General features: G+C 43.8%; 3 protein-coding genes, 1 long non-coding RNA gene and 1 other non-coding gene across 5 annotated transcripts; 3 read left to right on the top strand and 2 right to left on the bottom strand.

The window, feature by feature from the left end:
- Positions 1-18,097: 18,097 nt before the first annotated feature.
- On the bottom strand, positions 18,098-19,056 carry LOC147985703 (uncharacterized). Its single transcript, XM_087541710.1, has 3 exons — positions 18,955-19,056; positions 18,808-18,904; positions 18,098-18,648 (listed from the first exon to the last, which is right to left on the bottom strand). Exons 1-3 carry the CDS (start codon positions 19,054-19,056, stop codon positions 18,098-18,100), a joined length of 750 nt encoding a protein of 249 aa, XP_087397836.1.
- Positions 19,057-20,005: 949 nt separating this feature from the next.
- Positions 20,006-22,692, top strand: FRS11 (FAR1-related sequence 11). Its single transcript, XM_048701639.2, has 3 exons — positions 20,006-21,220; positions 21,297-21,740; positions 21,918-22,692. Exons 1-3 carry the CDS (start codon positions 20,282-20,284, stop codon positions 22,536-22,538), a joined length of 2,004 nt encoding a protein of 667 aa, XP_048557596.1. The 5' UTR covers positions 20,006-20,281; the 3' UTR covers positions 22,539-22,692.
- Positions 22,693-22,784: 92 nt separating this feature from the next.
- LOC147985704 (uncharacterized) lies at positions 22,785-26,210 on the top strand. The gene is made up of 2 exons (XR_015616836.1): positions 22,785-25,602; positions 25,724-26,210. It is a non-coding gene; the product is annotated as an uncharacterized LOC147985704 (long non-coding RNA).
- A 638-nt stretch (positions 26,211-26,848) lies between these two features.
- Positions 26,849-26,921, top strand: TRNAK-UUU (transfer RNA lysine (anticodon UUU)). The gene has a single exon. It is a non-coding gene; the product is annotated as a tRNA-Lys (tRNA).
- A 2,532-nt stretch (positions 26,922-29,453) lies between these two features.
- On the bottom strand, positions 29,454-30,200 carry LOC125541741 (uncharacterized). Its single transcript, XM_048705083.2, has one exon. The coding sequence runs from the start codon at positions 30,071-30,073 to the stop codon at positions 29,600-29,602; it is 474 nt and encodes a 157-aa protein (XP_048561040.1). The 5' UTR covers positions 30,074-30,200; the 3' UTR covers positions 29,454-29,599.
- Positions 30,201-72,089: the final 41,889 nt, after the last annotated feature.

Consider the following 72,089-nt stretch of genomic DNA (forward strand, 5'->3'; position numbering starts at 1 on the left):
TCAATTCTCTGTACTTAACGCCTTCTTTAAAGGCACAAACTGCTTGATGATCTGGTACATTTTCAACTGTGTGATGCAATGTGATCCACCTCTGGATGTAATCCCTCAGAGTTTCATTCGGTTTCTGCACGCAAGACCGCAATTCCGTAAGGCCTGCAGGTCGCTTGCATGTTCCTTCAAATGTGGTGACAAACACTCGGGAGAGATTCTCCCAAGTGTAAATGCTGCTGGGTGCTAACTGATTTAGCCACGCTCTGGCCGAGCCTTCTAACATGAGAGGCAGGTGCTTCATGGCTACCTCATCGTTCCCACCGTCAATCTGGACAGCCACTCGGTAATCTTCGAGCCAAGTATCGGGCTTGGACTCACCGGTGAACTTACTAACTCCAGTCGCCAACCTGAAATTGGGAGGAATTACAGCTGCTCTGATGGCTCGACTGAAACACTCCGGCCCTGAAACATGTACTTTGCTACTGGTAGGCGCATCTCTGTCGTGGCCTTCTCGGTGAGCTCTATTCCTGTCGACCAAACCTTGAACGAGAATGGATCTCGCATGAAAGCCTGGTTCCCTGGGGTCGACTGGAATTCTCCGCCCAACACTATGAGGGCGTCTGTCAACCTCTTGTCGAGGCACATATGATCCACTCCTCGGGGGAGGGGTTGGCACTCGACGTCGATCATCGCGATCGAATCGGTGATCATACTGCTCATTCCTTCTATACTGATCACGCCGGTCTCCACGTCCCTCACGCCTCGAAGGCGATCTTGGGCTGTGAGCCGACTGGACTGTATCCGCTGCAACGAATCGACTGTGGATCCTGTTCCGCGACTGAGAAACAGCGGAATTCTGGTCTCCCGCTGCCCAGACTCTTCTATACGGGCCGCAGCCGCCAAATTCTGAATCGGAGTACGATATACCTGCGGGGGCGGAAAGAGTTGACGTCGACTGGATTCTGGAGCCCGTTGACGCGCTCGCTCATCGAGTATTCGCTGGAGATTCTCCAGTCGAGTGCGCTCGGCCAAGTTAGCCAAGCGCGCGTCCTCCAAGGCTCGGGCCTCGGGGGTTTCTCCAACGATAGGAGTGTGGAGTGCATCCATGTTCCGGCGGCGAAGCTCCTCCCGCTGCAACGATGTGAGAGGCTCGGGGAGATACTCCTCGTGAGGACGCGACGGGTCGCCCCCATCCGCGCCTCCGTCAGCGCGGGGGAAACCGGGAGGACTGTGTGGCCCATCGATCACCAGAACCTCTGCAGCTGGGTCACTGCTGTCGCATTCGGATGCGGTCTCTGCGGAGCCAGTCGAACAGGCCGAAGAGGGATTCGTCGGGCTCGATTGCCGCGACTTGTGGGGTGGCCGACTGGCGGGCCAACGCATGCCTCACCCACCTCTGAAGCCTCAACCGACCGGAGCGCTTGCGCCGGTGAGAAACAGGGCGGGGAGATGCCACGGGAGCCGACCGATACTGGGTCGACGGCTGCCGCAGGAGGACACCACGGACGCATGCGCGAAAGTGCATCGCCCCGCGGACGTGGAGCGCGTCGACGTCGAGTGGAGCCTCCTGAAGCCAAGCGGAGTCGTCGGCGATGAACGTGAGCGCGCCGAGACGGATCTCGCGGCCCTCCACCAAAGCTCCGCCCGAAACCATGATCAAGGAGATCGGAAAAAATCGCAACTTCTCAAACTAGGCGCTAAGACTCCTAGCCCCACGGTGGGCGCCAACTGTCGTGGTTCTAACTCTGACAGTGATGTAGGGGGGTATGTATGGAGAGGCTAGATCTTAGCTATGGAGGAGTTGTAAGCACACGAGGATTACGAGTTCAGGCCCTTCTCGAAGGAAGTAACAGCCCTACGTCTCGGTGCCCGGAGGCGGTCGACTAAATTATGTGTGTATGAATAACAGGGGTGCCAACCCTTGATACTGAGGAGGGGGTGGCTTATATAGAGTTCGCCAGGCCCCTCCAGCCCTCAGTAATGCAAGGTTTAAAGTACATTAAGATTGGGGGTTACTGGTAACGCCCCTAATAAAGTGCTATGATGACCATAAAAGCTACTTAATGACCGACCGTTTGCGTGCAGGGTGACTTTAGATCCCCTGGCAGTCGAGTGGTTGGAATTTGGTCGAGTGATTGCTTCATGGTCGAGTGTCTTGAATCTGTCGAGTGGGATACCTCCAAGTCGATTGAAAGGTGACTTCTTCTAGGGATGTCCTTGGGTAGGGTACTTAGGACAGGTCCATGCCCCTATCCTAGGTACATAGCTTCATCAGGTGTCGCCCTGCCGTACGGTTGCGTCACATCAGATGGCTCGCAAGGCGGCGGATCTTTTTAAAAGATCCGCCGGCCGACGCGTAGCACTGTCCGAGGAACTTGCATGTACTTTTAGGTTAATTCTAACAGGGTCACTATATTTTTTGAACACTCATACATATGTAAATACTCTCATCTCCATGAATGGACACACGCACACTCTACTTCTATGAGCATTCCTTGGAGACTCAGCCGTCACATCATCTTGAGATTGACGAGGTCATCACGGACATCATATTAACAGCCTCCATTACACATCCACAAAAAAAACCTCCATTACACACCCGAAAAAAAGAAACAACCTCCATAACGCGTATGAAACATGCTTCAATCAAAATATTATTAAAGTTACCGAGGCAATGCATAAATATAGAATCGTAATAAACGTAGCTTTTTCCCCCACTGGGAATCTGCTTTGTCGTTGACTACAAGACCACTTTCTTCTCCATCTCGGGAATAAAAAAACTTACTAGATTTCAAGATGAATTACAATTAGGATTTAAACAAATATTTAAACTGAATTCTCCGCTAGAATTTAACCTGCGGGCTCTTCCTCCATTGGGTAGTGACCTGACACGCGAGGAGGCTTCAACTGTCAGGAGTACTGCGACCGTGCGGTCGATGAACGCGTCTGCGTCCTTGATGCAGAAGAAGCCACATTTTCCGAGGTCGGCGTAAGTGTTGCATCTATTTCTACCAAGGCGGCCACCGACATCCGGTCAAAGTAGAGGAGTGCGGCGGGGAGGTGCTCCGAACCGACAGTTGGTTAAGCCTTAGAGAGTGTGTCCTCCTCCACCCACTAGGAGTAGTCTCACACTCTATCCCCATAAATACAATTGATCATCCCTTCAATTCTTCCTTGTCTATAGTCACCGACCTATCCTCTCTGGTCGGCATAGCGATCTTATGTTTCTTCTTGTGCATGGTAGTTTTCTGTTGGAAAAAACGTGTAATTTTACCGCCTTCTTTTAGCCATTGCACTCTAGATCGTTGCTGCCACATGATCTTCTCTTTATGGAACAATTCTGCAAGCCGATCCTACACCTTGATTTCCTCCCTAGTCACCCCCCCTACATCCAGTTTCTTCCTTCAACCGAGCCAGCAGCTCCCTTAGACTCTCGAATTCTTCCATGCTCCACCTTTTAAGGTCACCCCCAAACGATGGATTTTAGCATGTATGTTCCTCCCGGTGAGAGCTTTATCACTTCCTCAAGTCGCTTCCATCATGTGTCTCTCACATTTTTTCATACCGAAACAACTATGGTAGCCAGTCTATCCTCCCTTCCCGATCCTTGACTTCCTGTTGTAGCCATATCACACAATGGTACTGAACAGGTTGCATGAACGTGCCAAACGTTGGCCATTGGATAAATTGTTGTCCACTCAGGTGTAAGAAGAGCCTGATCTAGCCATACTTGAGTATAGCTTCCTCCTTGCACCCTTTTATCATAAGTCTAATCTATGTCGGTATATCCCACAAGCATCGACCGCGCCTCTAATCTATATATTTCTTCTCGCCGTAATCCAACACCCTTGACTTCCTCCTATGGCAATTACATTAAAATCACCTAGTGAAACCCATGGCATGTCAGATTTAGCTTTTATACTCCTCATCAGATTCAATTTTTTATACCCCCACTCCCATTCTAATATGCTATGTCACCCCCATTCTAATATGTTATGTCATATATACAAGTAAGCCTCCATGGTGCCTTCTCGTTCATCCTTATTTCTCCATCTATATGCTTTTGAGAAAATCTCAGCAAATTGAACCTTACTAATTCCTTCCAAAATATTCCTAGTCCACCACTTCTCCCATTACCCAACCGCTTGACAACCATGAAAACCCAACGGCCTTGTTAAATCTTCAACCCGCCGTTTGGGAATTTGAGTCTCCGCCACACCCAACAATGGGGCCAAAATCGATCCTAATATTTGTGAAGCTCTTGAATTTTTGCGGCATTGTCATGTCCGCGTCAAATCCAACATATAGTACTCATTGGTCCTGGCGGTCTCCCTTGAAGGAGGTCGCTGATGATGACATAGTATTGTTCAATTCATGTTGAGTTCTCGAGCTCTTTGGTTTACTTTTTTCCTCAGTGACACATATGCCGGTGGAAGGGGCATGATGTTCGTCGGTGTCGGCCCATACACAACAAGTTCAGTACCAACTTTAGCCCCCAATGCACGAGACAATTCAAGGTTTTTCCTTACTAAACGCATTGTGGTCCCTCCTCCATCCGCACATTCCTCCTCATGCACATGATTCAGCGGACTAGTGGTTGAGTCATGTGTGTCTTTGTCATCTAGGTCTACATCCTCAAAAGATCTTTTTGACGAGGTGTTAACACCCCTTCTACCTAGTTGTCCTCTACCTCTACCTTCCCATGCACGCCCTATAGCTCCCTAGGCGCCCTCGATTGATATTGTGGGTACGTGATACGTCTCCGTCGTATCTACATTTCCAAACACTTTTTCCCTTATTTTGGACTCTAACTTGCATGATTTGAATGGAACTAACCCGGACTGACGCTGTTTTCAGCAGAATTGCCATGGTGTTATTTTTGTGCAGAAATAAAAGTTCTCGGAATGACCTGAAAATCAACGGATATTATTTTTGGAATATATAAAAAATATTGGAAGAAGAATCGACGTCAGGGGGCCCACACCCTGTCCACGAGGGTGGGGCGCGCCTACCCCCGGGCGCGCCCCCTGCCTCGTGGGCCCCCTGACGCTCCACCGACCTCAACTCCAACTCCATATATTCGTGTTCGGGGAGAAAAATCAGAGAGAAGGATTCATCGCGTTTTACAATACGGAACCGCCGCCAAGCCCTAAACTCTCTCGGGAGGGCTGATTTGGAGTCTGTTCGGGGCTCTGGAGAGGGGAATCCGTCGCCGTCGTCATCATCAACCTTCCTCCATCACCAATTTCATGATGCTCACTGCCGTGCTTGAGTAATTCCATCGTAGGCTTGCTGGACGGTGATGGATTGGATGAGATTTATCATGTAATCGCGTTAGTTTTGTTAGGGTTTGATCCCTAGTATCCACTATGTTCTGAGATTGATGTTGCTATGACTTTGCTATGCTTAATGCTTGTCACTAGGGCCCGAGTGCCATGAGTTCAGATCTGAACCTATTATGTTTTCATGAATATATGTGAGTTCTTGATCCTATCTTGCAAGTCTATAGTCACCTATTATGTGTTATGATCCGTTAACCCCGAAGTGACAATAATCGGGATCATTACCGGTGATTACCGTAGTATGAGGAGTTCATGTATTTACTATGTGTTAATGCTTTGGTCTGGTACTCTATTAAAAGGAGGCCTTAATATTCCTTAGTTTCCAATAGGACTCCACTGCCACGGGAGGATAGGACAAAAGATGTCATGCAAGTTCTTTTCCATAAGCACGTATGACTATATTCGGAATACATGCCTACATTACATTGATGAATTGGAGCTAGTTCTGTGTCACCCTATGTTATAACTGTTGCATGATCGATTGCATCCGACATAATTCTCCATCACCGATCCAATGCCTATGAGCTTTTCATATATTGTTCTTCGCTTATTTACTTTTCCGTTGCTACTGTTACAATCACTATAAAACCCAAAAATATTAATTTTGCTACCATTACCATTATTATCATATTACTTTGCTACTAAATACCTTACTGCAGATATTAAGTTTCCAGGTGTGGTTGAATTGACAACTCAGCTGCTAATACTTGATAATATTCTTTGGCTCCCCTTGTGTCGAATCAATAAATTTGGGTTGAATACTCTACCCTCGAAAACTATTGCGATCCCATATACTTGTGGGTTATCAGTACGAAACCACCTTCTTCTGGGCAATCATCCATGACTCAAACTTCTTATCTTTTTCTTCCTATATACCATCACTACATTCTTCATGAGAATGTCTCATCAAACCACACACCTAACAGAAAAACAACACTTTCTCATACTTAACTGACAGCCATTTCCTTCCTTCAACCTTTAATGTTAAGCATGTTAACCCCTTAGCCACCTTCATTCTTACCCTGACACGATATAGTCCCCTTCATACAACAAATTTTGTGTCATCTGGACCTCTAACCCTTCCAATTCTCGTGGTTAGTTCATCTATGAGTGATTCCTGCCTGTAATACTTCGGGTACATTGTGGTTTGAGCGCATAGGTATAACCACCCAAGCACCACTTTGGATGGATCTGTCACCTCGCCATAATCCCCGATCATCACCTCTAGGCCCCCAAAGAGCCAAGGAACCCCCTCCCTCGTACCACCTTCTTCCAGTCTTCCAGACAAAGCATCTGAAAGATGAACACATTATTCACCACTTCTTTGCAGTTCAGCACATGCTCCAGCCCCCATACAAATTTAAGCATCTCAACAACATCGATGAATTGAAGAGTTTGTTAGTTATATCACCTTCCCGATTGCAACCCATCACGTTGCCTGTGCAAAACCCTTCACTTGTTCCTCTCCTACTACAACAATATCACGCTACTCGTCCTTGAGATTAAAGGTGTCACAACATATCCTACAAATTCACCTCTCCTCGCGTGGCCCTAGAGAAGGAGCCCTCCAACGCCATCTTGTCAATGACCCCGACAAAAGGTGGAGACAAGACCATCCTATTGGGAAACATAGCATGAAATTTCAGAAAAAAAAACTACGCTCACGCAAGATCTATCTAGAAAATTCATAGCAACGAGAGGGGAAGAGCGTGTCCACGTACCCTCGTAGACCGAAAGCGGAAGCGTTTGATAACGCGGTTGATGTAGTCGAACTTCTTCTCGTTCCGACCGATCAAGCACCGAACGTACGACACCGCCGAGTTCTGCACATGTTCAGCTTGATGACGTCCCTCGAACTCTTGATCCAGCAAAGTGTTGAGGGAGATTTCCGTCAGCACGATGGCGTGGTGGCGGTGATGGTGAAGTGATCCGCGCAGGGCTTCTCCTAAGCACTACGAAGATATGACCGGAGGCGTAAACTATGGAGGGGACGCCACACATGGCAAACAATTGTTGGTGTGTGTTCTAGGCGCCCCCTCCCCACATATATATAGGTGGGAGGGGGAGGGGAGCTGCCATGGGGCGCCCAAAGTAGGAGGAATCCCACTTGGACCCCTAGTCCAATTCGGCCCCCTTTCCTTATTACCAGAAGGGCGAAAAGGGAAGAGAGGAGGAGGAAGGAAAGGGGGGCCGAACCCCCTCCCCCTTCTCCTATTCGGCCTCCTTCCTTGGGGGCGCACCAACACTTGTGGGCTGGTGTACTCCCCTCCTATGGCCCATAAGGCCCATTAATCCCCCGGGGGGTTCTGGTAACCCCCCCGGTACTCCGATATGTACCCGATACACCCCGAAACACTTCCTGTGTCCGAATATCATCGTCCTATATATGAATCATTACCTCTTGACCATTTCCAGACTCCTCATCATGTCCGTGATCTCATCCGGAACTCCGAACAACATTCGGTCACCAAATCACATAACTCATATAATACAAAATCATCATCGAACGTTAAGCGTGCGGACCCTACGGGTTCGAGAATTATGTAGACATGAGTCCGGTCAATAACCAATAGCGGAACCTGGATGCTCATATTGGTTCCCACATATTCTACGAAGATATTTATCGATTGTACCGTAATGACAACATACGTTATTCCCTTTGTCATCGGTAAGTTACTTGCCCGAGATTCGATCATGGATATCTTCATACCTAGTTCAATCTCGTTACCGGCAAGTCTCTTTACTCGTTCCGTAATACATCATCCAACAACTAACTCATTAGTCACATTGGTTGCAAGGCTTCTTATGATGTGTATTACTATACTTGGCCAAACCTCGGGCCGGGCCTAGCCAAGCCCGAGATAAAAAACCTGGGCCCGAGCCTGGCCCGGCCCAGCCATCGGGCCTAGTTTTTGGGCCCAAGCCCGACCCAAACACGCAAAAGCCCACCGGGCCTCGGGCCGGGCCCCTTCAAAAAACTGCAAAAGTGAAGGGCCCGGGTCCGACCAGGCCATCGGGCTCAAAATCTAGGCCCGAGCCCGGCCCGGGAGCAACGTCGGGCCAGGCCGGGTCGGGCTTTTTGAAGGAAATATGCCCTAGAGGCAATAATAAAGTTATTATTTATTTCCTTATTTCATGATAAATGTTTATTATTCATGCTAGAATTGTATTAACCGGAAACATAATACATGTGTGAATACATAGACAAACAAAGTGTCACTAGTATGCCTCTACTTGACTAGCTCGTTAATCAAAGATGGTTATGTTTCCTAACCATAGACATGAGTTATCATTTGATTAACGGGATCACATCACTAGGAGAATGATGTGATTGACTTGACCCATTCCATTAGCATAGCACTTGATCGTTTAGTTTGTTGCTATTGCTTTCTTCATGACTTATACATGTTCTTATGACTATGAGATTATGCAACTCCCGTTTGCCGGAGGAACACTTTGTGTGCTACCAAACGTCACAACATAACTGGGTGATTATAAAGGAGATCTACAGGTGTCTCCAAAGGTACATATTGGGTTGGCGTATTCGAGATTAGGATTTGTCATTCCGATTGTCGGAGAGGTATCTCTGGGCCCTCTCGGTAATGCACATCACATAAGCCTTGCAAGCATTGCAACTAATGAGTTAGTTGCGAGATGATGTATTACGAAACAAGTAAAGAGACTTGCCGGTAACGAGATTGAACTAGGTATTGAGATACCGACGATCGAATCTCGGGCAAGTAACATACCGATGACAAAGGGAACAACGTATGTTGTTATGCGGTCTGACAGATAAAGATCTTCGTAGAATATGTGGGAGCCAATATGAGCATCCAGGTTCCGCTATTGGTTATTGACCGGAGACGTGTCTCGGTCATGTCTACATTGTTCTCGAACCCGTAGGGTCCGCACGCTTAAGGTTTCGATGATAGTTATATTATGAGTTTATGAGTTTTGATGTACCAAAGGAGTTCGGAGTCCCGGATGAGATCGGGGACATGACGAGGAGTCTCGAAATGGTCGAGACGTAAAGATCGATATATTGGACGACTATATTCGGATATCGGAAAGGTTCCGAGTGATTCGGATATTTTCGGAGGTACCGGGGAGTTACGGGAATACGAGGAAGAAGCAATGGGCCTTAATGGGCCTTAGTGGGAAGGACCGGGAGGTGGCGCGCGCCCCTCCCAAGCCCAGTCCGAATTGGACAAGGGGTTTGGGGCGCGGCCCCTCTCTCCCTTCCTTCCCCTCTTCCCCCCTTTCCCCCCTTCTCCTACTTGGACTAGGAAAGGAGGAAACCTACTTCAACTAGGAGTAGGAATCCTACTCCCTGGCGCGCCCCTCCTAGGGCCGGCCTCCTCCCCCTTGCTCCTTTATATACGGGGGCAGGGAGCACCCCAAAGACACACAAGTTGATCTTCAAGATCGTTCTTTTAGCCGTGTGCGGTGCCCCCCTCCACCATAGTCCTCGATAATATTGTAGCGGTGCTTAGGCGAAGCCCTGCGACGGTAGAACATCAAGATTGTCACCACGCCGTCGTGTTGACGGAACTCTTTTCCGACACTTTGCTGGATCGGAGTCCGGGGATCGTCATCGAGCTGAACGTGTGCTAGAACTCAGAGGTGCCGTAGTTTCGGTGCTTGATCGGTCGGGCCGTGAAGACGTACGACTATATCAACCGCGTTGTGCTACGCTTCCGCTTTCGGTCTACGAGGGTACGTGGACAACACTCTCCCCTCTCGTTGCTATGCATCACCATGATCTTGCGTGTGCATAGGATTTTTTTTTTGAAATTACTATGTTCCCCAACACTTTTTCGGGACGGGCCGGCCGAGCTAGGCTGCCCATGGCCAAGACTATGTATTACCGAGAGGGCCCAGAGATACCTCTCCGATACTCCGAGTGACAAATCCTAATCTCGATCTATGTCAACCCAACAAACACCTTCGGAGGTACCTATAGAGCATATTTATAATCACCCAGTTACGTTGTGATGTTTGATACCACACAAGACATTCCTCCGGTGTCCGGGAGTTGCATAATCTCATAGTCAAAGGAATATGTATATGACATGAACAAAGCAATAGCAATAAAACTAAACGATCAATATGCTAAGATAACAGATGGGTCTTGTCCATCACATCATTCTCCTAATGATGTGATCCAGTTCATCAAATGACAACACATGTCCATGGTTAGGAAACTTAACCATCTATGATTAACGAGCTAGTCTAGTAGAGGCTTATCAGGGACACGGTGTTTTGTCTATGTATCCACACATGTATCAAGTTTCCGATTAATACAATTCTAGCATGAATAATAAACATTTACTTGGGCCCCTAGTCCAATTCGCCCCCCTTTCCTTATTACTAGAAGGGCGAAAAGGGAAGAGAGGGGGGAGGAAGGAAAGGGGGGTTGAACCCCCTCCCCCTTCTCCTATTCGGCCTCCTTCCTTAGGGGGGGCGGGGGGGGCGCACCAACACTTGTGGGCTGGTGTGCTCCCCTCCTATGGCCCATAAGGCCCATTAATCCCCCGGGGGGGTTCCGGTAACCCCCCGGTACTCCGATATGTACCCGGTACACCCCGAAACACTTCCTTTGTCCGAATATCATCGTCCTATATATGAATCTTTACCTCTCGACCATTTCGAGACTCCTCATCATGTATGTGATCTCATCCGGAACTCCAAACAACATTCGGTCACAAAATCACATAACTCATATAATACAAAATCGTCATCGAACGTTAAGCGTGCGAACCCTACGAGTTCGAGAATTATGTAGACATGAGTCCGGTCAATAGCCAATAGCGGAACCTGGATGCTCATATTAGTTCTCACATATTCTACGAAGATCTTTATCGATCGTACTGTAATGACAACATACGTTATTTCCTTTGTCATCGGTAAGTTACTTGCCCGAGATTCGATCGTGGATATCTTCATACCTAGTTCAATCTCGTTACTCGCAAGTCTCTTTACTTGTTCCGTAATACATCATCCGACAACTAACTCATTAGTCACATTGATTGCAAGGCTTCTTATGATGCGTATTACTATACTTGGCCAAACCTCAGGTCGGGCCTAGCCAAGCCCGAGCCAAAAAACCTGGGCCCGAGCAGCGTCGGGCCGGGCCGGGTCGGGCTTTTTCGGGCCGGGCTGCCCATGGCCAGGACTATGTATTACCGAGAGGGCCCAGAGATACCTCTCCGATACTCCGAGTGACAAATCTTAATCTCGATCTATGTCAACCCTACAAACACCTTCGGAGATAACTATAGAGCATATTTATAATCACCCAATTACGTTGTGACATTTGATACCACACAAGACATTCCTCCGGTGTCCGGGAGTTGCATAATCTCATAGTCAAAGAAATATGTATATGACATGAAGAAAGCAATAGCAATAAAACTGAACGATCAATATGCTAAGATAACGGATGGGTCCTGTCCATCACGTCATTCTCCTCATGATGTGATACAATTCATCAAATGACAATACATGTCCATGGTTAGGAAACTTAACCATCTTTGATTAACGAGCTAGTCTAGTAGAGGCTTATCAGGGACACGGTGTTTTGTCTATGTATCCACACATGTATCAAGTTTATGGTTAATACAATTCTAGCATGAATAATAAACATTCATCATGATATAAGGAAATATAAATTAACAACTTTATTATTGCCTCTAGGGCATATTTCGTTCACATCCGAGCATCGAAAAACCCTGAGTGCGTGCAATCGCCACCGGGGTACAAAAACCTAGGTAATCTCTCTCGGTGTGTGTGCATGCGCAATCTCTGTTTTGTAGGCCCATCTGGCCATGCTGTATCCTAACATGACGGGCCGGGTCTGGGCTTGCCATATTTGTATTTTAGGGAAGAGGCCCAGCCCAAGACCCGGTGGGCTTTTTCACTGACGGGCTGAGCATGGGCCTAAAATCTAGGCCTGATGGCCAAGACGGCCTGGGCCCGGGCCTAAGTTTTCTGCTTCGGGCTTTGTTAGGCCCGGCCCGACGGATGGCTGTATCCTAACACGGGTGTATGGCCTAGACAATTCACGTGGTACTGAATGAAGGGAACAAAATTTAACGTTGTTCAGTCCCATGTAGCTCAAGAGGTTCGGCCGGCCGGGTCCTCTCGAGCTCAATTTTGAGTAGTCATATTTCTCAATTAATTGACAACTAAGCAAGTGGGTCAAGTGCCTGTTTAACTGGACCCGTCAGCCCTGGTACGAGGTGCTGGCCTGCCGCGCGTTGCCATGTGCCCCTCCGAGGACGCTAGACTGGCTACAATGCATCGGTTTGCACTCGCACACCCTGGCTATCCAATATCCATGCACATGGAGCCATGGTCTCGTGGAGATAGACTATAGCTGTGATCTCATCGGCGTTGGCGATCCCCAGCACATGCCACACGGAGATCCGGTAGCTGTGACCCCGTGCAACAACTTGGCCATTTCGCACCCGTCAAAAAATAATAATAGTAATAACTTGCCATTTCGCAAACAAAGGTTTTCCGGAGGACCTGTTATTGTTTACCGCTGTGTGAACCTTTATCATGGATCTGGCCGGCCGGCCGGCCTCGCAAGTCGCAACTAGAAAGATCGTGTACTGATCGCCTATTCTTTTTCTTTATTTTTGAAAGAAATATTGTTTGGCTATTGGATGCACCGAAGTGCAAGTGTCGTGCAAATGCGTATCTCGAGCACAAGATTTCACATGGTTTCACCCCTCGTACGTCCTCCTTGACTACGCGTGCGTATAACACGCTTTATTATTGATTGATGACCAGATAAGCTAAATTGCTAACCGGATAAGCTTCATATTTACAAGAACGGAAAATCAACCTATATTCCTATCATTAGATCTGGACTTTTATTTTTTTTCCCGCAAAAAAATAAATTATAATCCGGATATCAGATCACGTTGTTTAGGTGTTATATCCTGAGACTTTGATATGATAATCTAAATATTAGTCCTGATAAGCTAATATTTTTCTTACCCGCAAAATAAAATAAAGGGATAAGCTAAAATTTTAGTGTTTCCCATGCTAAGCACGTCACACGGGCCCTTCAAGCACCAACACATAAAATTATGAGCCTGGAGGTACATGACCAGTACTCCCTTCATTCCACAATGTAGTGCGCCCATGGTTCTTGAGATTCAACTTTGATCGTAAATTTAAGCATTCAAGAGAAGATGGAGAAGGCAGAGGAGCACGTGCTCAACTTCAAGGGTTCTATAAAGGGCCAGAGAGTTATTCCCTAGGATGATTGCCGGTGCACGACTTCTGTACATAGACTACTTTACAATGGAGCCAACATACCATGAAGGTTTATTTCACGCCGCTTTCGGATGAGCAGGAATTTGTTCCTGCGCGTAGTGACTGTCTTGGGGAAGGTTGGTGATAATTTCAAGCCAATGAAGGATTGTTGCAACAATTTTCTTTCTCTCCTTTACAGAAATGCATGGCTGCTCTCAAGATGCTTGGTTATGGTAAGGCCGCACATGCAATTGATAATAAAATCCGGATGGACCAGACCATGGTCATGAACACTATGGTGGAATTTGCATGCACTGTGGCGAAGGTGTTTGGACTAGAGTACCCGAGAGTGCCAACTATGGAGGATACAGAAAAATTGTTGGCAATTGGAGAAGCAAGAGGATTCCCAAGTATATTGGGTTTAGTTGATTGCATGCATTGACAATGAAAGAAATGCCTAAAAGGTTTGTGGGTAATACCAAGGTCGCGTCAAAGAAGCAACCATCATACTTGAAAAAGTGGCATCGAAGGACTTGTGGATATGGCATGCTTTTTTTGGCAAGCCTGGTTCATGCAATGACATCAATGTGCTCCAACGATCTCCTTTGTTCAAGAGACTTTGTGATGGGGAAGCTCCACCATACAACTACACCGTCAACATGCTCAACTACAATATGGGATATCCTTGTCGATGGTATTTATCCTCAATGGGTGGTGTTTGTGAACACCATATCTAATGCCCATGAAAACAAACAAAGTCACTTTGCAACAATGAAAGAGGCAGCTAGGAAGGATGTGGAGAGGACATTCATAGTGCTGCAAGCTCGTTGGGGTATTGTTCGTGGAGCTGCAATGACGTGGAAAGTGAAGATACTTTGGCAGCTAATGACAATGTTCTGAATTGTATACAACAATGATTGTAGCGGACGTGGGTGAAGGGGCAACCTGCAAGCATGATTTTGAGAAGCCCGATGTTCAGGTCCGCCTCCCCGAACAAGAGGCAGAGCATATTGCCAACTTTTTAGAGATGCATTGACAACTGCAAGATCAACAGGTGCATGTGCAACTTCTCAATGATCTTGTGGAGCATATGCAGATCCATGAAATTGAGTAAAATTTGCTTTTATTTTTATAACTATGCACTATGAACAATCTTTATGTTTGGACTATGGTTCGATTATGTATTCTTTAGTACATATAATTCTGTATTTGCGTGCACTACACATGTTTGGTCGCGATGATCGACGTGCATGTGTTTTGCATGTATTTGATGTTCAAAAAGTAGGTATTGTGGTTGCAAATGGGATCATTCGAGGTCCGTCCGGTCACCATCCGCGGGTGCCTCCAGGCATGTCCGCAGACGTGTAGGGGCCCAGATTAGGTAACTTCGGCTGTAGATGCTCTAACCACTCCAATAGCTCGCATATTGTTAGTAAATTTGTCCATGTCATCAATCAACAATCTTCGAAATGAATATGATCATGGTGTAGCTAGTAATTCTTGTCTGCTGACTAACCTCTTGAGTGCATTGGTTGCGGAAGCAATCACTGTGCATAGAGGCTTGGAACTTTTTGATGGCCTAGGCTGCATCAATGTTATTGTTGAATCGAATCCATTGGAAGTTATTCAAGCATCATCAGAAGGGTGTAGATCTAGAATCCATACACTGCCATCCTGCTGGATAAGTTCCATAGTGGTTTTAGAATTGGTCTCGTATCCATCGTGCATTGTCCTCAGAATGCAAATAGAGTGACACACAATATAGCTAAGTATACATTTGAGTCTAAGATAGCTTTTTTTGGGACGATGACCCCCTTCTTTTATTGTTTCAGACATTATAAACAATGCAACCTTTTTTTGATGCAATAAAGTGTGCCATGATAGCATTACCTAATAAAAAACAATTTCTCATACATCCATTCCAATATAGTGTATTTGAGTTATTCATAGAAAATGACAACTCCCCTCGTTTCATAATAGTTTTTTCAAGACAAACCTTATAAAAAATATGATCAAGTTTATTCAGAAAAAATCAACAATAATTTCAAACAAATACAATGTCAAATATGTCTCATGATATTATTATAGATGTTAATATTTTTTCTATAAATTTGATAAAATGTTATGAAGTTTGACTTTTCAAAAGAACTATGCAGAATATGTTGTGGAACTAAGGAAGTAATGTAAATTTGCTCTCTTTCTTTACACCTTGCAGGTTGTGCGAGAATGTTAGTTTGAGTTCATACTGCTTTCCTCCCCCCTCTCCCTCTCTCCATGTTTGTCTGGTGTATCATTCCGAAAATTTATCTAGGCCCCCATAATGGGTTATCCCTAATTAATGACAACAATATTAAAAAGCCTAACATTCTCTTTTAAGTGTTGATCAGTTTTGGTCCAAGAGAGACTATGTTGGAAGATGGTTTTCAACCCTTGGAAAATAAAAAGAATGGACCAACGACATTAAGGATAAATTCCTATGGTTTTGTGATAAAAAATCACATTGAGATATATTTCACAAAAAAGGATATCCAGTATAGTTAGGATCTTATGAATGGTGCGTGATTGGAGCTTCTAAGATGGGGTCAGTGAAGGGCTTCATATTTAATTGGTTGGAATACCAATTCAGTAAGGAATCTGAAACAAGAATGAATATGAATGTGTTTGTTTGGTTGTTCACTGAATTGACCCATGGATAGAGTTTCAATACCAAGACTTGTTTGGATGAAAAACTCTCAAATTGCATAGTTACATGAGTATGAAGATTATGATTTGTTCTATATGGCCCAAAACAAAAATAACCTTCATAGCACGCGTTGGCCCTATTCCCCACCACCTGTCGCTCGGCGACTCCGTGGTCACCACCACCGATGGGAGGAACAATTGAGAAGCCCGGGAATGTCTTGATGGCATGGATCCAGACGCCAGCTATGAGGAGCATCTCCTCCCGTGCACTGGCCCAGGTCGCTACCACCGCTGCAAAGAACGACCGAGAAGGTTATGCATGACTCGATGGCGTGGATCCAGACGTCGGCCATGTGGAGCATCTCCACCAGCACGCTGGCCTTGAGGATAGATTAACTTAAATTTGTTCAGATCTACCAAGCATATCTCATCTGGACCCTCTAACATGTTTTCCTTTCGTTTAGAACCTCTGAACGACACAAAGTTCCTCGATATGAAAAATGACAACTCTCATTCTCGCTTAAAAAAACATGTACAAGCTCCCAAAAAATGTTCGACGTCTAGAGAAGAACACACGTAGTTTTTGAAAAATGTTAATGTATTTTAAAATATTATTCATGGATTTTAAAAATGGTTAAGATTGTAAAAATATCCTATAAATATTTATTTATTAAAAATAGAGAAGATGAAGAACCATAAAAGAATAACAGAAAAGACAGAGAAAATTCTCACATATAAAATGATGAAGAACCTATATAAATTAAGGAAAAACGAAACAAAAACTAACTGAAAATCTTGGAGAAAATTTGTCAAAAAACTATTCGAAGGCGCATAGTCAGAAGAAATGAGTCATACCATTATTTCTTTTGGTGCGTGTTACAACGATAATATGTCACTATAAGCTAAGAATGTGAATTAAGGCAAATAAGATCACGACTCCCGTGAACCACCTCCTGGGTAGGCTGGGCACCTGTGCTCAACTAGATCAGATTATTTTGCCTTTTGTTTTACCTTTTTGTTTTTGTTTTATTATCCATTTTCTATTTATTGTATTTATTTTATCTTTTTGTGTTTGCTGTTTCATATTTTTCCACTTTTTTCAATTCTTTGTGTAGGAAATATGTAAACACTTTTGAAAACTTCATGAACATATATTCTAACACACGTGAACAAATAATTCAAATACATGGACTTTAAAAAAAATATGAAAGCATATTCTAACTCAGTGAACATTAGAATAATATGAGATGAGCATTGTTCCAAATGCATGAACAATAAGAGATGAGCATTATTCCAAATGCATGAACATTTTTTGTGGGACATGAGTATTTGCTTTCATGTACAACTTTACTTTATTATTAAACTTATTTTTAAATTTTATAAAATATAAATACATTTTAGATTATTTTTATGAAATGATAAAAATAATGTATTAATGGGCCGCATTGTGACCGGCCCAATACTACTCTCGTTCAGGCCGGGATGCATCAAGACATTAGGCCAACTCTACCGTGCGACCCTAAACGGACGCCCGTTTTGTCTGGTTTTTGTCCCTTTAGATAGGGATTTGGGGTCGTGTTCGGGCCTGTCCTGGGATGCGGTGGCCGCGTGCCCAGCGCGCGGCCGCATCCTTTTGCCCCATCCTGTCCGTCAGGGCCAAAAAATGCCCAAATTTGCATCAAAACTAGTTTCGAACCCAAATTTTTGTCTGAAAATTAAAAATGTTTTACAACCCAATTAAAATTGTCTTTAATAAAATAGTTTTACAACCAAATCGAAATTGTCTTGACTGAACATAAAATGGACAAATACATCTATTGGTTGCCAATGTGATCCCACACGTGCTCAACCAAGTCATTTTGAAGATTCACATGAGTGTGCCAATCACGCATCTCATGGTGGAATTGGGCAAACTGTTCGAATGTGGCCGGGTCTTGATGCAGGGGCTCAATATTTTCACCTTGATAATCAAATCCTTGGTCAAAGATACTCTCATCACGCTCGTCCTCGACGATCATGTTGTGCTTGATCACACAAGCAGTCATCACCTCCCAAAGCTTCCTTTCATCCCATGACAGTGCATGGTTTCGAACGATACCCCACCGGGATTGAAGCACACCAAAAGCACGTTCCACATCCTTTCTAACACTCTCTTGCATTTGGGCAAATCTCTTTCTCTTCTCACCTTGGGGTTTCGAGATTGTCTTCACAAAAGTTGACCACTGAGGATATATATCATCTGCTAGAAAGTATCCCTTGTTGTAATGGTGGCCGTTGATCTCAAAGTTGACAAGTGGGGAGTGACCTTCTGCAAGCCTCGCGAAGATTGAAGAACGCTGCAACACGTTGATATTATTGTGAGAACCTGCCATGGCGAAGAAAGAATGCCATATCCAAAGATCTTGTGATGCCACCGCTTCTAATATGACAATGCACCTGTTAACATGCCCCTTGTACTGGCCCTACCAAGCAAATGGACAGTTCTTCCACTCCCAGTGCATACAATCTATGTTGCCAAGCATACCTGGAAAGCCTCTAGCTGCGTTGGTCGCCAACAATCTCTCTGTATCAGCGGCAGTTGGCTGCCTCAAGTACTCTGCGCCAAAGACCTCGATCACAGCCTGGCAAAACTTGTACATTGACATTAGACATGTTGTCTCACTCATCGCACATACTCATCCACCAGATCGCCTGAAATTCCATATGCAAGCATGCGGATGGCCGCGGTGCATTTCTGGTAGGAGGAGAATCCAAACTTGCCAAGGGCATCCATCTTGCACTCGAAGTATGGGTCATGAGCAACCACTCCCTCTCGAATACGATTGAACACATGCCTTGCCATACGAAAACGGCGACGAAATTTATCCGGCTTGAAGAGAGGGGTGTTGGCAAAGTAATCGGCATAGAGCAGGGCGTGGCCTCTCTCCCTATTGCGGTTCAGGTTGGGAGCACGGCCAGGGACTGCCCCCTGTACCAAGGAAGCTGCCGTTGAATATGGTCGTGAACGACCAGTACAGCCACCACAAGATCGTCATCATCCGGCGACGAATCGTTCGATAAACAAAGAAAGTGATGGAAGAAAAACTCGTCTCCACTGTCCATACCTTTGTTGGCAAAAGGTCAAACACCTTGCGGTCGTGCTGGCGAAGAGGCCGCGATAATCACCTCGACGCAGCAGGGGTGGTTGCCGGCCGGCTACTGGCCGCTCTGGAGCTCTCGTCGGAATCTGCCTCGGCCGCCGTGGTACGTCGCCGGCAGTCGTGTCCCCTCTACCACCGGCAAGGACGACGACGGCCAAACCTCCTCCGATCGACGACCAAAACTACGACGGAAGCGCGGGCGTGATGGCGGCCATGTCGAGACGTGGTTTGGTATGGACGGCGGGGGGGCTGCGCGGTGAGGAGGCGGCCGAAGAATAGCGGCGGCGCCGGCGGCCGGGCGGGGCGGGGAGAGAGGGTGAAGCGTTGGGAGCGGAGGGACTGCTAGTGTCCTCAACAGGCGGGCCACGGGGGGACAAGGGCGTGCGTCGAGGCCGTCCGCGCGCGTCCGTTTCACCCCAAACCGAGCGCAAGTTTGGGTCGGGGATGAGTTGAAAGCGGACGGAATCCGGACATTTGTCCGTTTGAGACCGTGCGCTGGCCCGTCTCGTTTGTACCTTTTACCCCAAATGAACGCGGACAGGATAGGGTCGCGCGGTAGAGTTGGCGTTACTCCACACAGTTCGCCTGCCGCCTCAAAAAAAAAAAACAGTTCGCCTTGTGATAGATCCATTCCCACCTGTAGGTATGCGCCGCAGTTCCTGTCGCCGGAGAACCTCCGCCGGTCACCGTCGCCGGGTTCTCCTGCGAAGACTACCGACCACCGTCGTCATCTCAAAAATCTATGCCCCCTTTGTATTACACCTCTCTCTACCCATTTCGCCGTGATCTGCCTCCGCTGGCCGTATCTGTTCTGGAGTTTTACGGCGGGGATCCTCTAGAGCAGCGTGTGTCCCCCATATGGAAAGACCCAGCAGCGGGGAGGAGGGAGAGGGGGACTCTCCCAACGAGACGAGGATCTCGCCGGAGACGGCGGCGGCAGAAGCGGACGACTCCGTCCCGTACATAGGGCAGCGGTTCCTGACACACGAAGCGGCGTACGAGCTCTACAGCGGGTTTGCAAAGCAGTGCGGGTTCTCGATCCGGCGGCACCGTACGGAGGGGAAGGACGGCGTGGGCAAGGGTCTGACCCGGCGGTACTTCGTGTGCCACCGCGCCGGCAACACGCCAGCGAAACCCTTCGACGACGGCGCCAAGCAGCAGAGGAACAGGAAGTCCTCCCGCTGCGGGTGCCAGGCGTACCTACGCATTGGTAGGGATGCTGGAGCCGGCGGTCTGGAGTGGCGAGTCACGGGGTTCTCTAACTACCACAACCATGAGCTCCTCCGGCAGGATGAAGTGCGCTTTCTGCCGGCGTACCGTGTCATCTCGGAGTCGGACAGAGACAGGATCTTGGTGTTTGCAAAATCTGGGATCACTGTGCAGCAGATGATGAGGATAATGGAGCTGGAGAAGTGCGTCCAGCCTGGGAGCCTCCCATTTACTGAGAAGGATGTGAGAAATCTCATACAGTCCTTCAGGAGGTTCGAGCAGGAGGAGGAGAGTGTCGACCTGCTTCAGATGTGCAGAAATGTTAAGGAGAAGGATCCCAATTTCAAGTACGACTTCACCAAAGACGCCAACAACTGCGTTGAGAACATCGCCTGGTCGTACGCATCATCGATCCAGTCTTACGAGGTATTTGGTGATGCTGTTGTGTTTGACACCATTCATCGGCTAACTTCTATTGACATGACACTGGGTATTTGGATTGGAATGAACAATCATGGGATGCCTTGCTTCTTCAGTTGCGTGCTTCTGAGGGAGGGAAATCTGCAATCCTTCACATGGGCATTACAGGTAACCATTGAGGGTGAAAAACTCACAGTACTCTTTACAACCGTTCTCTTAATTAGGAAGTCTTTGTTGTTGACAGGTATTTCTCAACTTCATGAACAGAAAAGCTCCACAGACAATATTGACTGATCAAAATATGTATCTCAAAGAAGCAGTTCAAAAGGAGCTACCAAACACAAAGCATGCCCTCTCCATCGGGCTTATTGCATCCAGGTTTCTATCTTGGTTCAATGCAGTTCTCGGGAGACACTATAATGACTGGGAAAATGAGTTTTATAGGCTGCACAACATGGAAAGCACAATGGACTTTGATCTTGGATGGAGTGACATGGTGAGCTGCTATGGATTACATGGAAATAGGCACATTGCTAGCTTATTTGCATCACGGAAGCTTTGGGCATCGCCATATTTGAGAGGACATTTTTTGGCAGGGCTGGCTGCTTTGCCGGGAATTTCAAAAATAAAGGATTTTATTCAGCGGTTGTTGAGCGCCCAAACATGCCTATCCTGTTTCATTGAGCAGGTGACCATTTCATCTCATGTTTACCAAATGCCAAGTTTTTTTCACCCCTTGTAAGAAAAATCGTGATACCCTTTCACTAGTCACTACTGCTCCTGTTGAGTTCATTATAGTTTGCTGCAAGCCAACTTTGTGCAAAGTAAAAGAGTAATATAATTTAGCGTTCATTTTTTTACATAGGTTGCGGTAGTTGTTGACTACAAAGATCAAGCTGGGGAACAACAAATAGTGCAACAAAACTCGGAAAATACAATTCTGAAGACGGCAGCTCCAGTGGAAGGACATGCTGCAGCTGTTTTCACCCCATATGCATTCTATAAGCTACAGGATGAGCTTGTAGAGGCAGCCCATTATGCATACTTCCACGTGGAAGGGAATGCTTTTCTTGTCCGGCACCATACCAAGACAGATGGCGGTTGCAATGTCACATGGAACCAAAAGGAGGAGCTACTTTCTTGCAGCTGCCAAATGTTTGAGTCATCAGGGATCCTCTGCCGGCATGCCCTCCGTGTGCTCACAACGCTAAACTACTCTCAGATCCCGGACCATTACCTTCCTGTCCGATGGCATAGAACCCAGCCACAACCTTCCAAGTCATTGATTGGCGCTCCTGATCATGGCAGATCATATGAAAGGGTGAAAGCACTCCAGTCCATGGTCTCAGTTCTGGTTAGTGAAGCAGGCAAATCGGAGGAACGGATGGATCTCGCGACACAGGAGGTCTCTGTCCTGCTGTCCCGGATAAGGCAGCAACCTGTTGTGGCGAATGTTTCAGGTGATGGTGTTCATCAGCAGCGGTGACTGGCAATTTTGGTAGCTTTCCAAGGGGAAACCATTTTTAACTGTCCAACCAGTTCTTTATAAGTATTTAAGCTCAGTTTGCAGTTACTGAACTGTATGGTTTATTTGACCATTTTTGCTAAATTTCAATAGACTGATTTTGATTTCGTGCTCAGTCAAATTTTGGGGCCGTTAGATCTGGAGGCGCACATCTCAGCGTGCGATTCTGAAATGACTGACCCGGGTGAGTTGGGGGGGGGGGGGGGGGGGAGGGCTTGGTGTCTTCCCTTTCTTGATTTTCCTATGTGTGTGTCACTTCATCAGTTTCGTCTGTCCCCGGCCCAGGAGAGAGGGGTGAGCTGCTAGTTGGGGGAAAGAGAGGTAGAGATGGAGGGGAGGGGCTGACCGGCGGCAGCGAGGTAGTCTCCGCGCACTGATTTCCTGAAAAAAATTCAGCCGGTTTGGATCTGTTAGTTGACACGGTTGAGGTCTGTGTTGGGTGTGGTTTGTGTGGAGAGCAGGGGTTTCAGGAAATCGGTAGGGAGCTGTTCTGTACACGGTCTGCTTGCATGTAGGGTAGCCAGCTCTGTGTGTTCTCATCGATTTAAGTCAAGTGCTATGCTAGAATTGGACATGTTTGTATGCTTTTCTGAATTTAAACCGTAACCAGATGCTTAAGGTGGTCAGGTTTCCCAACCTAGTTTTCTTGATGTGGTCAGGCTTTTAAAAAAGCATTTGGGGTATTAGTTAGTTGAGCTCTAGCTTTTTCAGAAGACCACTACCGGTGAATGGTTACAGAATTTTGCATGTCATTATACACTACTTTTTTTTTCTTTGATACCACTGTTTGTGCTACTAAAATCTATATTTCCTCTTAGGATAGCAAAATTTGCATGTATATACTTATATTTGCTTTTGCTGAGTGATGCTGTGTTTACGAGAGCATGTCATAACAAAATTTGTGTTTGAGGTCAGAATTATATCTTCGTGTGATATTCTCTGTCATCCACTTCTTCATTGTGTTGCACAGATCCATATCTGCTTTTCTGCCTATTCTTCATAAATTTTATTTTAGACAATCATGGAGGCCCTCACCCGCTCCATTTATATAAATGAAACCAACTTCGCACACAACAATCTTCTCTTCATAAAATGTACTCCCTCTGTAAACTAATATAAGATCGTTTAGATCACTAAAGATCACTAAAGCAGTAATCTAAATGATATTATATTAGTTTACAGATGGAGTATTAGATTACCAATCAATGAGGCAAGCTACCTCTGGCTCTGCAACCTTTTTCTCTTCCGAATTTCTGTAGCTATTTTGTTACCCCTAATTATCTATACTGATTCATAGCTAAAGTGAGTGGTTAGTTTTGTACTAACATGACAGCCCATCAGTATTTCTTGCCAGTCTTCAGTTTACATTTTAGCCCCATGGTATGTATCTTTTTTCTTCAGTTTGTCTATTTTTCTCAGTTTGTTATCAGTCTTTTTCAGTCAATCTTTAGTTTCCTTTTTTAGCTCCCTTGCCTATACAGTTTCTTTTCATTTAGTAAGTGTTCAGTTGTTGAATTTTACTTGTGCATTTGATTTTCAGTCTCATGTTTCATTATTCATTCTTCAGTTAGTGAGATCTTTTTCCCATGGCTCTTGTAGTTAGGACTTAGGACAATGACCTCTTATTTTCAGAATTTTACGTGTAGCATTATTCAGTTTGTTTTTCTTTTATGCAGTTACTTTTATTTAGTTAATGTTCAGTCCTTTATGCTCATTGTTCATTAAGTCAACATATCTATGGAATTTTTCTAATTTTCTATATTCAGTTTTAATTTAGTTTCCCTTATCTTCTTCAGTACTCCCTCCGTCCCGAAAAGCTTGTCTTAGATTTATCTAGATATGGATGCATCTACTATACACTCCCTCTGTCCCATGATGTAAGACGCTTTTTGGGACGGAGGTAATATATCAGTTAATCTTCAGTTTTCAGGCTATAAACAAGAGTGCCATCACTCACTTTATTTCTTCTTTACTTAGTTCTCTTCAGTTTGCTCATTCTTGTTTAGTATTTCTCTCAGCCCCTTATTTCCTCTTCAGCCAATTTGTCTATTTTTTTGTTCTTTCATTCACTCAGTTTTAGATTTTCAGTGCACAGATACAAGGCTATGTTTTTGCCTTTTGGAGCAGAAGAACCCCACATGCTTTTATCTCATTTTTTTCTCCTTTCCCCAGGCTAGGGGTATCATCCAACCTTTCTCTGAAAGATTAAAATAATCTAACTAATTTCACTCTGTAGAATTTTTTTCAGACTCTAGGTTTTGGAAGGGTAGGTAGCTCTGGTTGTATTATGTTGATGCATGCCTCTAATTTAAACATGAGTGGTGTATCTAATTTAAAAATGGTTCTGGCTGTCCATTTTGTCAGTTTTTTTATTCTGTCTTTGGTTGGGTATCATTTCTTCTTCAGTATTTCATTCTTCTTCAGTATTCAGTCCTCCATTTTTTTCCTGAGTATTCTTTTGTATGTCTATGGGATAGAATGCAACAAGTAGTCATACGAGACTATCTTTGGTTTGATTTACTTTTTTCAGTTTATCCTTGTTACTGTTAAGTTTGCGGTGCTTCAATTTCTACGGTTTAGCCTTTAACTTTAGTTAGTTCAGTTCTCTCAGTCGTGTTTTGTCGTCTATCTGATGAGATTATCATCATCAGCTTTGGTTGGTTCAGTTATCATTTATTTTTTCAGTTATTCATTATTCCTTAGTATTACATTTTTTCCCATTCTTTGAGCTTACATCATTGTTCGATCTCTCAGTCTCCACAGTTTTCTTCAGTACAATTTTCAGTACTTATCATCTACGTACCATTTTTCCAGTTTCTGCTGTCTTCAATCTCGCAAGTTTCTTCTTCATTTTGTTTCTTCATTATATATTTCTTCAATCTAGTTTTCAAGTCTTCCCTTGTCACTTTTCATTCTAATCCTTCTGTTTTGGGTCTCGCTATTTTCTGTCCTTTTTCATTGTCTTTCGCCATTCTTCCCTTGTCAATCCGTGCTGGTGTCGTATGGACTTTGTGCAGAGAAACAAGTGAGCAACACCCTCTGTTTTATCTCGTCTACAACATTTTTTTTCATTTATTTAGATGCCTTTTTTAGTTCTGCTCTTATGTTGATTACCATTTAACTTCTAACTGGTTTGGTGTCTGCAGAAAATCGACAGGTACATTGCTTTTGAGCTCAACACCCGAGGGTGGTTGCATTGGCGATGGGTGACGGGCACAACACAAATTCAGGCATATGACGCTACACCAATGTATTACCGTTTTAAGGCTAACCTCAAGACAGGAATAGCGGTGCTCTTTAGTACTCCCTCTGTCCCAAAATAACTGTCTCAAATCTTAGTACAAATGTGTATTAAAGTTAGTACAAAGTTGAGACACTTATTTTGGGACGGAGGTAGTATTCATCTAAGCATGATGGTTGTACTGTCGAATTCCATGTCTTCAGTTTAGTCGGTTTGGGACATCAAGTTATTATTCAATGAGTTATGTGTCACCAGTTACTTTGCGTGGGACACCATTTTTTGTGTTTCATGAATATGTGTACATTTTGTATAAGTTGTCAAATAGACCAAGACAGCCATTTGTGAACGGATATACATGATGCACTGGGTTTTGGTCAACTTTATATTTTTTATTTGGGACTTGCTGTCCATCGGAAGAAAGCAAAACATTTTATAGTATTTGAGAAAGCAAGACATTTTTTTTAATAAGTGTAGAGATGTCCTGTATGATTTTTTACATGAAGACACTAGGACCAGTCAAAAAAGAATCAGCTTGTAACGACGAAAAGGGCAGACCAAACCCAAAACCCTTTCGGGTTGAAAAGATCCTTTATTTTTTGATGAGTTGTTTCGGATTGAAAAGATCCGTTAGTGTCTCCCCTCCACTGGGCTAGTAGAGTGGTAAATAAATCGAATAAGGCTTGAACTACACATGTCTGAATCTGACGGGACAAAATTTTGACCGAGACTAAAGTCAAATTCAGTCGATTGATTAAATAGCTAGTCCCTATTTTATTAATTCGTTCGTAGAAACTTAGCCACAAAAGTAGGCAACAAACACTTAAATAGGAAAAAACAAGTGGAGCGAATGAGATTATCATAATCCATCATTACTGAACGTAGCCTTGGTCTTTTCTGTGGCAAATCACGCCTTGCTGATTTTCCAACAAGCTTGAGATGGGAAACCTGCAAGATCACGGGGTGCTTGCAAACTCGGTTTGATATCCCTTGGTTTCTATTATATAAGTTTGTTGCATAAATAAAAACGTAAGCCGTCTTAGCTCAGTTGGTAGAGCGCATGGCTTTTAACCATGTGGTCGTGGGTTCGAGTCCCACAGACGGCGAATGATTTTTTCTGTGCATTTTGGTTAAGGCGTTCTTATTTTCTTTTGTGCTTTTGTTACATTACACATATACACATTTTAAAGTGACGAAAACGTTTTATATTAATGAACAGGTAGTACAAACGTGTTGCATTTTGATTCATCTTATGAAATCAGATGTGTCCAAGTTTAATTACTACTCTCTCCGTGTCTTTTTAGTTTGCATATGATCAAATTCAAGCTTTGTAAAGCTTGACTAATTTTATACTCCCTTCGTCCGAAAATACTTGTTTTAAAAATTGATAAAATGAATCTATAACTAAAATAAGTCTAAGTACAATCATTTCTAGGACAAGTATTTTTGGACGGAGAGAGTAGTAAAAACCACCAACATTCACAATATGAAATCAAATCTCATCAGATGCTTCATGAAATGTATTTTCATACTATATAATTTTAGTATTGTATATGCTCATTTTTCTATATAAATTTGGTCAAATTTTGCGTAATTTGACTTTAACAGATATTATATACGGAGTGAAAAGAAACGGAGAGAGTACTTGCACCACGATCCTGTTCGTCTTGTGAGATCAAATGTGTTCTGTGTTCAAGATCAATTTTTGCTAGGGGAATTGTGATGGGATTTGCCTGCCGAAGACCACAACGGTAGCTTCCTCTCGTTTGCTCTTCTAGTCTTAGACGGCCAGTGCAAATTTCCTTCAAACTTCACTGGTGAGTTCGTAAATTCGTCCTCTCTCTATCTGTTGCGCTGGCGGTCGGTGATAGGGAGAAGAATCCTGGTGCCTCTGTTTTGGTTAATAGTTTAGGTTATGTCATTTTAGTCCTTGTAGGTGTGGTGCTCGAGCAGATGACGTCGCTTCTTCTTCTAATTTGTCTTTCGAGGTTGATCCTCCTCGAATTCTTCGTTTCGACTTAGTTAATGGAGCTCTGACGTAGATTCGCGTTGTCTTCTTGGGACGGTGAGGTTAAGGTTTCTCGTCATATGGCGAGATCTGGTGGCAGATACTTCAAATCTATGCAAGGGTTCAAATGCGATGGCTGCGGCTTCAGGGCGCTGGTCCTTAGGGACATGTGCACGAAGACTTCTGCCATCGACAAGGGTCAAGCCGGCTCCGATAAAGAAACAACGACAGTGATGCGTTGACGACTCATTCTGGCAGCAATAGTGGTTGTTTGCCGTTCTCGAAATCTGAATACATTTTTATTATATTTAAGATGCTTTATACTCCCGATGAATTTTTATAATAGATACAACCTTTCCAAATAAATGTGTTCAAGCTTAATTAGAACTTGCAGCACAACCAGATAGTTTTTCTGAAAACTTTCATGGCAATTCTCTCAAATAATAAATGCCCCTATATATGCGCACATCAAATTGCACATGCCCTTTTCTCGTCGGCGGGGAACGACCACCAGTGAGCATTGTCGCCCTAACAGGCCCGCTTCGCCCGCACCTTGGTCAAGCCTGTCATCGTGACCTCCACCGTCGGACCCACCACCACACCGCACCACCACTAGCATCTGAAGCCATCAAAGATGGCCAGCCAACGCCGCCCATGCCAGACGACAACCTTGAGCACGCTCTGCCCCACAGCACCACTGTCGGCCCTTCCGTACCACGGGCAAGTCCCCGCGCTGCTGCCAATGCTACCCAAGCGTCACACTGCCCTGGACCAGCGTTCCACCACCACACGGGGACACCGACCCATGCCGAGTTCCACCACGTCAGGGAAAGAGAGGACCCCGCCACCACGAGCACCTATCGGGCTTTGCCTGACAGCGACGAGGGGAAGGAAGAGGGCTAGTTGCCGTCGGCTAGGGTGTGGAGCGACGCAGGTGAAAGAGGAAAGTTTCTTCCTTCCTCTTCATAAGATGAACATCAGTCAAAAGTAGTACATGCTTTGTGTGAAAGTATATATTCTTTTCATGGTTATATGGATCTCATTTTATTTTAACTTGGGATTGACGGAATCATTAAAGACACCTCGTAGTTGATGGAAACATCTTTTCCACTGAACGAGCAACGCTGGAAATCCTGAAATAAATCCAGGAACAAGTGTGAGCATCAGAATTTGAACCCTAATGCTGGGATACCACTGTCCACCTAAACATCCAACCACAGATTGGTTATATGAGTCTCATTTATATCATAAAGACAATAGTTCAAGTCACGTACACAGCAGTCTGACAAAACTGAAAAGACAATATAACACTAGTCTTTGCACAAAGGAACACCAACCAAGAAAGAAAATTACAATCAAAACAGAAGAAACCCCTGCGCTTACCAACGCGTGTCACCTACCTCCGACATCACCACAGCAGTCACGAAAAAAAATTCACGGATTACCTCCTCATTCGATCTTGATATGGCTCCATCGCTGATATGCAACTTTGCGGCCCTTTAAGATAGCTCACAAAAGATAAAATCATTACCGTTAAACGAATCAGACCGGGGCAACATCCCAGACACGCTATCAAACTCCATATGTGACTTACTAAGACGTCGAAGGAGTAAATCATATCTGTCAGCCATGAACCACAAACTTGCGTGAAAGTATGTATTTGACCAACAAATATGCTCATATAATGTGTGGCTGTATATCAGCGTCATACAAGTACAAGTGTACACCAATCGTGGCCTAAGAATCGCAACAAACTAACTGCTCTAGTAGTACAAACTAAGCTACATCCACGACGGCGGCGCCGGTACTGCAAAGCGGATTGGCCTTGAAGCCAACGGCAGGGAACGACTTCTTGACGGGACCGACGCTGAGGGTGACGACTCCGCCGCCAACCTCGACGCCGGTGACGGGGACCCAGACGAACAGCACGCGCACGCGGACGCCCTCGAGCCCCGTGACCGCCCCGGGCGCCACGGACCCGGAGAGCTTGATGTCGTACAGGACGCGGTAGCCCCCGGCCTCGATCTCGCAGCCGTCGTCGAGGAAGAGCTCGAAGGAGCCGTCGGAGTGGAGGAGGTACCGCCGGGCGGTTTTCGGGAGGAGAGCGCGCGGGAGGCCGAACCGATCCATTAGCTCCGGCACGGTGGGAGGGTCGTAGGGCGCCGTCGAGGTGGAGCTAGTGAGGAGGTTCAGGCCGAGGAGGAGCAGGAGGAGCCGGCGGCTGGGGGCTGTGGCCGCCATGTTGACCATTGGGGGCTTGCTTGTTCTTGGTTTCGGCTCTGGGCGTTTGTTGTTTCTCTCTCGACGGATGGATGGGAAAGTGCCACCGGCCAAGGGAGCTCTGTTCTAGTTGGGCTTGGTTTGGGGAGGATAGAATAAAAAGGAGGAATCTTGAGATATTCTTTTAGCTTCAGCCAAGGGTGATAATGCAAACATCGCCATTGCCTTTGCAGAATTTTATAGTCTGTTCGTAATCAGCTAGTACGTTTTCTACTGCGACATCTGGTTAGATGGTTAGAAGGCAGTGGTATCCCCTGTCCATTCAAATCCCGGTGTCTGTATTTATTTTGAATTTATTTTAGAATTTCCGATGATACGCGTTCTGTGGGAAGAAACGTTCCTCTTAACTATGAGACATCTACAGCGGCTTCGTAAAATTTCAAAATAATGTGCCGGCTCATTCCCTCGGATGTGCTCATAGGGGCAGGATGTGTGTGTGTGCGCACGTTCATAGAAGTGAGTATATGTGCGTGTATATAAGCGCTTGTGCTTGTACCGTGTTCAAAAAAAGCTAGACTTCTATCCGATGATAAGTGCCACATACGTGACACGAAGCAATTCTGTCCTGATATATTTTGAGGGTCTTTTTTAACTGACCTAGCTAAGTTTAATACTGTAAAAAAGATATGTTTAATCTTCATGGAATCTACAGCGTTTCCCATCAGAATTTGATTTCATTCAAATAAAATTTTGATCCAATGTATAATAAAATCCGGTCGAAAATCTTAACAAATCGACGCCGTTTACGAGGAAAACCAAACCAAACTACGCGCAAGTAATTAGAATGAAAGAAGGCCAAAAATATAGACGCTCATGACAAGGTAAGGCTTAACTACTAGACAAAAGGACCATCACCATGAGAGACAAGAGTACACATGGGGTGTTGTTGAAGGATCACAATACCAAAACTTTACAAATAGCCGACATCACTAGCGTGCATACCGAACCCTATAACAACAGGAACATCCACAATCAACGAGTGCCATAGCATGACTGCATGTTCCGTTTAAAGGGGCAAGAATTCGAGATGCAAGCCCAGAGAGTACCATGAACACGAACCTGCTAGCTCTGCCACAGGATATTAGAACGAGCAAGTTGGGAGGCATCTTGTGTCATCATTGAGTAAAGATGAATCGAGACAATACCAAGAGTACGAAGTTCGCTGCAACACAATGACTGCCATGAAAGGGTCTTGAGCAAGCATCACCCGGGATGTCGCACCACACAATGGGCATGGTCGGATGGATGGCAGCAAAGGGTTCAAAAATGGCGCCTTCAGGAAGGTGAGCGATGTCCGTGGACGTCATCATCAATGGGCTTTCATTCAGAAATATACTGAGCAGATCGGGTACATGTCAAGGAACACACCTCTAGGAAGGTAAGCGACATTGGGCCGGTGTTACCGTGGTCAGATGATGCCTGGTTCAGCATGGATTTCTCCCGGAGCAAGAACCAGATCCAGCCCAACGTCGAGGCATTCTGCAGGGTATCTTCGACATTTTCTTCTCTAGGGAGGTGATTTGCTACGCATATCGTGACCGCCAACATTTCTGGTCAACATCGTGACTTGATGGTCGTTGATTCTACTAGCTCCTGGGTTTAAACAAGTTTGCATCGCTCAGACAGAAGCCTAGAGGTGGCAACAAGCTTTGTTCATGACATGCCGCTGGTGAATGCAGGAGGAAGAAAACTTCAACACCCAAAGAATTTGGACGTAATTTTTAATTTAGGTTTGATGTTTTTGTAAGGATTTGTACCACTTGATAGATGGCCTTTAGACTTTTCGTGAAAAAAGATTGTGGTTGTTGCTGTCAAGTTTTAATGTGATACATGTGCGCATGTATAGTCCACTGGCTGATTCTTTTGTTCAACCATAATGCTTACTTGGTTGTGATGGTCTTCATTGTCTGGTCACGCCAATCAGATGAAAATCCTTGTCTAGGCCATCTCTGATCGGACATAATCAGGATTGTGTGAAGACGTTTATCTCTTTTTAAAGGCATAACTGTGGAAAAAATCAATTTAGACCGAGGTGTTAATTGTACATACTGTAATGGTTAGGCCGTGGTTGTCTTTTTTGTACTCTACTGAATAATTAATAAAAATGGTTGTATCCATAATTATGATGTGATGCAGAGGCCAGGGTTTTTAGCCTTCATTGCGAAAAAGAAAAAACAAAAGGGAAAATAAACTTTATAAAGCTGGCACCCTCTAATTTATAATTTTACCAATTGGTTGGACGTATGTGTGAACAAAAGTTTGCCAGACCTAAATGACATATAAGAAATTTACAATTGCCACGCATGACAAACTAAATCTGCCACATTCTAAAACAAACAAGAAAATTAAACAATAATGTTTGAAACTAAGTTGCCATTGTTTACTAAGATGATGGCAAAAATGTATTGGAAAGAAAAATTATGAAATAGTCTTATGAAAAAAAATTTGTCGTGGATGTTCAAAATAAATTTGCCATGGTGTAAAAAAGAAATTTACAATAGTTTGTTTAATGAATGTGTACAAAAAGGAATTTACCGTAGTTTTTTCAACAAAATATTGCCATGTTCCAGAAATAGTTGACCACATTAAAACATTATGGACCAGGGTTCAAAAATAGATTTCCCATGGTCCAAATATAAATCTACCATGGCAGAGAACGAAAACCAAATATACCATGTATTATTCAGTAAATTCAATATGGCCCCAAAAAAAAGAAATTTGTCATGGCCCATTAAATAAATTTGCCATGGTGCAAAGAAAAGAAATTCGCCATGATCTACAATAAAAACAGAATTTGCCATGCCATCTACTATAAAAATGCCAGGATCCACACAAACAACTTGCCATTGTGCTAAAAAATGATATTAATGGCAAACTATGTGTAAGTTTACCATGATGGCAAATATAGTGTGAATTTGCTATGATGCTCACGAGATACTTGCCATGATGCTAGGAAATGACAATAATGACGAAATGTGTGTAAGTTTGGCAAGGTGGCATGTTTAGTGTAAAAATGGCCATGATGTATCCAAGCTAATTACCGTGATGCTAAAAAGGCATCAAATGCAGTTTTACACACTAATTTCACATGATGAAGAAAATATCATATCAAAAATTGTGTGTAAAGTTGCCCTGATTGCATACACACTACTCGCTCGCATCTATATTTTTCTGCTTTTGCTTTGCGACGGTTTGGTTGTCACATCTATTATTCATGTGGTGGCATCTTCATATTTGTTGTCATGGTTACTTAAGAATCATTGTTTCCATGGAAACTCAAAGCATGTTGCCATGTTAATCAAAATCTCACCCATGGCATTATTCCAAAGGCGAGTACTAGGTGTCGGTCGGCCGGCCGAAATTGGGCCGACCATGCGCTAGCCGTTTGATTGGTCTCCCTGAGCCATCAGGTGCACCCCCACTGGATCTTCTTGCCCCCAACCCGACTGGGTCAACGCGTGGGGGCTTGATGGTGATATGTCTTCGTCGTATCTATTTTTCCAAACACTTTTGCCCTTTTTTTGGACTCTAACTTGCATGATTTGAATTGAACTAACTCGGACTGACGCTGTTTTCAGCAGAACTGCTATGGTGTTATTTATGTGCAGACACAAAAGTTTTCGGAATGACCTGAAACTTCACGGAACATCTATTTGGAAATAATAAAAAATCCTTGCAAAATATGAAGACCAGGGGCCCCACCGCCTGTCCACGAGGGTGGGGGGCGTGCCCCCCTACCTTGTGGGCCCCTCTGGAGCTCCTCCGACCTCAACTCCAACTCTATATATTTGTTTCGGGGAGAAAAAAATCAGAGAGAAGGATGTTGGGGAACGTAGTAATTTCAAAAAAATTCCTACGCGCACGCAAGATCATGGTGATGCATAGCAACGAGAGGGGAGAGTGTTGTCTATGTACCCTCATAGACCGGAAGCGGAAGCGTTATAACAACGCGGTTGATGTAGTCGCACGTCTTCACGGCCCGACCGATCAAGCACCGAAACTACGACACCTCCGAGTTCTAGCACACGTTCAGCTCGATGACGATCCCCGGACTCCGATCCAGCAGAATGTCGGGGAAGAGTTCTGTCAGCATGACGGTGTGGTAACGATCTTGATGTTCTACTGTCGCAGGGCTTCGCCTAAGCACCACTACAATATTATCGAGGACTATGGTGGAGGGGGGCACCGCACACGGCTAAGAGATCAATGATCAACCGTTGTCTCTCTGGGGTGCCCCCTGCCCCCGTATCTAAAGGAGCAAGGGAGGGAGGCGGCCGGCCTAGGAGGAGGGCGCGCCAAGGGGGGGGTCCTACTCCCGCCGGGAGTAGGACTCCTCCTTCCCTTGTTGGAGTAGGAGAGAAGGAAAGAGGGGGGGAGGAACAAGGAAAAGTGGGCTGCACCCCTTGTCCAATTCGGACCAGAGGGGGGGGGGGGTGCGCCTCCTTCCGTTTGGCCTCTCTCCTCTATTCCCGTATGGTCCAATAAGGCCCATATACTCCCCGGCGAATTCCCGTAATTCTCCGGTACTCCGAAAAATACCCGAATCACTTGGAACCTTTCCGATGTCCGAATATAGTCGTCCAATATATCGATCTTTACATCTCGACCATTTCGAGACTCCTCGTCATGTCCCCGATCTCATCCGGGACTATGAACTCCTTCGGTACATCAAAACTCATAAACTCATAATATAACTGTCATCGAAACCTTAAGCGTGCGGACCCTACGGGTTCGAGAACTATGTAGACATGACCGAGACACGTCTCCGGTCAATAACCAATAGCGGAACCTGGATGCTCATATTGTCTCCCACATATTCTACGAAGATCTTTATCGGTCAGACCGCATAACAACATACGTTGTTCCCTTTGTCATCGGTATGTTACTTGCCCGAGATTCGATCGTCAGTTTCTCAATACCTAGTTCAATCTCGTTACCGGCAAGTCTCTTTTACTCGTTCCGTAATACATCATCCCGCAACTAACTTATTAGTTGCAATGCTTGCAAGGCTTAAGTGATGTGCATTACCGAGAGGGCCCAGAGATACCTCTCCGACAATTGGAGTGACAAATCCTAATCTCGAAATATGCCAACCCAACAAGTACCTTCGGAGACACCTGTAGAGCACCTTTATAATCACCCAGTTACGTTGTGACGTTTGGTAGCACACAAAGTGTTCCTCCGGTAAACGGGAGTTGCATAATCTCATAGTCATAGGAACATGTATAAGTTATGAAGAAAGCAATAGCAACAAACTAAACGATCAAGTGCTAAGCTAATGGAATGTGTCAAGTCAATCACATCATTCTCCTAATGATGTGACCCCGTTAATCAAATGACAACTCATGTCTATGGCTAGGAAACATAACCATCTTCGATCAATGAGCTAGTCAAGTAGAGGCATACTAGTGACACTCTGTTTGTCTATGTATTCACACATGTATTATGTTTCCGGTTAATACAATTGTAGCATGAATAATAAACATTTATCATGAAATAAGGAAATAAACAATAACTTTATTATTGCCTCTAGGGCATATTTCCTTCAGTCTCCCAGTTGCACTAGAGTCAATAATCTAGTTCACATCGCCATGTGATTTAACATCAATAGTTCACATCACCATGTGATTAACACCCATAGTTCACATCGTCATGTGACCAACACCCAAAGGGTTTACTAGATTCAATAATCTAGCTAGTTCACATCGCTATGTGATTAACGCCCAAAGAGTACTAGGGTGTGATCATGTTTTGCTTGTGAGAGAAGTTTAGTCAACGGGTCTGCCACATTCAGATCCGTAAGTATTTTGCAATTTTCTATGTCAACAATGTTCTGCACTAAGATACTCTAGCTAATTGCTCCCACTTTCAATATGTATCCAGATTGAGACTTTGAGTCATCTGGATCAGTTTCAAAACTTGCATCGACGTAACCCTTTACAACGAACCTTTTGTCACCTCCATAATCAAGAAACATATCCTTATTCCACTAAGGATAATTTTGACCAATGTCCAGTGATCTACTCCTAGATCACTATTGTACTCTCTTCCCAAACTCAGGGCATGGTATACAATAGGTTTGGTACACAGCATGGCATACTTTATAGAACCTATGGCTGAGGCATAGGGAATGACTTTCATTCTCTCTCTATCTTCTGCCGTGGTCAGGTTTTGAGTCTTACTCAACTTCACACCTTGTAACACAGGCAAGAACTCCTTTTTTGACTGTTCCATTTTGAACTACATCAAAATCTTGTCAAGGTATGTACTCATTGAAAAACTTATCAAGCGTCTTGATCTATCTCTATAGATCTTGATGCTCAATATGTAAGCAGCTTCACCGAGGTCTTTCTTTGAAAAACTCCTTTCAAACATTCCTTTATGCTTTGCAGAATAATTCTACATTATCTCCGATCAACAATATGTCATTCACATATATTTATCAGAAATGCTGTAGTGCTCCCACTCACTTTCTTGTAAATACAGGCTTCACCGCAAGTCTGTATAAAACTATATGCTTTGATCAACTTATCAAAGCGTATATTCCAACTCCGAGATGCTTGCACCAGTCCATAGATGGATCGCTGGAGCTTGCATATTTTGTTAGCACCTTTAGGATTGACAAAACCTTCTGGTTGCATCATATACAACTCTTCTTTGATAAATCGATTAAGGAATGCAGTTTTTTTTGTTTATCCATTTGCCAGATTTCATAAAATGCGGCAATTGCTAACATGATTCGGACAGACTTAAGCATAGATACGAGTGAGAAACTCTCATCGTAGTCAACACCTTGAACTTGTCGAAAACCTTTTGCGACAATTCTAGCTTTGTAGATAGTAACACTACTATCACCGTTCGTCTTCCTCTTGAAGATCCATTTATTTTTACGGCTTGCTGATCATCGGGCAAGTCAACCAAAGTCCACACTTTGTTCTCATACATGGATCCCATCTCAGATTTTATGGCCTCAAGCCATTTCGCGGAATCTGGGCTCATCATCGCTTCCTCATAGTTCATAGGCTCGTCATGGTCAAGTAACATGACCTCCAGAACAGGATTACCGTACCACTCTGGTGCAGATCTCACTCTGGTTTACCTACAAGGTTCGGTAGTAACTTGATCTGAAGTTTACATGATCATCATCATTAGCTTCCTCACTAATTGGTGTAGTGGTCACAGGAACAGATTTCTGTGATGAACTACTTTCCAATAAGGGAGCAGGTACAGTTACCTCATCAAGTTCTACTTTCCTCCCACTCACTTCTTTCGAGAGAAACTCCTTCTCTAGAAAGGATCCATTCTCAGCAATGAATATCTTGCCTTCGGATCTGTGATAGAAGGTGTATCCAATATTTTCTATTGGGTATCCTATGAAGATGCACTACTCCGATTTGGGTTTGAGCTTATCAGGTTGAAACTTTTTCACATAAGCATTGCAACCTCAAACTTTAAGAAACGACAGCTTAGGTTTCTTGCCAAACCATAGTTCATACGGTGTCGTCTCAACGGATTTAGATGGTGCCCTATTTAATGTGAATGTAGCTGTCTCTAATGCACAACCCCAAAACGATAGTGGTAAATCGGTAAGAGACATCATAGATCGCACCATATATAATAAAGTACGGTTACGATGTTCAGACACACCATTACATTGTAATGGTGTTCCAGGTGACGTGAGTAGTGAAACTTTTTCACATTGTTTTAACTGAAGGCCAAACTCGTAACTCAAATATTTTACTTCTGCGATCATATCGTAGATACTTTTGTTTTTGTTACGATGATTCTCCACTTCATTCTGAAATTCTTTGAACTTTTTCAAATGTTTCAGATTTGTGTTTCATCAGGTAGATATACTCATATCTGCTCAAATCATCTGTGAAGATCAGAAAATAATGATACCTTCCGCGAGCCTCAATATTCATCAGACCACATACATCAGTATGTATGATTTCCAACAAATCTGTTGCTCGGTCCATTGTTCCGGAGAATGGAGTCTTAGTCATCTTGCCCATGAGGCATGGTTCGCAAGCATCAACTGATTCATAATCAAGTGATTCCAAAAGCCCATCAGCATGGATTTTCTTCATGCGCTTTACACCAATATAACCTAGCCGGCAGTGCCACAAATAAGTTGCACTATCATTATTAAGTTTGCATCTTTTGGCTTCAATATTATAAAAATGTGTATCACCACGATCGAGATCCAACAAACCATTTTCATTGGATGTATGACCATAGAAGGTTTTATTCATGTAAACAGAACAACAATTATTCTCTAACTTACATGAATAACCGTATTGCAATAAACATGATCAAATCATATTCATGCTCAACGCAAACACCAAATAACACTTATTTAGGTTCAACACTAATCCCGAAAGTATAGGGAGTGTGCGATGATGATCATATCAATCTTGGAACTACTTCCAACACACATCGTCACTTCACCCTTAATTAGTCTCTGTTCATTCTGCAACTCCCGTTCCGAGTTACTACTCTTAGCAACTGAACCAATATCAAATACCGAGGGGTTGCTACGAACACTAGTAATATACAAATCAATAATCTGTATATCAAATATACCTTTGTTCACTTTGCCATCCTTCTTATCCGCCAATTACTTGGGGTAGTTCCGCTTCCAGTGACCAGTCCCTTTGCAGTAGAAGCACTCAGTTTCAGGCTTAGGTCCAGACTTGGTTTTTTTCACTTGAGCAGCAACTTGCTCGCTGTTCTTCTTGAAGTTCCCCTTTCTTCCCTTTGTCCCTTTACTTGAAACTAGTGATTTTGTTTACCATCAACACTTGATGCTTTTCTTGATTTCTACCTTCGTCGATTTTAGCATCACGAAGAGCTTGGGAATCGTTTCCGTTATCCCTTGCATATTATAGTTCATCATGAAGTTCTACTAACTTGGTGATGGTGACTAGAGAATTCTGTCAATCACTATTTTATCTGGAAGATTAACTCCCACTTGATTCAAGCGATTGTAGTACCCAGAAAATTTGAGCACATGCTCACTGCTTGAGTTATTCTCCTCCATCTTTTAGCTATAGAACTTGTTGGAGACTTCATATCTCTCAACTCAGGTATTTAATTGAAATATTAACTTCAACTCCTGGAACATCTCATATGGTCCATGACGTTCAAAACGTCTTTGAAATCCCGATTCTAAGCTGTTAAGCATGGTGCACTAAACTATCAAGTAGTCATCATATTGAGCTAGCCAAACGTTCATAATGTCTGCATCTGCTCCTGCAATAGGTTAGTCACCTAGCGGTGAATTAAAGACATAATTCTTCTGTACAGCAATGAGGATAAACCTCAGATCATGGACCCAGTCCGCATCATTGCTACTATCATCTTTCAACTTAGTTTTCTCTAGGAACACATATAAAACATAGGGAAGCAATAACACGAGCTATTGATCTACAACATAGATATGCAAATACTATCAGGACTAAGTCCATGATAAATTAAAGTTCAATTAATCATATTACTTAAGAACTCCCACTTAGAAAGACATCCCTCTAATCTTCTAAGTGATCACGTGATCCAAATCAACTAAACCATAACCAATCATCACGTGAAATGGAGTAGTTTTCAATGGTGAACATCACTATGTTGATCATATCTACTATATGATTCACGCTCGACCTTTCGGTCTCAGTGTTCCAAGGCCATATCTGCATATGCTAGGCTCTTCAAGTTTAACCTGAGTATTCTGCGTGTGCAAAACTGGCTTGCACCCGTTGTAGATGGACGTAGAGCTTATCAGACCCGATCATCACGTGGTGTCTGGGCGCGACGAACTTTGGCAACGGTGCATACTCAGGAAGAACACTTTTATCTTGAAATTTAGTGAGAGATCATCTTATAATGCTACCGTCAATCAAAGCAAGATAAGATGCATAAAAGATAAACATCACATGAAATCAATATAAGTGATATGGTATGGCCATCATCATCTTGTGCTTGTGATCTCCATCTCCGAAGCACCGTCATGATCACCATCATCACTGGCGCGACACCTTGATCTCCATCGTAGCATCGTTGTCGTCTTGCCAATCTTATGCTTCCACGACTATCGCTACCGCTTAGTGATAAAGTAAAGCATTACAGCGCAATTGCATTGCATATAATAAAGCGACAACCATATGGCTCCTGCCAGTTGCCGATAACTCGGTTACAAAACATGATCATCTCATACAATAAAATTTAGCATCATGTCTTGACCATATCACATCACAACATGTTCTGCAAAAACAAGTTAGACGTCCTCTACTTTGTTGTTGCAAGTTTTACGTGGCTGCTACAGGCTTAGCAAGAACCGTTCTTACCTATGCATAAAAACCACAACGATAGTTTGTCAAGTTAGTGCTGTTTTAACCTTCACAAGGACCGGGCGTAGACACACTCGGTTCAACTAAAGTTGGAGAAACTGACACCCGCCAGCCACCTGTGTGCAAAGCACGTCGGTAGAACCAGTCTCGCGTAAGCGTACGCGTAATGTCAGTCCGGGCCGCTTCATCCAACAATACCGCCGAACCAAAGTATGACATGCTGGTAAGCAGTATGACTTATATCGCCCACAACTCACTTGTGTTCTACTCGTGCACAACATCAACGCATAAAACCTAGGCTCGGATGCCACTGTTGGGGAACGTAGTAATTTCAAAAATTTCCTATGCACACGCAAGATCATGGTGATGCATAGCAAAGAGAGGGGAGAGTGTTGTCTACGTACCCTCATAGACCGGAAGCGGAAGCGTTATAACAACGCGGTTGATGTAGTCGTACGTCTTCACGGCTCGACCGATCAAGCACCGAAACTACGACACCTCCGAGTTCTAGCACACGTTCAGCTCGATGACAATCCACGGACTCCGATCCAGCAGAATGTCGGGGAAGAGTTCCGTCAGCACAATGGTGTGGTGACGATCTTGATGTTCTACTGTCGCAGGGCTTCGCCTAAGCACCACTACAATATTATCGAGGACTATGGTGGAGGGGGGCACCGCACACGGCTAAGAGATCAATGATCAACTGTTGTCTCTCTGGGGTGCCCCCTGCCCCCGTATATAAAGGAGCAAGGGAGGGAGGCAGCCGGCCTAGGAGGAGGGCGCGCCAAGGGGGGAGTCCTACTCCCACCGGGAGTAGGACTCCTCCTTCCCTTGTTGGAGTAGGAGAGAAGGAAAGAGGGGGAGAGGAACAAGGAAAAGTGGGGCTGCACCCCTTGTCCAATTCGGACCAGAGGGGGGGCGCGCGCCTCCTTCCTTTTGGCCTCTCTCCTCTATTCCCGTATGGCCCAATAAGGCCCATATACTCCCCGGCGAATTCCCGTAACTCTCCGATACTCCGAAAAATACCCGAATCACTCAGAACCTTTCCGATGTCCGAATATAGTCGTCCAATATATCGATCTTTACGTCTCGACCATTTCGAGACTCCTCGTCATGTCCCCGATCTCATCCGGGACTACGAACTCCTTCGGTACATCAAAACTCATAAACTCATAATATAACTGTCATCGAAACCTTAAGCGTGCGGACCCTACGGGTTCGAGAACTATGTAGACATGACCGAGACACGTCTCCGGTCAATAACCAATAGCGGAACCTGGATGCTCATATTGTCTCCCACATATTCTACGAAGATCTTTATTGGTCAGACCGCATAACAACATACGTTGTTCCCTTTGTCATCGGTATGTTACTTGCCCGAGATTCGATCGTCGGTATCTCAATACCTAGTTCAATCTCGTTACCGGCAAGTCTCTTTTACTCGTTCCGTAATACATCATCCCGCAACTAACTTATTAGTTGCAATGCTTGCAAGGCTTAAGTGATGTGCATTACTGAGAGGGCCCAGAGATACCTCTCCGACAATCGGAGTGACAAATCCTAATCTCGAAATACGCCAACCCAACAAGTACCTTCGGAGACACCTGTAGAGCACCTTTATAATCACCTAGTTACGTTGTGACGTTTGGTAGCACACAAAGTGTTCCTCCGGTAAACGGGAGTTGCATAATCTCATAGTCATAGGAACATGTATAAGTTATGAAGAAAGCAATAGCAACAAACTAAACGATCAAGTGCTAAGTTAATGGAATGGGTCAAGTCGATCACATCATTCTCCTAATGATGTGATCCCGTTAATCAAATGACAACTCATGTCTATGGCTAGGAAACATAACCATCTTCGATCAACGAGCTAGTCAAGTAGAGGCATACTAGTGACACTCTGTTTGTCTATGTATTCACACATGTATTATGTTTTCGGTTAATACAATTCTAGCATGAATAATAAAAATTTATCATGAAATAAGGAAATAAATAATAACTTTATTATTGCCTCTAGGGCATATTTCCTTCATAGGATTCATCATATTTTACGATACAGAGCCGCCGCCAAGCCCTAAAACCTCTCGGGAGGGCTGATCTGGAGTCCGTTCAGGGCTCCGGAGAGGGGAATCCGTCGCCATCGTCATCATCAACCATCCTCCATCACCAATTTCATGATGCTCACCGCCGTGCGTGAGTAATTCCATCGTAGGCTTGCTGGACGGTGATGGGTTGGATGAGATCTATCATGTAATTGAGTTAGTTTTGTTAGGGTTTGATCCCTAGTATCCACTATGTTCTGAGATTGATGTTGCTATGACTTTGCTATGCTTAATGCTTGTCACTAGGGCCCGAGTGCCATGATTTCAGATCTGAACCTATTATGTTTTCATCAATATATGAGAGTTCTTGATCCTATCTTGCAAGTCTACAGTCACCTATTATGTGTTATGATCCGTTAACCCCGAAGTGACAATAATCGGGATACTTACCGGTGATGACCGTAGTTTGAGGAGTTCATGTATTCACTATGTGTTAATGCTTTGGTCCGGTACTCTATTAAAAGGAGGCCTTAATATCCCTTAGTTTCCGCTAGGACCCCGCTGCCACGGGAGGGTAGGACAAAAGATGTCATGCAAGTTCTTTTCCATAAGCACGTATGACTATATTCGGAATACATGCCTACATTACATTGATGAATTGGAGCTAATTCTGTGTCACCCTATGTTATGATTGTTACATGATGAACCGCATCCGGCATAATTCTCCATCACCGATCCATTGCCTACGAGCTTTCCATATATTGTTCTTCGCTTATTTACTTTTCCGTTGCTATTGCTATCATCACTACAAAATACCAAAAACATTACTTTTGCTATCATTACCTTTTGCTACTGTTACCACTACTATCATATTACTTTGCTACTAAACACTTTGCTGCAGACATTAAGTTTCCAGGTGTGGTTGAATTGACAACTCAGCTGCTAATACTTGAGAATATTCTTTGGCTCCCCTTGTGTCGAATCAATAAATTTGGGTTGAATACTCTACCCTCGAAAACTATTGCGATCCCCTATACTTGTGGGTTATCAAGACTATTTTATGGCGCTGTTGCCGGGGAGCATAGCTCTATTCTTTGAGTCATTTGGGATTTATATCTGCTTATCATTATGAAGAACTTGAGAGATCCAAAAACCAAGATTTATCCCTCAACTACGAGGGGAGGTAAGGAACTGCCATCTAGCTCTGCACTTGATTCACCTTCTGTTTTGAGTAAGCTTGCGACACCTAAATCTGCTTCTGTTATTCGTTCTGATATGTCGCATGTTATTGATGATGCCACTTCTGCTATGCATGATACTTATGATGAAACTACTTCTATGCTTGATACTACTGTGCCACTTGGTGAATTTCTTGATGAACAACTTGCTAGGGTTAGATAGAATGAAAATATTGAATCTGATAATATTGATGAAAGTGATGATGAAGATTCACCTTTTATTCCTGAGGGTTATGTTTTTGAAAAAGAAGCTGCTCTAGCTATTTTAGCTTGCAAAGATAGATACGAACTTAAGAGGTTATTAGCTAAATGGAATAAGCAATCTCTAAATGCTAGGATGAAACCTGACCCTGCTTTTGCTACTTCACCTATATGTGTTACTGATAAGGATTATGAATTCTCTTTTGATCCTGATATAATTACTTTGGTTGAATCTGATCCTTTTCATGGCTATGAATCTGAAACTGTTGTGGCACATCTTACTAAATTAAATGATATAGCCACCCTGTTCACTAATGATGAGAGAACTCGCTACTTTTATATCCTTAAAATATTTCCATTCTCATTAAAGGGTGATGCTAAGATATGGTTTAATTCTCTTGATCCTGGTTGTGTGCGTAGTCCCCAGGATATGATTTACTACTTCTCTGCTAAATATTTCCCTGCTCATAAGAAACAAGCTGCTTTAAGGGATATATATAATTTTGTGCAAATTGAAGAAGATAGTCTCCCACAAGCTTGGGGGAGGCTTCTCCAATTACTTAATGCTTTGCCTGATCATCCTCTTAAGAAAAATGAAATACTTGATATCTTTTATAATGGACTAACCGATGCTTCCAGAGATTACCTGGATAGTTGTGCTGGTTCTGTTTTCAGGGAAAGAACGCCTGATGAAGCTGAAATTCTATTGAATAATATGTTGACAAATGAAAATAATTGGACACTTCCTGAACCAGTTCCTGAACCAACTCCTGAGCCTATTCCTAAACCAACTCCGAAGAAGAGAGGTGTTCTATTTCTCAGTCCTGAAGATATGCAAGAGGCAAAGAAATCTATGAAAGAAAAAGGTATTAAAGCTGAAGATGTTAAGAATTTACCTCCAATTGAAGAAATACACGGTCTTAATTTACCGCCTGTTGAAGAAACATATGATCTTAATCCTTCACCTATTGAAGAAACTCATGGTCTTGATAACCCGACACAGGTAGTAAAGGTAAATTCTCTCTATAGATATGATAAAGCTGAAATCCCATTTACTAAATTTGCTAGCCCATGCTTAGATGAGTTTGATAAATTTATGGCTAAGCAAGAAGACTTCAATGCTTATTTGGTAGACAATTGAAATACAATTAAAATATGCTTGAACACTTGGGTGATTATATGGCTAATGTCAAAGGTGAACTTAAACTTATTAGCAAACATGCTTCTATGGTTACCACTCAAGTAGAACAAGTACTTAAAGCTCAAAATGATTTCCTCAATGAATTGAATAGTAAGAATAATGATAACGCTGTTAGAGTTATGACTAGAGGTGGTAGAATGACTCAGGAACCTTTGTATCCTGACGGCCACCCTAAGAGAATTGAGCAAGATTCTCAGAGAAATAATGTGGATGCATGATACGTCTCCAACGTATCTATAATTTTTGATTGTTCCATGCTATTATATTATCAACCTTGGATGTTTTATATGCATTTATATGCTATTTTATATGATTTTTTGGACTAACCTATTAACCTAGAGCGCAGTGCCAGTTTCTGTTTTTCCTTGTTTTAGAGTATCGCAGAAAAGGAAAATCAAACGGAGTCCAATTGACCTGAAACTTCACGGAACTTATTTTTGGAAGGAAAGCAACCCGGGAGACTTGGAGTCCACGTAAGGGAAGCAACGAGGAAGCCATGAGGCAGGGGGGCGCCCACCCCCCTGGGCGCGCCCTCCACCCTCGTGGCCCCCTCGTGGCTCCCCTGACGTACTTCTTCCGCCTATATATCTCCATATACCCTAAAACGATCGGGGAGCATAATAGATCGGGAGTTCCGCCGCCAGAAGCCTCTGTAGCCACCAAAAGCCAATCCAGACCCATTCTGGCACCCTGCCGGAGGGGGAATCCCTCTCCGGTGGCCATCTTCATCATCCCGGCGCTCTCCATGACGAGGAGGGAGTAGTTCTCCCTCGGGGCTAAGGGTATGTACCAGTAGCTATGTGTTTGATCTCTCTCTCTCTCTCTCGTGTTCTTGAGGTGATACGATCTTGATGTATCGTGAGCTTTGCTATTATAGTTGGATCTTATGATGTTTTCTCCCCCCTCCGCTCTCTTGTAATGGATTGAGTTTTCCCTTTGAAGTTATCTTATCAGATTGAGTCTTTAAAGATTTGAGAACACTTGATGTATGTCTTGCCGTGCGTATCTGTGGTGACAATGGGATACCACGTGATTCACTTGATGTATGTTTTGGTGATCAACTTGCGCGTTCCGCCCATGAACCTATGCATAGGGGTTAGCACACGTTTTCGTCGTAATTCTCTGGTAGGAACTTTGGGGCACTCTTTGAGGTTCTATGTGTTGGTTGAATAGATGAATCTGAGATTGTGTGATGCATATCGTATAATCATACCCACGGATACTTGAGGTGAAATTGGAGTATCTAGGTGACATTAGGGTTTTGGTTGATTTGTGTCTTAAGGTGTTATTCTAGTACGAATTCTAAGGCTGTTTGTGACACTTATAGGAAGAGCCCAACGGATTGATTGGAAAGAATAACTTTGAGGTGGTTTCGTACCCTACCGTAATCTCTTCGTTCGTTCTCCGCTATTAGTGACTTTGGAGTGACTCTTTGTTGCATGTTGAGGGATAGTTACGTGATCGAATTATGTTATTATTGTTGAGAGGACTTGCACTAGTGAAAGTATGAACCCTAGGCCTTGTTTCAACACATTGCAATACCGTTTACGCTCACTTTTATCATTAGTTACCTTGCTGTTTTTATATTTTCAGATTACAAAAACCTTTATCTACTATCCATATACCACTTGTATCACCATCTCTTCGCCGAACTAGTGCACATATACAATTTACCATTGTATTGGTTGTGTTGGGGACACAAGAGACTCTTTGTTATTTGGTTGCAGGGTTGCTTGAGAGAGACCATCTTCATCCTACGCCTCCTACGGATTGATAAACCTTAGGTCATCCACTTGAGAGAAATTTGCTACTGTCCTACAAACCTCTGCACTTGGAGGCCCAACAATGTCTACAAGAAGAAGGTTGTGTAGTAGACATCAAGCTCTTTTCTGGCGCCGTTGCCGGGGAGGTGAGTGCTTGAAGGTATATCTTTAGATCTTGCAATCGAATCTTTCTGTTTCTTGTTTTAGCACTAGTTTAGTTTATAAAAAAATTAAAAAAATATGGAATTGAGTTTGCCTCATACGCTTCATCTTTTTAATATCTTTCGTGAGTATGATGGAAAGGAAAATTGTGCTCAAATGCTAGAAGAAGAACGTATTAAAATGTTTGGCACTAAATCTTTGAATGATGAGCATGATTGCAATGTTGTTAGTATGAACTCCTTGATATCCATGGTCAAAAATCCTTGAATCATCTTATCCATGTCCAAGTACTATGTTCAACTTATCTTGTCCAGTGTCAGTCTCAGTGACAGAAACTCCGGTGAACCACATGAGTGTTAAGTACGGTTAAATGCTTATTCCTGTGGATGGACTAACCCGTTTATTATTATGTGTTGAATATTTCCTATGAGTATTATATCGTTGTGAGCTTAACAGTTATGAATAATGAAATTTAAGCCCTTTCTGCGATGTCGCATAGACGTCCAACTGTGGCACAATTGTCCTTTACTTTTGATATAAGCCCTTTCTGTGATGTCGCTCAGACGTCCGACTGTGGCACGCTTGTTATTTAATTTTCAGTATAAGCCCTTTCTGTGATGTCGCTCAGACGTCCGACTGTGGCACACTTGTTATTTACTTTTCAGTATAAGCCCTTTCTGTGATGTCGCTCAGACGTCCGACTGTGGCACGCTTGTTATTTACTTTTCAGTATAAGCCCTTTCTGTGATGTCGCTCAGACGTCCGACTGTGGCACGCTTGTTATTTACTTTTCAGTATAAGCCCTTTCTGTGATGTCGCTCAGACGTCCGACTGTGGCACGCCTGTTATGTACCTTTCATTATAAGCCCTTTCTGTGATGTCGCTCATACGTCCGACTGTGGCACGCTTGTTATTTACCTGCGATATAAGCCCTTTCTGCGATGTCACTCCGACGTCCGACTGTGGCACGCATGTCATTTTCTTCTCAATATAAGCCCTTTTCGTGTTGTCGCTTAGACGCCCGACTGCGGCATGATTATTTATTTGTTCACCCTTCGAGGCGTCGCTCCAGACACCCGATCGGCTTTTCAATTAATTTGTTGGGATTTCGGGAAGACTACCGCCCGACTCCTTTTTTTTACTTACCATGTTGTTCCAATAATTATTAATTTGAATGTGCAACACCAATTACTAATGACGCATTCATGCATGCATTTGTTATATCTTATGTCCGAACTGTCTTGCGAGTACTTTCAAAGTACTCACCTGGCTTGTTGATTTGGCCAGATGTTGACGAAGGCGATCTCATGGATGAAGAGTTCGATAGCGAGTCCGACGCCTAGAGGAGTCCCAGTCAGTCTCGAGTGATCCTGGATTTGGTTACTGTATTATATCCGCTTCCGCTACCCGAATAAATTCATCGAGCCTCACCTCGACGCTCGATGAGCTGCCAGTTTAGGAGTCATGTTATCCACCCTCCCCTGTGTTGTTCCACCACTTTTATCTCAAGTCAGTAGTATGCCACCACACCATTGTGACATATCCGCCATTATGTTTAATTATTGGTGTGCTTGTAATAATCTGTTGAGCAGCCCTAGCTCGACCTTGTAATATAATTATTGCTACTGGCTTATTGTATCAAGAATTTTGTCTACTAGTATGGAGGATTTTCCTCATACTGGACTCAAAAGATCGGTTTCTCAATAAACATTTTTATTGGAAAACCGGTCGTGACAAGCTTGGTACCAGAGCCAGGCTGACTGTAGGAAGCCACTAGGTGCGATCGCTAATCGGTTATTAGCATAAGAGCTAATTCGTGTTGCTCCACCTCTGGTGCCCGCTCCATCTACTCGGCGCAGCACTTCACGTCTGGAGCGTATTAGTGAGGAGGAGGTCGAGTCCCCAGCCTCTCTGCGCCTCACCCTCGGCAGGGAAAAGGAGATCGTCAACATCTCCGACTAAGTACGCTTAGCCGCCATGCGATGTACCACTTTGTACGATATGTTTATGTGTACATAAGTTGTGAGAAGTAGCTTGTTTGCGCACCATGTAGGAACTGGGAGAAGTGCACTAGCCTAAATAACATGTCAGGAATATGTACGCATATCCTGAGTGATGTAGTGTATAATTACCGCCTGCGTGTAAGATATGTAATGAGCAGTCCTTCTCCGTGCGCAATCGATCTTTTATCTTGAGTAATCCTGGAGCATTTGATTTATTTCTCATCTTTGTGCATTTATTGATTTTTTGCGACTCTTTTCACTTTTTTATGAGTTTTACAAAATATACCCCCAGAGTGAAAAATGTCTCGTCCTTGGACGCGCTCCATGCCAACTCCGCCAGAGGAAAATTATGGCACTCAACCGGGCAACAATTTCACACAAGGACAGTCGAGTCAACAGGACAGTGAAACAACATTTTCCCAAATGTGCCGCCTTTATGAGCAAAGTCAGCAACAACACCAGAAAATGATGAACCAAGTCATCAATATGGGAAATCACCGTGGACAGTATCAGCAGCAATCCAAGTTATCTGAGCTACAGAAGACGCGTCTCCAAACATTTTCTCATACTGACAAACCTCTTGAGGCCGAAGATTGGCTCCGAGACATGGAAAGAAAATTAATTATTGCACAATGTTCAGACCTCGAGAAAGTACTATATGCCCCGCAGTATCTCACAGGAGCAGCTGCATCGTGGTGGGAGAATTTCCTGCACATGCACCCCAACGAAAATGATATAACCTGGGAGGACTTCAAAGAAGGTTTTCGTGGGGCACACATTCCTAAGAGTATAATGAAAATCAAGAAGAGAGAGTTTGATGACCTCAAACAAAGGACCATGACGGTGTCAGAATACAACGGTCAGTTTACTCTATTGTCTCGCTACGCCAACGAAGAGCGTATGACTGAAAGCAAGAAGATGGAGAAATTCCTAGACGGTCTGGCGCCCGCGCTTAAATGCCAGCTGCTTGTGCACACTTTTTCAGATTTCAAAACGCTAGTGGATAAGGCCATTACCTTGGAAAATGAGAGATGTAGCTTGGAGGATTTCCGCAAGCGAAAAAGGGACCAGACTACTCTTGCTCGCAACCACCGAAGCAAGACGGATTTTCAGAAAGGTGGGACACACAAACCCACGACGAACGTCTCACGCCCAATCAAGAATTTCCATGCAAGGGACAAGGAGTTCACATATCGCCCAGGCGTTACTTGCTACGCATGTGGAGAAGAAGGGCACTATGCCAAGCAGTGCCCCAAGCCAAGGAACTCGACCCCAAAGCCGAACAACGGTGGCAATAATTCAGCACCCAAGCGAAACAATTTCAACCCCAATAACAACCACAGGAAGGGTCATCTGAACCACGTGACCAAAGAGGAAGCACAGAATGCCCCGGATATCGTACTCGGTACGTTTCCTGTCAACACAATACCTGCCATGGTTTTGTTTGATTCTGGAGCTTCTCACTCATTCATCTCGAAAAGTTCTGCTTTGCAAAATAATTTTTTGATGTTTCCCTTGGAAAAATCCATGATCATCAAGTCCCCTGGGATTGAGCAAGTTACTCAGAGTTACTGCCAAGGTGTGGTTATTGAGTTTGAAGGATTGAAGTTTCACGCCAATCTTATTGTTTTGGAAAATAAAGGACTGGATGTCATCCTAGGGATGGATTGGTTAACCACCAACAAAGGTTTTATTGACTGTTTCAACCGGACCGTAATTCTCACCCGCCACCACGGGAAGACAATAAGAGTTTCAGCCAAAGAGAGAAAAATATCCCGGCAACCGAGATTGAACAAGGTGGGCGTTTCTGAATTAAGCAAGGTTCCAGTAGTGTGTGAATTTCCAGACGTATTTCCCGAAGAACTACCAGGCATGCCACTAGACCGAGACATAGAATTCAGCATTGAGCTAGCACCCGGAACCACCCCCATATACAAGAAACCATATAGAATGGCACCATCCGAGTTGGTAGAATTGAAGAAGCAAATAAAAGAATTACTAGACAAAGGATATATTCGAGCCAGCTCCTCACCTTGGGGTTCACCAATTTTATTTGCCAAAAAGAAGGATGGAACACTGAGATTGTGTATAGACTATCGAGCACTTAACATGGTCACAATCAAGAACATATACCCGATGCCCCGGATAAATGATTTATTTGATCAACTCGCTCAGGCCAAGGTATTCTCAAAGATTGACTTAAGGTCGGGATACCATCAGTTAAAAGTATGAACAGAGGATATCCCCAAGACAGCCTTCACCTCCAGATACGGACTGTATGAGTTCACAGTAATGCCATTTGGACTAACGAACGCCCCCACATATTTTGTTCACCTCATGAACAAAGTATTTATGAAGTTTATGGACAAGTTTGTTGTGGTATTCATCGACGATATACTGATATACTCCAAGACACCAGAAGAGCACGCGGAACATCTCAGAATTGTGCTGGGAGAACTCAGGAAACATCAACTGTACGCCAAGTTCAGCAAGTGCGAATTTTGGCTAAGACAAGTAGGGTTTCTGGGCCACATACTGACCCAGGAAGGTATTGCCATAGACCCGGAAAAGGTCAAGGCCATACTTGGCTGGAAACCACCAGCCAACGTAACGGACGTACGAAGTTTCTTGGGAATGGCAGGATACTACCGAAGATTTATTGAAGGTTTCTCCACCATAGCTAAGCCAATGACGCAGTTACTCAAGAAAGACAAGAAGTTTGAATGGACGGAAGCTTGCGAGAGAAGTTTCCAAGAGCTAAAAAGGAAATTAACGACAGCACCAATATTAATTGTGCCAGACATACACAAAAATTTCGAAGTGTATTGTGACGCATCCCGAAAGGGTCTCGGATGCGTATTGATGCAAGAAGGCAAAGTTGTCGCATACGCTTCGAGACAACTTCGCAAGCATGAAGAAAATTATCCCACTCATGACTTAGGATTGGCAGCAGTCATTCATGCACTCAAGGAATGGAGGCACTTCTTACTTGGAAATCGTTGTGAAATATATACTAACCATAAAAGTCTCAAGTATATTTTCACACAGCCGGAACTCAATTTACGGCAATGACGCTGGTTGGAATTGGTAAAAGATTATGATGTGGGTATCCACTATCATCCAGGAAAAGCAAATGTGGTGGCAGATGCTCTTAGTCGGAACCCCAGCTCGGACGACAACAGTCTACAAGGCTTGAAACCTGAATTCCAACAAGAATTTGCCAAACTCAACTTAATGATGGTCGCGAAAGGCACCATAACAAATTTGGAAGTGCAACCCAACCTTGTGGAAAGAATTAAAGAAACTCAGCATGGGCACCCCAGCATCGAAGGCATAAAAAGAAAGGTGAGCATGGGCAAGGCCTCGGAATTTGTCATAGACGATGAGGGAACATTATGGTACGGAGACAGACTCTGCGTGCCAAATATAGAGGACCTCAAGCAGCAAATTCTAGCTGAAGCCCACACCGCTCCATATTTGATCCACCCTGGAGGAACCAAAATGTATAAGGATATCCAGGAAAGATTTTGGTGGCACGGTATGAAGAGGGATATAGCCACTTTCATTGCATGTTGTGATTCTTGTCAACGCATAAAAGCTGAGCATCAAAGACCAGCCGGACTACTGCAACCAAACAAAATACCTGAGTGGAAATGGGATGAAATAGGGATGGATTTCATTGTCGGACTACCTCGGTCACGACACAGGAATGATGCCATATGGGTCATCACCGATAGATTAACCAAGGTGGCACATTTCGTTCCAGTGAAGACAACCTACACCACTCAGAGGCTTGCCAGGATTTATCTCTCCCATATAGTTTGTCTGCATGGAGTCCCGAAGACTATAATATCCGACAGAGGCACTCAGTTCGTCCCGAAATTCTGGGATCATTTACAACAGGCTCTGGGAACTCAACTGGCCTTCAGTACAGCCTACCATCCCCAGACTGATGGACAGGCTGAACGCGTAAACCAAATTCTAGAAGACATGCTAAGAGCATGTGTCCTCACCTATGGGACCAGTTGGGAAGAAAGCCTGCCATATGCCGAGTTCGCATACAACAACAGTTACTAGGCCAGCCTGCAAATGGCACCTTTTGAAGCCCTATATGGATGGAGATGTCGTACCCCGCTAAATTGGTCAGAAACCGGAGACAGCCGTATATTCGGCCCAGACATGCTGAAAGAAGCCGAGGAAGAGGTCAAGCTAATCAGGGACCGACTCAAGACCGCTCAAAGCCGACAGAAGAGTTATTACGATCGGAAAAACCGTGAGGTCAGATTCGAACCCGGTGAATTTGTATACCTACGAGTATCACCTATGAGGGGCTTGCAATGATTCAAGATTAAGGGAAAGCTAGCACCAAGATTCATCGGACCATTCTGTATAGTGGCACGAAGGGGCACTGTAGCCTACCAACTAGACTTACCCGAAGAATTATCCGATGTCCACGACGTGTTCCACATCTCGCAATTGAGGAAGTGCGTAAGCAACCCAGAAAAGTAGGTATCCCATGAGAACATTGACGTACAGCCAGACCTCACCTATCGGGAACATCCAGTAAAAATATTAGAGGAGTCTGAAAGGAGGACCCGACAGAAAACCATCAAGTTTTTCAGAGTTCAGTGGAGCAATCACACCGAGAGTGAAGCAACTTGGGAAAGATAGGATTTTCTTCGGACAGAACACCCACACTTATTTGAGGATCAGCTGAAATCTCGGGGACGAGATTTTTCCCTAAGGGGGTAGGTGTTGTGACACTCCAAAATTTTTTATTCAATTTTCAAAAAAAACTTTGTTGGTTTTGAGGAAGGTCATTTAAATCCTTCCAAAAATCTCTCTCTCAAAAAAGATTTCCCTTGGCAAGGATTTTATTTTTTGACTTTGTATCTTCTTCAACTCTGTTGTTTGAATTATGAAAACTTCCTTCTGATTATTCCCTTCTCAAATAAATTCTTGGGATTTATTTATTTCTTCAAAAAGAAACCCTAGGAGTTTTGGGACTTCTCTCATTTTGAAACCACCCATGGTTTTACCATGCCTCATGTGATAAAACCTCCCAAAACCCCTCCCTCCATTTTGGGGCAATCAAAACTTTCTGTTCCAACAAGTCCAAACCATTTTTGGATTTTATTTCATTTATTTTATCTCCCAAATCAATTCTGTCATTTATTTTGAACCTAGGTGATTTTCAAAGCAAGTACCATATTGCCTTTGAGTTTTGATCTCAAACCACTCCTATGGATAGTCCTTAGCACCCACAACCTAGAACCATCAAGATCCACCCTCCTTCTTTTCAAAATTTTCAAGTTTCAGCCTCTGCAAGTTTGGACCAGATTTGTCAAATTTGGTGAAATCCATATCTTCTCTTCTCCAAAAATTCTACCAAAATCCAGGCAGCCCCCAGATGCAATGAGAGGCCACCCCACCAAAAATCAGCTCAAGGAAAATTCCCCACATGCCAAAATCATTTCGTCGAACACCTGGCCAACACTGTTACTGTGCACTTTCAGTAAAATTCAGAGTTTCAGAGTTTTACAGTGTCGTTTCTTCGTCAGAGACTTGTCATCGATCAACTGTGCGCCCTGGCGCGTTGCGCTCGGCCTCTCCTCCCTGGCCAGAGCACCGCACGCCCTCTTGGACGGGTGCAGGTGTCGGTGGCGGTGAGCATCGCCGGAGTTGGCAGCTTCTGCGGTGGCAACGCCACCCGTGGCGGCCAACAGAAGACAACGCCAGCTCGCAACGCCATTCGGCGCCGCCCAACGCTCCCCTGCCCTCTGCGTGGCCTCATGCACGCCAGCGCACCCCGCAGCACCGTTGCCGTGGTCCGGCAAGAACAGGGCACGCTCTCTGCCGCCGACGGGCCCGCGCCGCCCGGTTCCGTCGAAACCCACTCAAGCTCCTAATCCAAGTCCGTTTAGCGTCTGAATGGGACCAGTAGACCTCCACGATGACGCCCAACTCCCTAATCTCCCCCGACCAAGCACTGCGCGCCGTAACCATCGCCGGAGATCCCCGTTCACGACCACCGCCTCGGATCGCCTATAAAAAGGGGCCCCGAGCTCGCCCTCGAACACGCACCACCACTGCACCCCACAGACACCCCGCCAGGCCACTAGGAGGACCTCGAGGAGGTCTCCTCCCCCAACTCCGGCCGCCTCGTTCCGCCCCGGCCACCAACTCGATCCACTCCGGTGAGGCCATCCCCGACGCCCAAACCTCGTCAGTAGCCTCCTCGAGCACCCAGTGATCTAACCCAAGCTTCAATTTGACCTTTGCAGCCCTCCCCGACGAGATCCAACTCCACCCGAGCCGCCGCCCGCCGGAGCAAGGACCGCCGTCGACGTGGTGCTCGCCGACGACCACCACCACCACCCACCGACGTGGAAGAACACACTGAGGACGTAGGTACCCTCCGATCCTCCTAACTCGCCGTGGATCGCCGCCGGCGACCACCGCAGCTCTCGGGCGCCGACGCGCTCTGTTCCTCCCCCCCGTTTGAAATTTCAAACCTGACGGGTGGGACCCCCTCGTCAGTCTCTCTTTTCTTTTAAACAAAACGTTTTCTGAAGGCGCCTTCTGCCAAAGTACGTCTCCCCTCTGGGCCGGCGTATTCTCAAACGAAGCGTTTTCTGTTTTTATAAAGAAAACCCTGGAAACTTTCTGTTTCATTACAGAAAGGTCCCTGGACAAAAACTCTTATAACTTTTAAGCAGAAAATGATCTTTGATTGATTCTTTTTCTGCCCTCTTTAAATTTTTGTCTAGTTTTTTATCAGATTTATTTGAAAAATATTTGGAATATTTTTGTGTGCTCCTCATGGTATTTACGTTAGCATGTATGTTTCTTTATACCGTAGATACCGAAGGAGGTGACGGAACCGCGAACTTCACCGAGCTAGGCTCCAACTACTCTGAACCAGGCAAGCATGTTTGAACTTTTGATATGATGAGTGTCTTTGGCATGATTGCATTAAGTAGTTTCATGGCATGTTTATGAGTATATAAATGAATATCATATTACATGCAAAGTTGAGGCAAGTGAGTTTCGGAAATCCATAAGTTGTTGGATATGAGTTTGCATGGCCATGTGATGGCATGGGGATGGGTAAGATGGCAGTGTTGTAGCATGCCATTCTTATGCCAGACTATTTGACTCCAGTGTCAACATGAATCAGTCCAGTTCCCATCCGTTTTCCCTTCCTGTACTACCACATGTTTTCCGCAAGGGATATGGATTAGTAAGTTGCAAACCGCTTTCCTAGTACACACCAAATCGAGAGGTCGTGATGATGGTTCCATCGCCCTGGATTAAAGCCAGTCATCCGGTCAAGGGGCATGGGTGTTTCCGGTTGGGACCGAGAGGGGGGCACCCCTTAGAGCGCGCGTATATAAATTTGATCCCATGCTATTCGAGATTGTGATCTCCCCGTCTCAAAGTTTTTCTTGAACGCGGTCTAGGGTGATTCCTGGCATCGTGAGGTGGGATGGGTGTGTACTGGTTAGATGTGTTTCTTCCGAAATACCGTAAACGGAACTAGTCCTTCGTGACTACGGAAATCCGTTGGCTGTGGGAAATTTAGTACAAACTCCGCAGAGTCAAAAATCCTTGAATCATCTTATCCATGTCCAAGTACTGTGTTCAACTTATCTTGTCCAGTGTCAGTCTCAGTGACAGAAACTCCGGTGAACCACATGAGTGTTAAGTCCGGTTAAATGCTTATTCCTGTGGATGGACGAACCCGTTTATTATTATGTGTTGAATATTTCCTATGAGTATTATATCGTTGTGAGCTTAACAGTTATGAATAATGAAATTTAAGCCCTTTCTACGATGTCGCATAGACGTCCGACTGTGGCACAATTGTCCTTTGCTTTTGATATAAGCCCTTTCTGTGATGTCGCTCAGACGTCCGACCGTGGCATGCTTGTTATTTACTTTTCAGTATAAGCCCTTTCTGTGATGTCGCTCAGACGTCCGACTGTGGCACGCTTGTTATTTACTTTTCAGTATAAGCCCTTTCTGTGATGTCGCTCAGACGTCCGACTGTGGCACGCTTGTTATTTACTTTTCAGTATAAGCCCTTTCTGTGATGTCGCTCAGACGTCCGACTGTGGCACGCTTGTTATTTACTTTTCAGTATAAGCCCTTTCTGTGATGTCGCTCAGACGTCCGACTGTGGCACGCCTGTTATGTACCTTTCATTATAAGCCCTTTCTGTGATGTCGCTCAGACGTCCGACTGTGGCACGCTTGTTATTTACCTGCGATATAAGCCCTTTCTGCGATGTCGCTTCGACGTCCGACTGTGGCACGCATGTCATTTTCTTCTCAATATAAGCCCTTTTCATGGTGTCGCTTAGACGCCCGACTGCGGCATGATTATTTATTTGTTCACCCTTCGAGGCGTCGCTCCAGACACCCGATCGGCTTTTCAATTAATTTGTTGGGATTTCGGGAAGACTACCTCCCGACTCCTTTTTTTTACTTACCATGTTGTTCCAATAATTATTAATTTGAATGTGCAACACCAATTACTAATGACGCATTCATGCATGCATTTGTTATATCTTATGTCCGAACTGTCTTGCGAGTACTTTCAAAGTACTCACCTGGCTTGTTGATTTGGCCAGATGTTGACGAAGGCGATCTCATGGATAAAGAGTTCGATAGCGAGTCCGACGCCTAGAGGAGTCCCAGTCAGTCTCGAGTGATCCTGGATTTGGTTACTATATTATATCCGCTTCCGCTACCCGAATAAATTCATCGAGCCTCACCTCGACGCTCGATGAGCTGCCAGTTTAGGAGTCATGTTATCCACCCTCCCCTGTGTTGTTCCACCACTTTTATCTCAAGTCAGTAGCATGCCACCACACCATTGTGACATATCCGCCATTATGTTTAATTATTGGTGTGCTTGTAATAATCTGTTGAGCAGCCCTAGCTCGACCTTGTAATATAATTATTGCTACTGGCTTATTGTATCAAGAATTTTGTCTACCAGTATGGAGGATTTTCCTCATACTGGACTCAAAAGATCGGTTTCTCAATAAACATTTTTATTGGAAAACCGGTTGTGACATTTTATGTTTTAATTAGTGTTTGTGCCAAGTAGAACCTTTGGGAAGACTTGTGTGAAGTCTTTGCGATCATGCTGTAAAAAAACAGAAACTTTAGCGCTCACGAGAATTGCTGCCATTTTTATTTGGAGAGTGATATTTAGTTAACTCCTTTTGCATATGATTAATAGATAAATTCCTCAGGTCCAGAAATTTATTTGAGAATTTTATGAGTTCCACAAGTATACGTTTGATTCAGATTACTACAGATTGTTCTGTTTTTGACAGATTCTGTTTTTCATGTGTTGTTTACTTATTTTGATGAATCTATGGCTAGTAAAAGAGTTTATAAACCATAGAGAAGTTGTAATACAGTAGGTATAACACCAATATGAATTTAGGATGAGTTCACAACAGTACCTAAGTGGTGATTTTTTTTCTTATACTAACGGAGCTTACGAGTTTTCTGTTAAGTTTTGTGTTGTGAAGTTTTCAAGTTTTGGGTAAAGATTCGATGGACTATGGAATAAGGAGTGGCAAGATCCTAAGCTTGGGTATTCCCAAGGCACCCCAAGGTAATATTAAAGGACAACCAAAAGCCTAAGCTTGGGGATGCCCCTGAAGGCATCCCCTCTTTCGTCTTCGTTCATCGGTAACTTTAGTTGGAGCTATATTTTTATTTACCACATGATATGTGTTTTGCTTGGAGCGTCAATTTATTTTGTTAGGATTTGCTTTCTGTTTGAATAAACTACCAAGATCTGAAATTCTTAAATGTTAGAGAGTCTTCATATAGTTGCATAATCATTTGACTACTCATTGATCTTCACTTATATCTTTCGGAGTAGTTTGTCATTTGCTCTAGTGCTTCACTTATATCTTTTTAGAGCACGGTGGTGGTTTTATTTTATAGAAATAGATGAACTCTCATGCTTCACTTATATTATTTTGAGAGTCCTAAACAGCATGGTAATTTGCTTTGGTTATGAATTTCGTCATAATATGATGGGCATCCAAGAGGGATATAATAAAAACTTTCATATAAAGTGCATTGAATACTATGAGAAGTTTGATACTTGATGATTGTTTTGAGATATGAAGGTGGTAATATTATAGTATGCTAGTTGAGTAGTTGTGAATTTGAGAGATACTTGTGTTAAAGTTTGTGATTCCCGTAGCATGCACGTATGGTGAACCTTTATGTGATGAAGTCAGAGCATGATTTATTTATTGATTGTCTTCCTTATGAGTGGCGGTCGGGGACGAGCGGTGGTTTTTTCCCTACCAATCTATCCCCCTAGGAGCATGCGCGTAGTACTTTGTTTTGATAACTAATAGATTTTTGCAATAAGTATGTGAGTTCTTTATGACTAATGTTGAGTCCATGGATTATACGCACTCTCACCCTTCCACCATTGCTAGCCTCTCTAATACCGCGCACCTTTCGCCGGTATCATACACCCACCATATACCTTCCTCAAAACAGCCACCATACCTACCTATTATGGCATTTCCATAGCCATTCCGAGATATATTGCCATGCAACTTTCCACCCTTACGTTATTATGACACGCTTCATCATTGTCATATTGCTTTGCATGATCATGTAGTTGACATCGTATTTGTGGCAAAGCCACCGTTCATAATTCTTCCATACATGTCACTCTTGAGTCTTTGCACATCCCGGTACACCGCCGGAGGCATTCATATAGAGTCATATTTTGTTCTAAGTATCGAGTTGTAATTCTTGAGTTGTAAGTAAATAAAAGTGTGATGATCATCATAATTAGAGCATTGTCCCAGTGAGGAAAGGATGATGGAGACTATGATTCCCCCACAAGTCGGGATGAGACTCCGGAAGAAAATAAATAAATAAAAGAGGCCAAAGAAGCCCAAATAAAAAAAGAGAGAAAAGAGGCCATAAAAAAGGAGAAGGCCCAAAAAAAAATAAGAGAAAAAGGGAGAAGGGGTAATGCTACTATTCTTTTACCACACTTGTGCTTCAAAGTAGCACCATGATCTTCAAGATAGAGAGTCTCCTATGTTGTCACTTTCATATACTAGTGGGAATCTTTCACTATAGAACTTGGCTTGTATATTCCAATGATGGGCTTCCTCAAAATGCCCTAGGTCTTCGTGAGCAAGCGAGTTGGATGCACACCCACTAGTTTCTTTTGTTGAGCTTTCATACACTTATAGCTCTAGTGCATCCGTTGCATGGCAATCCCTACCCATTCACATTGATATCTATTGATGGGCATCTCCATAGCCCATTGATACGCCTAGTTGATGTGAGACTATCTTCTCCTTTTTGTCTTCTCCACAACCACCATTCTATTCCACCTATAGTGCTATATCCATGGCTCACGCTCATGTATTGCGTGAAGATTGAAAAAGTTTGAGAACACCAAAAGTATGAAACAATTGCTTGGCTTGTCATCGGGGTTGTGCATGATTTAAATATTTTGTGTGGTGAAGATGGAGCATAGACAGACTATATGATTTTGTAGGGATAGCTTTCTTTGGCCATGTTATTTTGAGAAGACATGATTGCCTAGTTCGTATGCTTGAAGTATTATTATTTTTATGTCAATATTAAACTTTTGTCTTGAATCTTATGGATCTGAACATTCATGCCAAAATGAAGAGAATTACTTAGAGAAATATGTTAGGTAGCATTCCACATCAAAAATTCTGTTTTTATCATTTACCTACTCGAGGACGAGGAGGAATTAAGCTTGGGGATGCTGATACGTCTCCAATGTATCTATAATTTTTTATTGTTCCATGCTATTATATTATCAACCTTGGATGTTTTATATGCATTTATATGCTATTTTATATTATTTTTGGGGTCTAACCTATTAACCTAGAGCCCAGTGCCAGTTTCTGTTTTTTTCCTTGTTTTAGAGTATCGCAGAAAAGGAAAATCAAAAGGAGTCCAATTGACCTGAAACTTCACGGAACTTATTTTTGGAAGGAAAGCAACCCGGGAGACTTGGAGTCCACGTAAGGGAAGCAACGAGGAAGCCACGAGGCAGGGGGGCGCCCACCCCCTGGGCGCGCCCTCCACCCTCGTGGGCCCCTCGTGGCTCCCCTGACGTACTTCTTCCGCCTATATATCTCCATATACCCTAAAACGACCGGGGAGCACAATAGATCGGGAGTTCCGCCGCCAGAAGCCTCCGTAGCCACCGAAAGCCAATCCAGACCCGTTCCGGCACCCTGCCGGAGGGGGAATCCCTCTCCGGTGGCCATCTTCATCATCCCGCGCTCTCCATGATGAGGAGGGAGTAGTTCTCCCTTGGGGCTGAGGGTATGTACCAGTAGCTATGTGTTTGATCTCTCTCTCTCTCTCTCTCTCTCTCTCTCTCTCGTGTTCTTGAGGTGATACGATCTTGATGTATCACGAGCTTTGCTATTATAGTTGGATCTTATGATGTTTTATCCCCCCCTCCACTCTCTTGTAATGTATTGGGTTTTCCCTTTGAAGTTATCTTATCAGATTGAGTCTTTAAAGATTTGAGAACACTTGATGTATGTCTTGCCGGGCGTATCTGTGGTGACAATGGGATACCACGTGATTCACTTGATGTATGTTTTGGTGATCAACTTGCGGGTTCCGCCCATGAACCTATGCATAGGGGTTGGCACACGTTTTCATCGTGATTCTCCGGTAGGAACTTTGGGACACTCTTTGAGGTTCTATGTGTTGGTTGAATAGATGAATCTGAGATTGTGTGATGCATATCATATAATCATACCCACGATACTTGAGGTGAAATTAGAGTATCTAGGTGACATTAGGGTTTTGGTTGATTTGTGTCTTAAGGTGTTATTCTAGTACGAATTCTAAGGCTGTTTGTGACACTTATAGGAATAGCCCAACAGATTAATTGGAAAGAATAACTTTGAGGTGGTTTCATACCCTACCATAATCTCTTCGTTCGTTCTCCGCTATTAGTGACTTTGGAGTGACTCTTTGTTGCATGTTGAGGGCTAGTTATGTGATCGAATTATGTTATTATTGTTGAGAGGACTTGCACTAGTGAAAGTATGAACCCTAGGCCTTGTTTTAACACATTGCAATACCGTTTACGCTCACTTTTATCATTAGTTACCTTGCTGTTTTTATATTTTCAGATTGCAAAAACCTTTATCTACTATCCATATACCACTTGTATCACCATCTCTTCGCCGAACTAGTGCACATATACAATTTTCCATTGTATTGGGTATGTTGGGGACACAAGAGACTCTTTGTTATTTGGTTGCAGGGTTGCTTGAGAGAGACCATCTTCATCCTATGCCTCCTACGGATTGATAAACCTTAGGTCATCCACTTGAGGGAAATTTGCTACTGTCCTACAAACCTCTGCACCTGGAGGCCCAACAACGTCTACAAGAAGAAGGTTGTGTAGTAGACATCAATGCACCTAGTCCTTCTAATAGGAAGAAAAAGAAAAATGATATGACTTTGCATGCTTCTAGTGAACCTATTACTGAAACACCTGAGAATCCAAATGATATTTCTATCTCTGATGCTAAAACACAATCAGGTAATGAACCTGAAACTAGCGGTAATGTTAATGATAATGTTCATGATGATGCTCAACCTAGTAATGATAATGATATAGAAATTGAACCCGCTGTTGATCTTGATAACCCACAATCAAAGAATCAATGTTATGATAAGAAAGACTTTGTTGCTAGGAAACACGGTAAGGAAAGAGAGCCTTGGGTTCAGAAACCCATGCTTTTTCCTTCCAAACCATCCAAGAAAAAGGATGATGAGGATTTTGAGCGCTTTGCTAAAATGATTAGACCTATCTTTTTGCGTATGCGATTAACTGATATGCTTAAAATGAATCCTTATGCTAAGTATATGAAATATATTGTTACAAATAAAAGAAAGATACCGGAAGCTGAAATTTTCACCATGCTTGCTAATTATACTTTTAATGGTGGAATACCAAAGAAACTTGGAGATCCCGGTGTACCAACTATACCATGCCCCATTAAAAGAAACTATGTTAAAACTGCTTTATGTGATCTTGGAGCCGGTGTTAGTGTTATGCCTCTCTCTTTATATCGTAGACTTGATTTGAATAAGTTGACACCTACTGAAATATCTTTGCAAATGGCTGATAAATCAACTGCTATACCTGTCGGTATTTGTGAGGATGTGCCTGTTGTGGTTGCAAATGTTACTATTTTAACGGACTTTGTTATTCTTGATATTCCCGAGGACGATAGTATGTCTATTATTCTTGGAAGACCTTTTTTGAATACTACAGGGGCTGTTATTGGTTGCACCAAAGGCAATGTCACTTTTCATGTTAAGGTAATGAGCATACAGTACACTTTCCGAGGAAACAACCTCAAGTTCATAGTATCAACTCTATTGGAAAAATTCCATCGATTATATTTGGAGGTTTTGAATTTCCTCTTCCTACTGTCAAGAAGAAATATGATATTCTTATTATTGGGGATGTACATATCCCCGTTGAGGTAACATAGTGTTATTCGAAATTTCTCTGGTTCCATGTTATTCGGAATGAGTTCGTTAACAAGACTTGATCAACCTTGTTAGTGGATTCCTTTTGATGAGCATGAGATGGATGAAACTAGAAGGCACAACCTTCTGTACCTTCCTCTTACTTTCTGTTTTTTATATTAAATAAAATAAAAATAGTATTTTCTGTCTCTTATCTGATTTATCCATGCAATATAAAAATACCCCGAAAATAAAAGTTCTCCAAATACCCTGAAATTTAAATATGATTTTTTCTGGAATATTTGAGAATATTTGGCACCGAGAACACAATAGGAGGAGCTGGCACCTGGCCACGAGGGTCGGGGGCGCGCCCTACCCCCCTGGGCGCGCCCCCTGCCTCATGGGCCCACGGTGGCCCTCCTTCACTTATTCCTGCACCCACACACTCCTTCTTCCTCCCACAAACACGAATATCCAGCTCAAACCACTACAAAAAATACACTTCCGTGATGATACGTGTTTGTCACAGTAGGTCGCTTTTTTTGTCATGCATGTACATCCATGACAAATTTATGACAGAATCAAGATAGTCATACCTGTGCTGTCGTAGAAGTGTTCCATGACATTACCAAAATTATCATCACGGAAGTGTCCACTTCCATGACGATAAATCACGCGTCACAGAAGTGCTTTCGTCAAGGGTGACCGACACGTGGCATCCACCGTAACGGAACGCCGTTAAGCTATCGGGTCGGGTTTTGGATCCGATAACCCGTTAACAGCCCCGACCAATGGGAAATTTCCACGTGTAAAATTCTTATTGGCCGGACGAAACACGTGTCAGATCGTCAGTGGGTCAGATAGGCGCCTATGATACGTCGACACGTGGCACGGCCCAACAGAGGCCCATTCCTGTGTAAAGGCCGGCCCATTTGACTTGGTCAAAAGCTGGCGGCCCGGCCCATGGAAAGCCTGTTAACGGCCTGTTCGAATATAGCCCATTTACAGCCCGCTAACCCAAGGCCCGTTACGCCCTATCCGAATTAGGCCCAGTAGCGTCATCTGGGCCATCCAATATGATTCTAGCCCGTTTTCACTTCTGGCCCATGTATGGCCCATGACGTCTTTCGGCCCATATGAGGCCCTATGTAACTCTTGGCCTACTAACGGCCCGTGGTGAAACTGGCCCGTAATGAATAGTGTATCACTTTACACCCATTAACGGCCCGTGGTGAAACTGGCCCGTGATGAACAGTGTATCACTTTATACCCATTAATGGCCCGTTATTCCGTTGGGCCGTTTCCAGCCCATGTCATCTTTCGGCCTTCTCAGAGCCCATTTATTCTTGGGCTCATTTCCAGCATTCGTTTACTTACGGCCCATTACTGTCATTTTCTGCTTGTGGGCCAAATTCAGCCCGTGGTTACAGTCGGCCCGTTTGTGGTCCGTTAATACGTTGGGCCGTTTTCATAGCATCATCAAATACGGCCTATTAACGTTGGCCCGTTATGGTCGGCCCATGAACAGACGATTCCAACTCTAGCCCGTTTACGGCCATAATGCGGCCTGTTATTGGCCCATGTTTGGCCATCGATCATACTGCCCGTATAAGGCCCATTGATGATACGGCCCGTAGAAGGCCCATTCTTTCTACGGCCCGTAGAAGGCCCACTGTTTCTACGGCCCGTAGGAGGCCCAGTGTCACTACAGTAAATATTAGCCCATGGTTATTGTGGCCTGGTTTTAAAAAATAGGTTAATGCAGCCACTAGCAAACCGCGGAAAAAGAACTGCAATGACTAGAAGCAAACAAATAAACAAGACAACAAGGAAATAAATAAGCAAGCAACTTACGCTAGGCTATCACGGCTATCACACATATTACATCCACTGGGCATCAAAGTTCGCCACCAGTGCAAATAAACGCGCCGACAAAAGAATATACAAAACTGAGAGCACTTCAGAAGGCACTAGGCCTGGCCAGGCCCCCCAAACAGCTGAAGAAGCTGAGTAGACCTCAGTTGTGTCAACGATAGATGCATCAACACTAGATTTAAGGCATGATGGTGCACACGGCAGTCCTCTGACATCTTCATTGCATCTTTGACTTCAAGTCGGAGCTGAGCTGAAGCAAGCCTTTCCTCTTTAAGTTGAGACTGAAGAAGTCGAACTGATTGAGGCAGCGACTGCACAGAGGTTGTCTCACACCTGCCGGTGAGTAGCTTCAACTCACTGTCTTCATCAAGACAGGACCTTGGGGTCATCTCGCTGTCCTCAAAATGGTTTGGCTCACTATCTTCCCTAAAGTTCTGCCTGGCGTAAGAGATACGAGTCTGAAAGAGAAACAAGGAGACACGTAACAGGTTTCACAATTATATAAGCAAATAAATGGATCTGTTCCGCATAAGGAACATGTTTTTACAACTACAATTTGAAACTGGTAGTTGTTGCAAACATCCAATCAGATGTAAACATCAAAGCAAACAACAGTGGAGGAAATGATGCCTATCCTAATCTGTACTAGAAAAAAGTTTGAAGGCTTGAGAAGGATGAACTTACATTACATGTTAACACGGGCTGGACAAAGCCCTTCTCCATGTTGATGGAAGGATAATTCAATAAATTCCCCAAAGAAAATTCTTTATAAGCGTTGCCATTATTCTACATTTTGCAAAGAGTAAATATAGATCAAATAATATTGGAAGAAACAGAGGATAATGAAGCTGAGGTGCAGACTGATGATACATAATCAAATAGAAATTAATTAAGTACATCGTCACAAGGCAAAAGGGAGAGAGGTACTGACAAGAGCAATGCAGAGCCCATTATTGTTTTGAGATCGTATGATCCTTTGAGCAAGGAGATTCATCTGAAATTAGTTTTCATACAAGAGAGAAGGTAAGGCACAAGCAGAAATTTGGGAGTTCAAATTTTGAATTGATATCATAGACAGTACCTGACGCTGGGCTCCCAGCAGTTCTAATAGGGGTTTGGCCACTGGAGTAGGGGTAAAGTGTGGTACAGTTGGGCCTGTGTTTTCTGTGGCTGCTGATCTATCTGATTTAACATGTATCACTACCTTTTCCAAATACCTAGTTTGTACTCCTTGACGACCTGCACTCACCCTCTTCCTTTTGGACACCTATTACGAAAGAACAACATCTGACTGGAAAAACATAGTGTGACGACACATGGAATAGGTACAGAAAATGGATAGGTACGGGATATACTCATATATGATGCTTAAACTAAGCAGATGGTGTAACAAAGTAGAAGTAATGCAAGAGGTCAGATGCAAAATATGTGCAACCAATACAACTTTGCAAAGTTAGAGCAAGCACCTTGATGGGTGAATAAGATAGGCCATCCTCCACCATGCCAAGTTTGATAGCCAGTGGATCGTTCCGCAATATTCCTCTCGTGCGCCCATTCTCATATTCATTTTGATAATGTTCAATATCTGACATGCATGAAGACATAAAAACAAGTGAGATTTTCTTTGTAATGCAGAAGTGATTCTAATCCAATACTGCCTCCGTGTAAAACCCTTTATGCTATCTCTGCAATTCTTTTAAAAGATGCCATGCATGCTGTAATTTGTTGTGTGCATTAATATAATGTGGCCTACAACTCAAAATATGAGAGCTCCAGAAGTGATGACACTTCGCAGATGATAGCTTCAACATATAGTAAAGAAGAACAAGTCGACCTGACCTGACAGATTCAAAATATACTAAGGGAGAACAACTCAACCTGACCAGTCGACCGCAAGAGAAGAGTATCATCTTAAAGAAGAGCAGAAGAGCAAGCAGATTGAAGATATTACAAGTCTTTTAATACAATGTCGGTTGGCCACCCATGATGAACCAGAACGCATAGAGAAATACTATTCTTTCTGGTCTCTCCATATGTGGCTCACATGCATTTCGAAACTAAAGTAGGAACATTTAGCTAACCAATTAAACATCTCTCAGTTTTACTAATATCAGCAATAATATCAGATATGAATTTGTACAACTAAGCATGATGAGTACAGTGTTGACTGTGGCAGTGGGATGGCAGATCTGAAGCTACAAATCGCGCAAAGGGTAGTTAGCAACCGATGTTTGCTTTGAAATAACAACTAAGATTTGGTATGGACAAGAAAGTACGGTCAACAAGTGACAAAGAAATGCAATTATGCTGTCTCTCTATATGTCGCGACATGCATTTGGAAACTCAAGTGGGACCTTTAGCTAACCAATTAAATGTGTCGGTTAACTAATATCAGTATCATATCACAATCATATTTGAACAACTAAGCTTTTGAATTCTGAGTGTTGTGTTGTTTAGCTTCAAGGGTGGAGTACTGCTAGTATGACAGAAAGCACCTACGCAGATCATAGTAGAGTATATAAAAGGGGAAAACCCTACGCATCAAGAGAAAAATCAGGAAAGTGGAACTAGCTGGACCAGTGGGTGGCGCACATGCTTTTCAAAACGAATATAGGAACATTAGGTGACCAATTAAACGTTCTTTGTTTTAGTGATATTAGCATCATATCAGATTCGTATTTCAACACCTAAGCTTTGGGTTGAGGTCTTGAGGAGCAGTGCTAGCACGACACGAAGCACCTACGATGATGGTAGTGAATATGAAGGGGGGAAACCATAAGCTTTACGAGTATAGTGCCCGTGCCATGGCGGATCTGAAGGTGCAAACCGGACAAAGCTACTTCGCAACCAATGTTTGCTTTCAACTAGCCACTACGATTTGGTACGGACAAGAAAAGTACAGTAAACAAATTACGACCTATTTTCCGGGTGAGATCAATAACTTAAGCACATATGGAAGAGTACCAGCTCTCTTGCGATGCCGTGTAGGCCTATGCTGATACGTTGAGGGTGCTGCGGGTGCGATGGTTGTCGGCGGCAGGGAAGAAGACTTTAGACGGCAGATGGCCGGGTCGGGGGATATATCCTGTTGCCGTGGACGAGGCGGTTGTAGGAGCGGCAACGACAAGGTGGACGATGGCGCCGATGAAGCGAGAGGAGGCGATGAAAGGATCCTGGTCCAGCGCCGTGGATGAGAGACGTCCATCTCTTGCAGTGGACGGCGGGGTAGGGGTAGCGGCTCCGGCAAGGTGGAGGATGGGGTGGCGGACGGAGGAGGCTGGCCGCAGTGCCGAGGTTGTCGTGCCGCCGATGGTGTATGAATGGGGAAATGGAGGGGAGGAGGGATCTCAAACTTTGGGGCGCGCTTCTCTGAAATGGGGGAAAGTTACGAACTTATCCCCCGTTTAAAATTTCGGACATCGCGCCGGTTGGGGATAGGACAGTAATCTCGCATCTCCCAAATATTTTCCGGTAACTATTTCGGGCGAGGAGAGGGTGTTTTGCCGCCCACGGTTGGCACCCACGGTGTATGAACGGGGCTGACAGGTAGGGCGGTTGTGTCACGTCTGATGGAAGTTACACATCTGCCCCTATTTAAAATATAAGCCTACATCGATTTCGGACGAGGAGAGTTTGTTTTGCTGCCCACCGTGTATGAATGGGGAAATGGAGGAAGAGACACATGTCTTTCGGACGAGCTTGAATCAAATGTGTTTTGCCGCCCATGTTTGGCGCCCATCGTGTCTGAATGGGCTCAGAGGCCGTCGTGTCACGTCCGATTGAAGTTACTAGTCTACCCCTATCGACAGCAGTGTAAATCCTGTCGATAAGGATGTCAAGTGTCAGGGGTAGACATTAATTTCCATCTCGCAAACACTTGCTTCGGGCAGCCCACAAATTATAGTGGGTGTTTAGCCGCTTCGTTCAAAACTTGGGAGAATTAGCATTCACGTTTGCCATGGGACCTGGCTAACTAAATTGAAATCCAATTTGTTTTCAATTACGAATATCCACAGATAATTATACGTTTTGTTATTTATTTCTTCAAAACCACAACAAAGATTTATTCCACCTTTATATATGATTATGATTTAGAAATGCCGTGATCTTCAAATTCAGTAGGTTGGATACACTCTGAGTCAAACAGTTATTTCATCCAATACAATATGCTCACATGAAAAACAGTTCACCTTATGTCAATCATACAAGTACTGAGGATTACCTCGCCTAAAAAATTCGGATCATTACAACACATGGACAACATAGGGTGTCTTGCAACATAATCCATTCACAGACATGACACAACATGCAAGTACAATAATCTAATGAAAATTTCAACTGGTATCTAAAGAAGAACCGAGATTATCTTGGGCTTCAGATAACAGAAACAGCAGGACCTCCTCCGTCTTCAAATGCAACATTCTTACTTCCTCCAATTCTTGGGTTGCTTGCATAATGCGTGCCGCTAATTCCGTAATTTCCAGCCTCAAGATAAAGATTACCTTATTCATGGCAGCCACACCATCTCTTTCTGCCTCTAGTAGAGCCTCAAGCACTATAATATCTGTGCTCAGACTGCTCTCCGGCGGTGTTGCCTCCGAACTGCTACCATCTAGTAACATGGATGGCGCACTGCTTCCACAAATAGATTCTGGGGTTGTACATTGTGTCCTAGTGTAAACGACATCCTGAAAGGTTTCCGCTGGACATCAGTAAGAGATAGTTATCGTATGATCCAGGCAGTAAGCTTACATGGTAAACGACGGACGAATTATTGCCGAGCATGGCAAACTATATTTAAATGGTTCGAAGCAGCATCAGCCGAAAAGAAATTAAAATGGTAAGATGAAACTAGGGATGTAAGTGGCAAATAAACGAAATTCGCCAGTCCCATCTAGTTAGTTTTTTCTACCTCCCTATTTCATTTTCCTCAAAAAAACAAAAAACTCTTTTGAACTATCATACCACTAGTGGACTTTAATTGGGATTAAACCAGACCCAGTTGACATCTCTAGTTGAAAGGGAGTGTACAACCGCTATATTTAAGTTGCCAAGGCATCTAAGTAGTTGAAATAATCTGAGAAAGCACTTAACAGTGTGGCCTCATATAAACTACGAAGACAGTCTTGTGATGAAGTTGAGAGGAAAAGTTAAGGACTCAAATGAAATAGGCATGCATTTCTTTACGATAGTACAGCAGGCACTGCTTACATATTGGCCAACTCAGGTATAGCGTAACAACAAATAAGCATTCGAATCAAGCAATACAGCAAAGCAGACAAGTGAACTATTTGTAATTCGGTAGGATTACACGTTGAGGGCACAAGCCAAGAAAGCAGCCCACTCGCATTACATTTCACATGTACTAAAACACACTGGCTTACCATATGTTGCTGTGAAGCCTAGCTGCTGTTGCAATGTTCTTTGAAGATATCGTCAGCATCCCATGGTTGCAAATCTAGTTGTTGTAGTTTATTCTGCACCATCTATTTAGGTAAAATTAATTTTAATCGCATGCGCTGGTCCGAATTGATCATCAATGGTTCATCTAAACTAATGAAAGAAGGGTGTGTGCATACACGACAATACTCCCTCCGATTCTTTTTACTTTGCGTATAACTTTTTCTCAGTTTTCTCGTATTAGTCTGCGCGTTGCCGATTCCTAGTGCTGGTTTCCTTTTGTGCCCCGCCCCATCCGCCTCTGCCCTAATTAATTGGCAAATTAGTCCAAAAAAATTAAACCAGTGCCCTCCTTGGTATGCGGGTCAAGTGTTATGCGTAGAGTAAATAGAATCAGAGGGAGTATATCTGCTTCCCTCAATTTTTATGCTTGTTCGAGGTGCCAGCCCCAAAAGAACAAATATTTTGCTTGATGGGGTTGGCAGCTCCATAATTAATAGAAGCATCAAATTAGTCATGCAACTTGGGAAGATCAAGAACACACAAACAAGTAATGAACAGAGGCTCGGAGCAGTGATGTAATAGCTAGCATCAGAAAATGTAGGGTAAAACGAACAAAAAGCAGCGGAACCACATGCTAGTTTGCTGATGTGTAATTAAGCATAGAGAATATTAAGCAGTCTGATGGAACCAACATGTGGCATCAGAACAAAACTAAAGCATATTAACTATATGTGCACTGGTATGTAATTTAGCACATGTAACATGTTCACTGCCAGAAGTATGGCCCTATAGGTGCAAGCAGAATAACGCGTCTCATGAAAAACTGAATGATGCCCTGAAGAAATTCAAAGGTGCGTTGCTTATGCTAGAAAAGTGAACGTAGGCGTCGGCCGTTGGATAATAGTACCTGTTTCTCGGCGGTGTATGGGTATCATTGTCATACTTGATAGCTAAGGATCGTCGATGGTGCTCGTGTTGCGGTTGAGTTTGGGCCGGTTGTCGCCGTCGCTGAAGCGGCTCCGGTGCTACGGTTGCGGCGCCTGTCGACATACAAGAAAGCTCATTTGTGGTAAGTGAACAGTTGCATGATAAAGAGAAAAACCGAAAGGAGTACAAATCGAAATAACCTGATGAGGCTGCAGCGTCGGTAAAACAGGCCCGGTGGAGTTGAATATGGCATCCGTGGAGCGGGTC

Source organism: Triticum urartu, chromosome 2A (genome assembly GCF_056163025.1).
Source record: "Triticum urartu cultivar PI428250 chromosome 2A, HENAU_Tu73, whole genome shotgun sequence".
NCBI classification, from domain to species: domain Eukaryota; kingdom Viridiplantae; phylum Streptophyta; class Magnoliopsida; order Poales; family Poaceae; genus Triticum; species Triticum urartu.

Coding starts and splice junctions, on each gene's coding strand:
- LOC147985703 (XM_087541710.1), bottom strand. CDS start 19,056: ATGGATGCCCTTGGCAAGTTTGGATTCTCCTCCTACCAGAAATGCACC. Junction 18,905..18,954: donor GCGATCTGGTGGATGAGTAT/GTGCGATGAGTG, acceptor AAGTTTTGCCAG/GCTGTGATCGAGGTCTTTGG. Junction 18,649..18,807: donor CGCAGCTAGAGGCTTTCCAG/GTATGCTTGGCA, acceptor TCGCCATGGCAG/GTTCTCACAATAATATCAAC.
- FRS11 (XM_048701639.2), top strand. CDS start 20,282: ATGGAAAGACCCAGCAGCGGGGAGGAGGGAGAGGGGGACTCTCCCAAC. Junction 21,221..21,296: donor CCTTCACATGGGCATTACAG/GTAACCATTGAG, acceptor TGTTGTTGACAG/GTATTTCTCAACTTCATGAA. Junction 21,741..21,917: donor TATCCTGTTTCATTGAGCAG/GTGACCATTTCA, acceptor TTTTTTACATAG/GTTGCGGTAGTTGTTGACTA.
- LOC125541741 (XM_048705083.2), bottom strand. CDS start 30,073: ATGGTCAACATGGCGGCCACAGCCCCCAGCCGCCGGCTCCTCCTGCTC.